The sequence below is a fragment of the Scylla paramamosain genome, chromosome 16 (genome assembly GCF_035594125.1).
Source record: "Scylla paramamosain isolate STU-SP2022 chromosome 16, ASM3559412v1, whole genome shotgun sequence".
NCBI classification, from domain to species: Eukaryota; Metazoa; Arthropoda; class Malacostraca; order Decapoda; family Portunidae; genus Scylla; species Scylla paramamosain.
In genome coordinates, this window is record NC_087166.1 from 12,196,802 (window position 1) to 12,266,028 (window position 69,227).

General features: G+C 42.5%; 6 protein-coding genes across 10 annotated transcripts in view; 5 read left to right on the forward strand and 1 right to left on the reverse strand.

Annotated features, from left to right (window-relative positions):
* Positions 1–8,709: 8,709 nt before the first annotated feature.
* LOC135108048 (cuticle protein 6-like) lies at positions 8,710–11,555 on the forward strand. Of its 2 annotated transcripts, none has more exons than XM_064018633.1 (2): positions 8,710–8,846; positions 10,444–11,555. In XM_064018633.1, exons 1-2 carry the CDS (start codon positions 8,835–8,837, stop codon positions 10,981–10,983), a joined length of 552 nt encoding a protein of 183 aa, XP_063874703.1. In that variant the 5' UTR covers positions 8,710–8,834; the 3' UTR covers positions 10,984–11,555. The 2 variants fall into 2 exon arrangements, with proteins under 2 accessions (XP_063874703.1, XP_063874702.1); XM_064018632.1 differs by having other exon boundaries at positions 8,777–8,893.
* Positions 11,556–13,582: 2,027 nt separating this feature from the next.
* Positions 13,583–23,460, forward strand: LOC135108054 (separin-like). 2 transcript variants are annotated; one of them, XM_064018645.1, is made up of 13 exons: positions 13,583–13,719; positions 13,935–14,037; positions 14,514–14,628; positions 14,992–15,110; positions 15,840–15,973; positions 16,548–16,703; positions 17,095–17,256; positions 17,633–17,830; positions 19,599–19,694; positions 20,099–20,304; positions 20,447–20,614; positions 20,861–21,134; positions 22,459–23,460. In XM_064018645.1, exons 2-12 carry the CDS (start codon positions 13,935–13,937, stop codon positions 21,108–21,110), a joined length of 1,707 nt encoding a protein of 568 aa, XP_063874715.1. In that variant the 5' UTR covers positions 13,583–13,719; the 3' UTR covers positions 21,111–21,134; positions 22,459–23,460. The 2 variants fall into 2 exon arrangements, with proteins under 2 accessions (XP_063874715.1, XP_063874716.1); XM_064018646.1 differs by lacking the exon at positions 22,459–23,460 and having other exon boundaries at positions 20,861–21,608.
* A 1,403-nt stretch (positions 23,461–24,863) lies between these two features.
* LOC135108053 (nose resistant to fluoxetine protein 6-like) lies at positions 24,864–35,736 on the forward strand. Its single transcript, XM_064018644.1, has 17 exons — positions 24,864–25,171; positions 25,969–26,129; positions 26,390–26,561; positions 26,965–27,124; positions 27,666–27,772; positions 28,409–28,500; positions 29,018–29,126; positions 30,291–30,375; positions 31,151–31,311; positions 31,755–31,920; positions 32,452–32,545; positions 32,782–32,878; positions 33,303–33,438; positions 33,720–33,921; positions 34,220–34,362; positions 34,692–34,803; positions 35,410–35,736. The coding sequence occupies exons 1-17, from the start codon at positions 24,879–24,881 to the stop codon at positions 35,454–35,456; spliced, it is 2,337 nt and encodes a 778-aa protein (XP_063874714.1). The 5' UTR covers positions 24,864–24,878; the 3' UTR covers positions 35,457–35,736.
* Positions 35,737–41,755: 6,019 nt separating this feature from the next.
* Positions 41,756–58,199, forward strand: LOC135108185 (uncharacterized). Its single transcript, XM_064018959.1, has 20 exons — positions 41,756–41,904; positions 42,741–42,900; positions 43,743–43,895; positions 44,706–44,969; positions 45,310–45,435; positions 45,752–45,841; positions 46,316–46,471; positions 46,907–47,035; positions 47,392–47,499; positions 50,106–50,110; positions 52,813–53,008; positions 53,425–53,577; positions 54,155–54,281; positions 54,550–54,677; positions 54,982–55,107; positions 55,459–55,542; positions 55,900–56,049; positions 56,210–56,356; positions 57,241–57,378; positions 57,955–58,199. The coding sequence occupies exons 1-19, from the start codon at positions 41,809–41,811 to the stop codon at positions 57,342–57,344; spliced, it is 2,502 nt and encodes an 833-aa protein (XP_063875029.1). The 5' UTR covers positions 41,756–41,808; the 3' UTR covers positions 57,345–57,378; positions 57,955–58,199.
* A 5,257-nt stretch (positions 58,200–63,456) lies between these two features.
* On the reverse strand, positions 63,457–67,048 carry LOC135108056 (uncharacterized). The gene is made up of 3 exons (XM_064018650.1): positions 66,797–67,048; positions 65,588–65,782; positions 63,457–65,132 (listed from the first exon to the last, which is right to left on the reverse strand). Exons 1-3 carry the CDS (start codon positions 67,046–67,048, stop codon positions 64,305–64,307), a joined length of 1,275 nt encoding a protein of 424 aa, XP_063874720.1. The 3' UTR covers positions 63,457–64,304.
* The window catches only part of LOC135108055 (choline transporter-like 1), a 14,591-nt gene continuing 12,311 nt past the window's right edge, over positions 66,948–69,227 (forward strand). The window contains exon 1 of one of the 3 annotated variants that reach the window (XM_064018648.1): positions 66,948–67,068. Coding sequence is in view for 1 of the 3 variants with exons in the window: in XM_064018647.1 (XP_063874717.1) it covers positions 67,226–67,230 (5 nt within the window). In the remaining 2 variants the exon portion in view is untranslated. Of the gene's footprint in view, positions 67,069–67,210; positions 67,231–68,719; positions 68,860–69,227 lie in introns of those variants that run through there. The other 2 variants (XM_064018647.1, XM_064018649.1) reach the window with 2 other exon arrangements.

Sequence of the window (69,227 nt, forward strand, 5' to 3'; positions counted from 1 at the left end):
AGATGGTGGTGGTGGAGAAAGTGTTGAGTGTCGGTAACAGTTTGATTGTTAATGTTTTATCTTTTTTTTTTTTTGCCTTTGCTGTGAAAAAAAGAAAAATTGGCTCTTCATAGGAGTAAGTCTTTTTTCATTTGTTCCTCTCCCTTGTATATTCTTCTAGTCGTGTTTCCGAAGCCGTATTGTTGAAAATTCTTCGTTCTCTCACAAGTGTTGTTTTTCATTGGCCACAGGGATGATTAATAGCCTTCTCATTAGCATTTTCCCATTAATCATGCTGAATTCTTGTTAAATTATCTCTGCAATTATGAAAATCACCTTTGAAAACCCCATAACTTCCATTAGACTTGAGACTGTTAAAAGTACTGGAGATGAGACGCTGAGAAGTACTGGTAGACTTTTTGTGACTTGTGTACTGGTGGAAGAAAGGAAGATAGCGAGCCTTGGGTGGCACAGTCAAGGCCAACAAATATCCACTTTGACCTTGATCCCCTCGCTTCTCTTGGTAAAGGGGCGAGGAAGGCTACAAGTATTAGGGTTTCCAATGTAAGGCTTTTAAAGTGACTTGGTTTTGAGTTTAAGGGTAAAAGTAACCAGGCTTCCGAATTTGAGGTGACAGAAAGACTTAAAGATACAATGCTTTCTAATTTGAGAGTAATTGCATCTTGATTTTCAATGTGAAGTTGAAAATTATAAGGTTTTCATATTTAAGGTCGAGTTACAGGGTTTTTTATTTTAAGGACGGGGGGTTTTCAAAGTGAGACAAAGCATAAAGATAGACACTACTTAATTCATTAGTTTCTTCAACTCGTTCAACATTTATCAGACAAAGGATAATAATGACAAATAAATAAATAAATGAATAAATAGATAAACAAAATAAAATTAAATAATATAATGTAATAAGATTAATTTTGCTTTATTCATTTATCCATCTAGTTATTCATTTATTTACAGAGAGGATACTGTATACCTTTGCATTCAACACGGTGAGTCTTTATTTGCATCAGCCTTGCCTCGGGAACTCTCGTATTTTTGACGCAACATCGTGAACATTCCTTTCAGAAGCCTTTGTTATTATGTTCTTTACGCTCTGTGGCTTCTGTATATTAGTTCCTTCCTATTGTTCTTGAAAGACTTTTTTTGTTCCTTCTTTCTCCCTTTTTTCGTACATTGTTTTTAAGTAATAATTTCATTTTCTCCTTTCACTTCTTCCTACATACACGGAAAGGTGAGTGGGTGGCGATAGGCAAGTGAAGGAAGGCGAAGGAGCAGGTAAGAAGAAAAATGAAGGTTTGGGACAGTGCATGACAGCTTTAGGGAGAAAGACGAGAAAGTAAAAAAGTAAAAGACAAGGCTGTATACTTATTTATTGATGTTTTGCTTGACTTTGGCCTTCTTCCTTCAGAATACCGAACACTTTAGTAATAACTATGTAACCTAATGTACTTAACGACAAGAAATTCATGTACGGTTACGTTAAGTAGTGATATTATAGTCTAGTGAATTCCATGTCTTAAAAAAAATAGTGCCTAACATCTGAAGTAATGAGCTGCTTTTTATATCGAGAACTTCTCTAAGTCAAGGAACGTAGCTTCAAAGTTTGGGTGTCTTACCTCGACTACTCTTAACAGACTATAGGAAGTTAATGGTGTTTTTAAGGATGTTTTCGTGATTCTGCTGATAGTTACCATTGATTCTATATCGTTCATTCAGGTTAGCGATTGGTGGTGAAGGTAATAGTGATCAGTGGTTTTGATAGGTGTTGAAGCCACTGGTGATGGTAAATATAGGGGTTATATTAATATTTATGGTGATGGAGGTTAGGGGAGCATAAATTTGAGAGTAACGAGATTTTTTTTCTCTCTGTGTCTTTATTTGACATGAAAGAGACAAGCTATGTATACGAGTCTTCTCCATTTGTTTCTCTCTCCTGCATCTTCTGGTTGAGTTTCTGTGAGATTGTATAAGGAGAAACATTGGGTTATATAAATATTGGTGAAGGTTAGGGAAGCTGTATAATTTTCAGGGTAACGTGGAGTGGTGAAGATAATTATTTTTTTCTCACTGGTGGGAAGAATTGGAGGCCTCATAATGTTGGTGGTGAAGTGGTGTTGACTAGATAATTGTGGTGACGCTTAGGCTCGTGGAGATAATGGTGGTGATATTGGTGGTGGTGAAAGGTGGCGCTTACTGACGAGGAACTTCATTAGCGGTGAGGCTTGTGGTGGTGGTGGTGGTGATTGTGGTTGTGATGATTGTGTAGCATGGTGATGGTGATTGGTGAGTGAAGGAAACGAAAACAGAATACTTGTGGTGATGATAAGGATGATAGTGATGGTGATAATAGTGGTTGTGGTGATAGTGTCGTCTAGTAGTGGTGAATGGTGACTGGTGGAAACAAGAATACGATACTGGTTGTGATGACGAGTAGTTCTTATGTTCTTATACTCTTCACTCACTCCGCTGGCTACAGGCCTTGGTAACCCTTTGACGCTGCTATGACGCCACGCCACTCTGCTCCCCTACAGAGTTTACTAACAATGACCATTAACAAGACCTGGAAGTGACAAGTTCTCGGCATTAATAGTATTCCCATCATTTACACCGCCTGTCAATTACATTCATACAACATTAGACGAAGTGTTACTAACCTTCCACACGTCCCTTCTGGAGTCAGTGGGAATGGAGTGTTCCTCTTTGTTTTAAAAATACAACTGCAGCTTCACTTCGCATTCGGAACATTGTTTGAATCGGAGTCTCGGTCCTCTTCCACCAGGGCCTGTTGTCTTCTGCGTGCTTTAGCTTGGCGCTCCGTTTACTGGTTACTGATGAATTAAAATCCTCTCGCGCTGCCGTTTAAGCCCGATATCGTTTCTGTATCCTCATAATGTCTTAAACGATCTTGACTCTTATAGCCAGTATTTTGAAGAGCCACAGAGATAAGTCAGGTTCTCATTGGTTTCTGTCGCTGATGATGAAGAAAACACGTTATACTGCCACTGTCAGAATCATGAGCATATCCCTGAAAACGATAATCACTTCACCTGGCGCCTCTTAAAACGTAGTTGAGACAAGGCGCCAAACGTTTGAAATGCGATCCCTTACTTACAACCTTCCCACCTTCTCTATCTACCTTTGTATCTTCACACATTTCCTACCCTCCCTTCCTTCCCTTTCTCCCCTTACCATCTATGCTTCTATCTTACCAGTATCATCCCACGTTACCATCTTCCCTACCTAATATCTTCCTTCCTTCCTACCTACCTTTTCTTCCTTCCTTCCTTCCTTGCTATCCTCCACAACTATGGCTACCTTGTCCATCCCACCACGTTACCATCTCTTAGTATCTTCCTTATCTTCTCACACTCCCTGCCTTCCTTCCTTCCTTCCCTATGCTTCCCTTCCCACCTTCCTTCCCATCTCAACACCTATGACCCTATCTCGTACCATCCCACCAGTCGCCACCTTCCCACCTACCTAAGTGACCTTCCCACCACTAACCCTTCCCGCCCTTTACCTCCACGCCCAATAAGGCCAACCCCTCGTCCCCTCCCGCCCTCCCTTACCTCCTCTCGCCTCTGGACTCTCCCACGACCTTGCTATCACAACCACCGCTGCCACCAGTCGTCCAGTGCCACTTTTTTATAAGCTTCCAAACCACGAATGTCCCAAGGCAGACACACAAGGGCCATTAGGGTCACGTCTGGAGCCAAATCCCCTTCCATGGTCAACTGCAGAAGGCGCTGAAGGGGAGATACGCATCAGTGAGTATTCTGATTCTTCCTCTTCTTATGTTATTATTACTTTTATGATTTTTCGTTTAATTTATTTTTCTCTTCTTCCTAATCTTTCTTCCCCATCTGATCCTCCTTTAACTTTTCTTCGTCCTCCTCTTTCTCCTCTTCTAATTTTTCGCTTAATTTATCTTCCTTCTCCTGGTCCTTTTTCCTCATCTAATCCTTCTCTAATTCTTCTTCTTCTTTCTTCTTATATTCGAACTTCCTCCTCCTTCTCTTTCTCTTCCTCCTCCCCTCTTTCCTCTCTTCTTTATCCTCCTCCTCTTCCTCTTCGTCATGGATAAGTGAAAACCACACGACTGTGAAAGTAACATTATGGAAATTGGGGGTGACAAAAAAGCAGACGAGAATGATAAAAATAAGACAAAGGGAGATGAAAATGAGAGATAACAGAAAACAAAAGCAATGGATGAAATAGGAAAAGGAGATTAACAAGGAATAATGAAGAAAAGAAAAGGGAGTCAATAAGAGAAACGAAATAGGATATGTTCAGACACAGGATAGGAGAGAGAGAAAGAAAATTAATAATAAAAGAGGAAAAGGGAATTAGGAAGAAAGAAAAGGGGTCACACCTGAATGTTAATTACACACCTGACTCACGACCAGGAGGGATGAGGACCAGGTCTTAATTCTGTGGCGCCTCAGTATCTGTTAACGAGTGAGTGAAAAAAAAAAAAGAAATAAACTCACCTCCCTTTACTATTCAAGGTTGTGTGTGTGTGTGTGTGTGTGTGTGTGTGTGTGTGTGTGTGTGTGTGTGTGTGTGTGTGTGTGTGTGCGTGCGTTGTAACCTTAACTAGTAACCTGGCTATGCTCATAAAACTTATTTCTTCTTCTTCTTCTTCTTCTCATTCTTCTACTTCTCTTTCTCTTCCTCTTGTCTCCTTCCTAGTTTATCTTTTTATTCTTCTCCTACTTCTCTTTCTCTTCCTCTTATGTCTCCTTCCTAGGTTATCTTTTTATTCTTCTTCTTCTTTTCTTCTCTTCTCTTCTATCTCCTCGTTCTCTTCTTTCTCCTCCCCTGTTTTTATTTTTTTCTTTCTTTTTCATTCTTCCTTTTAATTCCAGTCTTTCTTCGTGACTTATATCTCGTTTCCTTCTTTGTTTTGTTTTTACGTTCAGACAATAATAATTTAATCATCCCCTTCTATTCTTTTCTTGATTTATTTTTTCCGCTTATCTCTCTCTTATAATTGCACGATACCTCTACGCCTCTCTCTCTCTCTCTCTCTCTCTCTCTCTCTCTCTCTCTCTCTCTCTCTCTCTCTCTCTCTCTCTCTAAGGGCGTGGTACTTAATGTCTGCTGCAGGATCCGGCGCCACCAAGAGACAGACGCAAGTCATTCTAAAACTTGTACTCTGCTCTCCTTTTCTGTCCTAATCCACTCTGGCCCCCTCCCCTCTTTGCCTCGCCCTGGTCTAGTCACATGTTTTTTTTTTCCTCTCCCTCTCCGTCTAGACCACTTTAAACTGTCCCACTCCTGTCAAGTCCTACCTCTGTCTCCTCTACAGCCTCCTCTCCTCTTCTTTACCCTGTTCTGTCAATCTTGTTCTCTTTATCTCCTCTGCTTCGAATACTTCAAACTGTCACCCTGTCAAGTAGTAATCTCGTCATCATCGCCTTAATTTAATGGCCTTTTTCTTCGTTTTCTGTGGAGTAGAGCCTTGGTAGTTACTTTTATTTCGTTTATGTAAATGTTTCTGGTTTTGTGTTGTTTGTTTATTATAATGTGTTATGAGAACCCTACGTGTGTTCAATGAAATATATGTCTTTCTACCTATACGTGTCTGCTTTCTCTCTCTCTCTCTCTCTCTCTCTCTCTCTCTCTCTCTCTCTCTCTCTCTCTCTCTCCTTCATTGTTTGTCTAACGTTGCTCTATATATCTTCAATGTCTGTTTTGTCCTACCAGTCATAACCTCAAAGTCCTGTTTGTGTTTCTTGTGCTATGCCCTGTTCTCCTGCGTGTGTCTGTGTCCTTGCCCCGTTCAGTGTGTGTCTAGTGTCATTAAGTTTCCTCGTTGCCTATTTCCCCGTCTAGTCATGTTCAGCAAGTCCTGTTTGAGTTTCTTGTGCGGTGCTATGCCAGTTCTTGTCCTGCCTTGTCTCCATGTGGTTGTGTCCTTCTTGCTCCGATCTGCGTCCCCAGCGTTACTGTATCCTCTTCCCTCGTTTTGTTTGGTAAAATCCTGTCTATGTTTCTTGTACTGTACTGCCCCACTTCTTGCCGCCCTAGCCGTCCACTTAGTATCGTTCAATATCCTCCTCCATTTTGTCTCGTCCAGGTATGTAAAATTGGAGTTCTATTTTTACTTTTTTTTTACTTTTTTTTTTTTTTTTACTCTTCCTCGTTTCCGCCTGGTTCCCGCCCTGCCCCGCCTCGAGACAGATGCTGCTGGCTCCGTTAAGGTTAGGTGTCGTCCGAGCCCCATCACGGATATAGATACCACACTGCTAGTCCAGTTTTTGCCACCTTGCTCGAGCTGTACGACTCTCAAAGTAAGCACCGCATTCTCAAACGTTTCGGCTTCCTATCTCCACTGCTTCTGACGGCTCCTACACAGTGAACGTTATTGGGGTTCTCAAGGGTGCTTTCGTGATTTTTTTTACTAATGGTTTGTGAAGGTCTTTGCATCATCAGTGGGATAAGTAATGTGAGAATCTGACTTATTAATTCTGTGGCTTTTGAAAATGGTCCTTATCAGAAGCTAGAGTGATTAAGGATACGAGTTTAAAGAGAATTCAGTATAATTTTAATGTGGGTACTTTACTTCACTTGTTTCTTTACTTCATTCTTCATCATTATTTTCCGTCTCACTCCTTCCTCTCCGCGGCCTTTGAAAATAGTCATTATGAGAACATGAAGTGCTAAGAATACGAGTTAACAGGAAGTCAATACAAAGTTTATGGTGTTACTTTATTTTACTCATCATTACTTTCTCTCACGCCTTTCTCTCAATAAATACACCCATTATGAGGGGCCAAAGGGTTTAAGAATACGAGTTTACTGAGAATTCAATACAATTTTCATGAGTACAACTTAATCTCTCTTGTTTATTTACTTCATCACTTCATCATTACTTTCCCTTTCATTCCTTCGCTTTTTTTTACCAATTCTATGTATATCCTATGTTATTTATGTTAATGCGCGTTTTTTTTTTTTTTTTTTACGTGTTATGGAGACCGGCAAAAAAAAGAAAAACTGAGAGAAGAGAAGAAAAAGAAAATACCCGCTCGTTCTGTCGTTTTTAAAAGTAAATCAAAGAAAAAAAAGAGAGAAAATGTTGGTCAGTTTTAGTTCCGGAAATACAATCAGTTCTCCTTCCTGGAAATCCCCGAGTGGTGTGACGGTCAGCAGGGCGTCACCAAAGCCTCATCAATAAGCAAAATATACCACATCAATTATTCACAGCCTTCCCTTCGATAATTGAGCAGTCCTTCTATTCATCTTCCTTCCTTCTTTAGTTCCTACCCTCTTTCCTTCTCTTCATCTTCCTTAACCCCTTTCCCCGCCTCACTCACTCTTTCATATTTCCCTTTCTGTTCAACTTCCTTCTTTCCTTCCTTCCCTCCCTCCTCCCTTCCTGCCTTTCTTGCTTTCCTCCCTCCTTCCTCACTCACTCGCTTTCACCTTTCTCTTTCAGTTCAACTCTTATGTTCCTTTCCCTCTCATCTTACTTTCTCTCACCTATATGATCAATCAATCTCTCTCTCTCTCTCTCTCTCTCTCTCTCTCTCTCTCTCTCTCTCTCTCTCTCTCTCTCTCTCTCTCTCTCTTTTCTCTCTTCTAATTCTATTCAGTAACAAGTACACACACACACACACACACACACACACACACACACAAACAGACTCACACTTCTAACCTTGAGACATAAAAGCATTATCTAAGGCCAGAGAGAGAGAGAGAGAGAGAGAGAGAGAGAGAGAGAGAGAGAGAGAGAGAGAGAGATGGGAGACTGTAATATTATGTTTTTTTTCTTTCATTTCTTTCTCCTGACGGTGAGAAGAGGGGAAGGGAAGGGAAGGGGAGACCAACTTCTGAAGGTGGGGGGACAGGTATGTCGTTTTAATTAACCGGAGCATGACGCCGTAACTCGCAGGTGAGGCATGAGATGAGGCATTGTGACAGTGACGATAGGAAAACAACAACAAAAAAATAAAAAATAAGAGGGATATTGTTTTTAAGACGAAAGGCGCAAAAGATGGAGAGAATGGATGAGGGATAAGAGAGAGAGGGAAACAATGATAAAAGGAGGTAAAGAATAAATAAAAGGAGGGACAGAAGGGAGGATGTAAGAGTGAGAAAAAGAAGAGGAAGTAATGAGAAGAAAGAGAAGGGAGAAGGAACTGAGTAAGAGAAAAAGAGGGGAACGTAAAGAAAAATTTGAATAACTAAGAATAGAGAGGAGAAAATTAAAGGAAGAAGAGAGGAAAGAGGGATATGATGACAGAGAGAAGGAGGAGTGGGAGGAAAACTAAGAAAAGGGAGAAAAATTAATATGGAACGTTAAAATTCACACACACACACACACACACACACACACACACACACACACACACACACACACACACACATGATAATTCTCTCTCTCTCTCTCTCTCTCTCTCTCTCTCTCTCTCTCTCTCTCTCTCTCTACTATAGAAGCATCTCATCTCGGCCGGAAGAGAACGTAAGAAGCACGGGAGATGGGAGTATAAGCTGCCTGACCCTGACGAGAGTCCCTCCCCCTTCTCTCTCCCTTCCCTCTCTCCTTTCCTTCCCCCTAACACTGTCGTTCCCTCCTTCGCAACAGAGATATAATCAGTTTGTAGAGGGAAGACTAACCAGGTGGATGGATAGTTAATGTGTGGGTTAGTGTGTGTGTGTGTGTGTGTGTGTGTGTGTGTGTGTGTGTGTGTGTGTGTGTGTGTAAAATGCGCGCCAGTATGGTTACCTTGCGTTGAGGTCGGGGAGGGCGTGGTCGAGGCCACGTATTTATATAAGGCTGCCTTGCATGAAGAAACCAGTCTACTCCAGGCAGTCAGCGAGTGAACGTTATGAAGGCTCTGGTAACCTCCCACTCCTCCACTTTGTTTACTACGCCGCGAGTGAAGGAGTGCGTGTGCTACGTGTGGCAGTGTGTGCGTGTGTGCATGTGTGTGTGTGTGTGTGTGTGTGTGTGTGTGTGTGTCAGGCTGGCTGGCTGTGGTGCCGCAGCGAAGGAAGGAAGGATCTTGCCGTGCTGGACGTGCTGCTGTACAAGTGAAAGTGTCAGGATCAAGTAAACACTCAAGGATAAATGATTTGCCAGCCAACCTTAAGATGGTGGTGGTGGCGGTGGTGGTGGCAGTAACGACGGTGTTTACAGGAGTCTCCCTGCCTTGCTTCCATTCTCGCCTCCTTTGCTATTTATTCGTCTTTAGCAGTGTTTTATTCCTCGATTATTCATGTCTTCTCGACCAATGTTTTAATGACTAGCTCGGCCTCAAGTCTATAGGAACGCCGCGCGGACGTCACCGTCCCTGCTCGCCGCATCAGTGTGCGGTGCGTCGGTTTCCAGCAGCAGGCGGCGCCCCGCTACCGCTTAACCTTCGCCGCCACTTGATGGCGGAAGAGACGCTGCTTTCCTGCCTCTGTTCAGGGTTTTGTCGGAACAATTTTCTCTTTGTGGCAGCTTCATCTTTCCACACTTAGGAATAGGAAACACATGGACACGCTTCCTTAGGTTCTCACAGATTGCTCAGCAAGATCTCTGAGGTAACTGTTCACGATTTGCGAAATGTTCAACTCTGAAGCAACAGTCGAGCAGCTTCGTCCCAAATATCAAATGCAAAATGCAGCTACGAGGTTAGAATTAGAATTAATAAATTTTGTTGTGTGATAAATGTGAAGAAGCAGAGCGTGGTGCAAGCGTCACTTGCCTCCCAGGTATGGCGGAGGCAGCCTTGTCCAGTACGAGAGGCCTCCGACTGGCCAGGATGCTGCAGGGGCCTTTAGCAATGGCGTGTGAGACGGCTACAACTTCAGCATAGTAATACGTCCACTAGTCGCTGAAAAATCACTCAACTGAGGGTCATCCAGACAAGTGTTGACACACACACACTCATGCACTCACACACCAGGAAGGGAGCTCGGCAGGGAGCAAGAGTCGAGGCGAGTGACTGCAGCAGCGGTACAGCCGCTCGCCGCCACCTTGCTGTTTTTATCCCCTGCAGTGACACATAAAATAGGTCATAAGGTGACATTTCCTTGACGGTGAATAAAACTGTCCCGGACCCCGTGGACCCCAAGGCCTTTGGGCAGAGCGGTGGCGTGGCGGGGAGGTGACGATGCGGGGCACAACGCTCTGAGGGAAGCAGCGGTCAGCTGGCGTGGAGGAGACGCTCCTCGTGGAGGATAAGGGTGATGAGGATAGTGGGACAGACAGACTATCATGAATTTGTGCATGATGTGGTGTTTATAGTTTCCAGTGTAATGACTGGCCGTAGTGGCGAGGTGGAGGTGCACAGTACACACCCCAACAGCGGGATGGGAGTGGCGGCGTGGTCAGCGTCAGGTACACGTGGGGGCCACACAGGTAGGCAGTAATATACACACATGCAGCATGATGGGGTTGTGGTGGTGGTGCTCACGGTGTGATAGTAATGAAAGTATTGTTGTCCACAGGTGCTGCTGGTGCTGGTGTCCCTGGGGCCGGCCTGCTTGGGTCGGCCCACCACGGTGGTCCAGTTCAGCCCAGTAGGAAATTCCCCAGGCATCGCTGCGGGGTTTGCCTACGCCTTCCGTGCTCCAGCCTCGGCTAACATGCTGCCGGCAGCGCCAGGCTCGGGGCGCTCCCTCCGGCCGCCGCGCCTCGCCGGGCCCTCCATCTTCAAGACGCAATACCACAGCCAGGACGAGCTGGGTCAGTACGCCTTCGGGTACGTAGGCGACGCCTCCACCGCCCACGAGGTGCGCACCTCAGACGGCGCCGTGCGGGGCTCCTACACCTACCTGGACGCCGACGGTCAGCTGCAGACTGCTAACTACATCGCCGACCACAAGGGCTTCCGCGTAGAGGCCACGAACCTGCCCACGGCCCCGCTACCAGAGGACCCCTCCCCCTCCCTGCTGCCGCAGCCCGTGCAGGCAACGCCCGAAGTGGCGGCTGCTACCGCTGCCCACCTCCGGGCCTTCGCGGAGGTGAAGGCCGCCCGGAGCAGGTGAACCGTGCCTCCTCCACCCACGTCATACTTTCCCCACCCGCTTTCCTCTATCACCCAACTCCTCCAGTCACGCCTCGCTACACCACTCGTTCACATATTTTCCTAAGAGCCCCACCGCCCCTCACCGCCCCTACCTAGCGCCCACTCCGGACCCACCAGGAACCAAGCCTGCTAGCGCGCGTGCAGCGGGCACCAGTCTCTCTGCTGCCTGGGAGGAAGCGTGACCTTTGCGGCGGATGACTGGCAATGTGACAATCAGCCAAACCTAGATGGCGGAGTTTCAAGGTGGTACTCCCTCTCCCTCCCTCTCCCTTCCCTCCTTCCCCTTCCCCCATGGCTGGGCTCTGCATGTAGATAATAGGTTATTTATTGTAGCCCGGCTGTCCTCACCATAGTCCTGAGGAGGCATTCACTTGCTCCAAAAGCAGTATTATTTCCCAGCTGCCCCTAAGTCTGCCCCCACCCTGGCCGCCGCGCCCGGGGTGTCGAGGCCTCACCGTCCTGGCGCCCTTTACTACGAGTAAGATGTATTGTTGTGAGATTTTAGTTCGAATAAAATCATTATAAGCAAAAGTGTACTTCATTCTCCAAAACTCGCCTGAATCACGCCATATGCTCCCAGATGCCCAGTAGACTGTGTTCTTAAACATTCCTGCACCTACCCTCCTTCCCCCTCCCCCCCCTTTCTCTCTCTCTCTCTCTCTCTCTCTCTCTCTCTCTCTCTCTCTCTCTCTCTCTCTCTCTCTCTCTCTGGTTCCTTCACTCTTCTTGGTATGCATCGGTAGCCTCCAGTATGAGATAAAACTCAGCAAATTGCATCATGCCGAGATGGAGATGGACAGAGGGCTGAGGGGCGAGGGAGGCTGAACCGAGCTGTGTATCACGCCTACAATGAGCTGACAGGACACTGACACCCCGACAGAAAAGTCTATGGGTAAGTTAAGTATGTCCCAGCTCTGAGGCAGCACTCCTATAAAGAAAGTCTAGAAGCAATATGTCTTATTACTATATTAATTGTTCTCTTTGGGAACTGACACCTTCAGTGGGCCTTTTTTTCACTTTTTTTTTTTTTTTGTTTCTAAGGCCAGACACTCTCTTACGTATATAAAATAGAAAAATGAATTGGTAAAATAAGCAGGAGGCATGAAGAGTAAAGGAAAGAACATGCTTGAAACTTACTAACTTCGCAAGGCTTCAAAAAATCTAGTGAAGCGCTCTCCCAAATGTTTGGTAGTGTACTGGTGTTTCAAAAGTGATTTCATGATTCTAGTGGCATTTTTTAAAGATTCTGCATCATCAACTGAGAAAACACATGTTAGTTAAGAACCCGGTGATGGCATCACCAACAGAGAACATAATAATGGTACTCACGAACAGATGACTTGGTTGCTGGCCCAGTGAAGTAGGAAATTGAGCCGCGCTGCTAATCTAGTAATTTACCAACTCCGCTTTCCCACCAGTTCCCTAACATTATAGGGAGGGCAGGAGTCGAATAAATTGGGAGCCGAACGACTCATTAATATTCACCGAGTTCCGACTTGGATGTTCACGGCTTAGTTGTTGTAAAAGAGGCAAAGGAGTCTCAGCTCATGTTACATTATTCTGTGTTTTTCTCCTTCATGTTTATCGTTTCTGGCTTTAAATGTACTGATATTTTCACTTTCCACTGACCGTCACGTCCTGTACTTATGTAAGGTGAATTTTCTTTCCTTTCTCACAAACACACAACTGTATGTTTGACCGGTGCCACAACCCTTGATTCTCTCTAAATCACTCTCTTTATAACACTCGTGCCACTCTACATGAACAATAAGATCGTGAGATTTTAGGCGATTCACTGCAGTATCATTTTCGTCATAAAAAACACGGCTATTCCCTCAATGCAAGCTTAGGACCTGTCACTGGAAGCAACTAAACATGGCGACTGACTGATATACATGTCAAACCTGAGAGAGAGACCACCCCATCCTCATCCCTAGTTCCGAATAAAAAGATATGATTGGTCAGTTATTTTCACGAATTTTCTCATTGGCTGTTACGAACTTATTACGCATGTGCACTTCAAGTCACGGTTCCGAATCCTTGCTCGTGCGAAGCCTTTCTCGAACACATTATCGAAACATGAGTCGGAAATGCAATGGGAATATGCTGGCAGCTAGACATGAGAGAAGTTATTTGAGATGTACAGACTATTATCTCCCGAAAAGACTGATTGGTGATGAAAAAAAAAAGTCAGTAATTAAGGCATAACTTCTGAATCCACCTTGAAAAAAAGAAAAGAAAAAGAAAAAGGAAACATTCACAATTTTCTAAGATATTTATATAAATGTAACAAATAAACTTCGTTCGATGAGTCTGCAATGAAGAATAGTAGATTATTATAATAGTAAATGCGTAGTATTTACCTAACCAAACTCCGATTTGCGCTTTCAAAAAAAAAAAATGAATGTCTCTGAAGTTAATAGTTTATGATAAAAAAACACATTAGGTAAAATCTTCTCAGAATTAACCAAATAATAGGAAATTATAATTATCGAATCTCTAAATTTAGTAAATAGGTAAGATTCAAGTAACCGACATAATCAAGATCAAGAGCAGGATGTAAACAGTATTCAAAGGGCGAGGAGAGGCTGGAGAGACGTGGTGGTGACTGTCACATCTTGCATAGCTATGAGGTGACTGTTGGTGACTGTATCCAAGAGTGCCTCACCAAACCTGATAGTGCCAAAGTGTGAAGGTGAGTAGCAGAAGTGCTGTGGCTGTGAGGTAATAGATTCTTACCTAGATAAGGACTGTCGTCCTCACCTAGACACAAATGAAGCCTCCGACCGAGACAGCAGGAACAATAGGATGCCAGGCCGACCGTAACTCTCACTGTTTGAAAAGTGGCTTTGTACAGAAGAGCACATTTTACAACATAAGTCTTTTGAATATAATTATTTCTGTCTGCAGATGACGCAGACAGTGAGGAGCTTAACAGACGAGATCCTTGCCAAGCTGGGGGCCACCTCCCTCACGCAGGTGACTTCCACTCTCCCCAGTGCCCTCACCTCAGGTACTGCCTCTTCTGTCTTATCGTTCCCGTGCCCTGAGACACTGGACTAGTACTGTAGGCTTCAAGTTTTATTCCTGATAGATGACTCGGGTAGAAAGGATGCAGATTTGAAATTGTTGGTGAATTAAAGCAATTATATATATATATATATATATATATATATATATATATATATATATATATATATATATATATATATATATATATATATATATATATATATATATATATATATATATATATATATATATATATATTTGATCAGGGGCAGATTTTTTTTTTTTTGCTGTTTTGTTTATGTTTGTATTGTATTGCCTGTATATGCTGTGACAGTGTGTGTTTGTGTAATATTATGTTAATAAACAATGAAATAAATAAACGTGTAAGAGAGTAGTGGGATGTTAAAGTTGAGGATTGTCCAGGGTATCACACAGACCAGCACCGCCACTGTCATTGATCACGAACATATCTTGCAGGAGTCCATCTGAATGAGGCAGAGGCAGGCGATGAGGAGGAAGCCTTCCACCAGCTTTCCCTCACCCACTCCACCCTCCTCCATCACCGAGTGGCACAGAGACTCTACAGACCAAAGTAAATTCATACATACATTTTTTGTGATTTCCCTTGAATATATTTTTGCATTCAGGTTATGTATTGTGACCGTGTGAGCTTTGTTTGAATAGATCAGGATTGTAGGAATCTTGTTAATTCACTCATGCTTGCCAGTAGATCAGGGATGGACAAGATTATGGCTCCTGGTGAAGCCACATGTAGCCCTGATGAGTGCAGCTTCCCTAATTTCCCTTTTCTGATGTAATAAACCCAATAATGATGTAATAAATAATAGATTTTTCACACTAGTTTTACTCCAAAAAAGTCTTTAGTATCCACTAATCAAGAAAATATAAATTAACAACACTTGTAAGAACTAATGAAGAACTCTGCTCTCACTAGGCTGCAGGATGGAGAGACCAGTGTGGAGCTGCCTGAGGAGGTGGAGGAGGGTAAGAAAGTCATCCTGTCCACCACCAGCAAGGAGGAGACTATGAACCTCCTTCGGAAACTGCCTGCAGGTTAGTGTGTGTGTGTGTGTGTGTGTGTGTGTGTGTAGAACATCCTTAAATAGTATTGTACTATTTACTGGTGGAATATTATTGTAGGTATGAAAAAGAATAGAAAAAAAAAAAAACAGCCGTGGCAACTCACTTGAAGCTTTTTTTGTTAATTTTCATTGATTTATGTTGTCTTCTGTGTTGGATTGTTTCATTGAGTAATGGTACCTTGCTTATCAGATGCTTTTTAACAGACCATAAGTATTGAAAATCATTACTTCCCTTACCCTCAGGTGTTACACCTTTAATTCATGTTAGAAAAACTGATTTGAATATACATGACTCTTAACAGTGTTCTCTTGCACATGTTTGGAAGGTGACAAGTCTTACTATCATATTTTTCTTTATGTTCCTTATGTTACAAAGGAAAATTAATCAGAAAATATTTTATTCCTAATAGGAAGTTCCTTTCATCAAAAGGAGCTTTGGTTTACATCATGTGTTTGGAGGAGGAGGATGAATCTTTCTCAGATTTTTCTCATTTGGTGTGTATATTAGAAAGAAATTAAATTAGAAAGTACATGATTCCCAGCAGAATTTTATTTTTAATGGTCAGAGTTGACTGGTTCAAATTATATGTTTGGAGAAGGACAAGTCATTCTATCAGATTTTTCTCATTTGGTGTGTATGTTGGAAAGAAACTAAGCCAGAAAATACATGATTCTTAACAGTGTTCCCTTTAATGGTCAGAGTGGACAGTGGTTCAGATCACGTCTCTAGAGGACAGTGAGGAGCGCTTTAGAAGAGTGGGGAGTCCAGCCACAACACCTGGCCTCTACCTGTCCCGCTGTGTGTGTGGACCGAGCCCCTCAGTGGTGGTGCAGGTGTGTTTCCCTTCCTGCTGCTATACCTCATGTGAAGTCTTGAGAGTATACGTCTTTTCAATCTTTTTCACTTGCACTTATGGTGTGCATTCAATTAGATTCTGTGTATTCTTGCTTAGTATTCTGATGGAGTTATCCCTTTTTCCTAATTTTTTTCTCTCTCTTGATTGATTAACTTGTATTTACATTTTGCATTCACTTAGATTCCACATGTTCTTCCTCAGTATTCTGATGCAGTTTTATCCCTTTTCCTCACAAGCAGCCTGTGACACAGACTTCATGAAGGTAACTATTATTGACTACTAAGATTTCTTTACACAATATAACTTAATTGGCCTATTAAACATTCTTTTCCAAACTAACCTTCATATCCTTTAAGTACCCCTGATTTATCTTCCTTAAGCCCCATCTCCTTTCCCTAAACATTGCATCTTTCCTTGACAGACACACAGATTCCCTCTTGTAACCCTGACACACCTCTGCCCTTCTCAGATTCCCTTGTATTTAACACACTTCTGCCCTTCTCGGATTCCCTCTCATAACCAAAACACTAACCTCTTTTCTCCTTCCCCAGACTGTAGCATCACCCAAGAACATGAGCGTCAGCAGCATCCTCCAGGAGATGACGAACATAAAGAGTGACATCAAGAGTTCGTTCATTGGGGGCACTTCGGGAGACTCCCAGCAAAGGATTGGTGATAAGAAGGAGGCGCTGAATTTTAGGATGAAGGTGAAATGAGGAGTAGCTTAAGAGCATCACTGTGTCTATTTTTGTCTTGAATCAACCATGTAAATGATGCCTTTGTAATTAAAGTATTCTCATTATCAAGAAATTGTGAGAATATGTTTGTATCTTTTTCTTAGTCTTGATAGTTTTCATGCCCAAATATTTGTTTTCTTAAATTTGTAATGTATTCATATCTTAAATGATGTCTATAGAAAAATTTCCCTATAGATGTATACATTTTTTTCTTTTTTCCTTCTTTTAGTCCCTCGTGTGTTCAAGAAAGCAAATTGTATCAAGGAGATATATTTACATATCAATTCATTAGTTATTACCCATCTTTCTCCAGTACTTGAATAGAATGGAAACAGTATTGTAATGGGGTGACAACTTACAGAACCTGGTGAAGAGCATGGAGGTGGCTTGGCTGCGTCACTGGTGCTGTCTGCTGGTGGGCTCCTTGCACCCTAAGGAAGAGAAGGTCCTGGAGAAGGTCACATCACACATAGTCTCTGCCCACAAACTCACTCTTACTGACTCACAGAAGCAGTGTCTTAAGGTGAGTGGATATCATGGTGTGTTTTGATGTAAAAGTACTATTGTGTCATTCAGAAATTCACATCACATACTTTCTGCCCACAGATTCACTCTTACTGACACACAGAAGCAGCATTTTATTGTACTTTTTTTATGTAGAGATGTGTTTTTGGGAAAACTAACCAGGTACAAAGAATTCACGAAAAAAAATGCAGAGAACTGGTGAACTATTTTGACAGCATAGAAAATTGTTAATCCTCAAGTAAATAAAACACACACACACACCCATGGTTTTGCATTTTCATCACTCATGCCAGTACCAAGTTAGAGTTTTCTCAATAGTACAGATTGTCTCGCAGAAAGGACTACTAAATATTTTAACCTTTCTCCCCATTTAGTGCATCATCAGTTGTCCCGTTGGGGAGTGGGAGGGTGAGGTGGAGGAGAGGATCCGTGCTGGGGTGGCAGCCGTGCTGGGGGAGGGGCTGAGGAGCCGTGTTGTGAAGGACGTGTGCTCCTCCATCAAGAAGGCTAAAGATGTCCTCACACCTCTCAGAAAGGCCACCAGGAACCCTCTAATTCTGGTGCTGGATAAGGTATTGTTTTAGTTTCCTTAGCTTTGTGTGTTTCCTGTTTGTGTCATGTCTTTAATTATCATGCTGGATAAGGTATTGTCTTAGTTTCCTTACAAGGAGATAAAACTTTAGCGTCTAATTATAGACCTGTCAGCTTAACTTCAGTTGTAGGTAAAATGTTAGAGTCAATAATAGCGAGGAACATTAGGGAACATTTAGACAAACATAACTTGATAAATCAGTCACAGCATGGCTTCACGAACGGAAAGTCTTGCCTGACAAACTTGTTAAGTTTTTACAGTAAGGTGTACGAGGCAGTAGATAATGGTGATAGTTATGATATCTTATATCTGGACTTTAGTAAAGCATTTGACAAGATACCCCATCAAAGGCTCCTGAGAAAGGTTAGGGCACATGGGATAGATGGGAAGGTGTTAGGCTGGATAGGGTCATGGCTTGGTAACAGGCGACAGAGAGTGGTAATAAACGGCTCGAAATCCGAGTGGGGTCATGTAATTAGTGGGGTGCCACAGGGATCAGTATTAGGGCCATTGTTATTTCTAATGTATATCAATGACTTGGATAGTGGAATTAGTAGTGATGTTAGTAAATTTGCAGATGACACAAAGATAGGTAGATTAATTAGGTCAGAATCAGATGCCATCGCCTTGCAGGCAGACTTAGATAGAATGAATGAATGGACGGATAGATGGCAAATGCAATTTAATATCAATAAATGCAAAGTGCTTAGCGTAGGTAGAGGAAACCCACACAATAGGTACACATTAGACAACCAAACTCTGGTAGGTACAGGGTACAAGAAAGATTTAGGAGTTATAGTTAGCTCTGAACTCCGTCTAGGGAAACAATGCATAGAAGCCAGAAACAAGGCAAATAGGGTACTAGGATTCATTTTTAGGAGTGTTAAAAGTAGAAGGCCGGAAGTAATATTAAAGTTAAACTTGGCGCTGGTCAGACCTCATCTAGACTACGCGGTGCAATTCTGGTCCCCACATTACAGGAAAGATATAGGTGTATTAGAATCAGTACAGAGGAGAATGACTAAAAGGATACAGGGGATGAGGAGTATTCCATACGAGGCGAGGTTGAAGCTGTTAAATTTACATTTTTTAGAGAGATGCAGGTTAAGAGGGGACCTGATAGAAGTCTTTAAGTGGTATAAGGGTTATAACAAGGGAGATGTAAACAAAATTCTTAGGATCAGCAACCAGGGTAGAACAAGAAATAACGGGTTCAAGCTTGAAAAATTTAGGTTTAGGAAGGAGATAGGAAAAAATTGGTTCTCAAATAGAGTGGTAGATGAGTGGAATGGACTTAGTAATCATGTAGTTAGTGCTAGGACACTAGAGAGCTTTAAAAGAAGATTAGACAAGTTTATGGATGGGGATAGCAGATGGAAATAGGTAGGTGTGTTTCATACAGGGACTGCCACATGTAAGCCTGGTCGCTTCTTGCAGCTTCCCTTATTTCTTATGTTCTTATGTTCTTACATTTGTGTTCTAATTTGTGTGTTTTTTTTTTTTTTTTTTTTTTTTTTTTTTTTTTTTTAAAGAGGATGTCTGGCCTAGAACAAGATAAAGAAAATACAAAAAAAGAAAAGGTGCACTGAGGTGCCAATCCTTAAAGAGAACAGGTAGATGCATTATTCAGAGTTGGAGGATAAGGGTCTTGAAATCTCCCTCTTCTAGTCTTCCAGCTATCTGTGTTACTAAGATGGAAGCTGTGAGAGCCTTAGATTATCGTATTAGATGACTTTACTTTGCCCCAGAGCACCGTGGTGCTGCCGTGGGAGATGGTCTGGGTGTTGAGGAACCAGCCCGTCACCAGGATGCCAAGTGTGCGCATGCTGGCTCTGCTCTATGAGGTGAGGCTCCAGCCACCAGGCAGTGATGGGGACGCCAGAAATGTAGCGAGGCTCTAATCTTTTGCCCATATTGAGCTCGGAATGGCTGATACTTGTAGGTTCAATGGTTTTGCTTGTGCATAATTAGCTGTCTCATTTCATTGGTTGAGTTTTTAATGACTAGTTTAACTTCTTTCATTTATCATTGTTTTCTTCTGTGGGAAAATTTACTTGATTTCATATCATTCACCTTCAAAAACTGGAGTAAAGTTAATCTAGTATTTTTGATATAAATTTGACACTAAAAATATATTTCTAAGTTTTATAAACCATATGCATCCACTTCCTGTAACTGAATTCTTCTCTCACAGTTCTTTAACTTTTTGCTATTTATATTGAAGCCACTTAATGAAAACACATTGCAGCACCATGCCAACCTGGCAGACAGTGTGCTGGTGCAGGGAGTGGATGTGAAGAAAGGCTTCTACTTGCTGGACCCTGAGGGGAACCTGCCCAGGACTCAAGAGCGCCTCAAGGGAGTGCTTGAGATGACCCACTGGCCAGGCATCACGGCACGGGTCCCATCACACCAGGAATTCTCGTCAGCACTTGTCAGCAATGATGTGTTCCTGTAGGTGTCCTCCCAAGCAAACCACAGTAAGGAACAATGCATGTATGACAAGCTATTCTGTTCAGGCACTACTTCTGTTGGGAGTGACCAGAACAGATTACAAATTATGAACACAAATTATACTGCCTCACTCTCTTGCCAGGTATGCAGGACATGGGTCAGGGAGTCAGTACCTGCCAGGGGAGCTGGTGGAAAAGGTGATGTGCCGGGCACTGGTGCTGCTCTTTGGCTGCAGCTCAGTGCGGCTGTTGCCCCGTGGCAGGATTCCGGATCCCTGGGGTGTTGTGATGCACTACTTTATTGCCAACTGGTAGGACATTTGTTTAGCATGTATGTTGATATACTAGATTGATATTCTTAGATGAAGACACCCAAGACAAGGCAGCTCCATGCATACATTCATGCTGATAATCACATTCACAAGAGAGTAGATAATTTCTCTGGCACTAACCTTGGATAGACTTGTTATACTTGGCTGTCTTACTATTATGACTCAATTACTTTACTTGATGCCACTCCACTGATACAAAACTAATCAGCATTCCCTGACCTGCAGCCCATGTGTGGTGGGGATGCTATGGGAGGTGACAGACCGTTCAATAGATCACCTCACCACTGAGATGATCATGGCTCTGCAAAACTCTCTCAAGGAGTCTACTTCTGCCCAAGGCAATGTGCCCTCAGACGTGGCCCTCCTGGTGGCCCGTTCTCGTGACCTCCCCAAGCACTACATCATGGCATCAGCCCTGTGTGTGTATGGCCTGCCTCTCCACTTAGTCCACAGTGATGAGTCTGCAGCTGACTGACTCCTGTGGTCTGCCAGCCCACAGGTAATGGTGCAGCTGTGATGAAATGCTGGATTTTCAGACATGGATTTGTGTTTGGTGCTGTACCTGCTATGGACTCAGGAAGAAAGAGTGAATGAATGAGAGGCTGTGGTGATTGTCTTCATAATCCACTGTAGGTCTGTGGGCTGTGGTGAGGTGGGAGAGAGAGAGAGAGAGAGAGAGAGAGAGAGAGAGAGAGAGAGAGAGAGAGAGAGAGAGAGAGAGAGAGAGAGAGAGAGAGAATCAGTCCTGACAGGTGTTGCAGTCATGTCATACTTACAGCATTAATTGATAACCTTGAGAGCATCACTTGCAACAGTAAATGGATCAAAACATAATCCTGTAAATGTTCGGAGTGATTAATGAACATTATTTAACTGATCACTTTGTTGTATTGTGGACGTTAAACTGTTCATAGCTATTTTGTTTAAGTATTTTTATATAAAGAGGTGATTTTGTTAATAAAGACTGATGTATGATATAGTTTAAATTAATCCATAGTTTTGCAGTTTGCCTTTATTTAGTATAGCAAAGTAATAGCCTACAAACTACAAGAACTGATCCATTAAAATACACTACGAAACTGAAGGTTACCAAGTATCAATATAAAAACAGCAGCAGTTAATGAGATAAGATATAGTATCAGATGTGTTCTAAATGCAGCATATGGACATTTGCAACTAGGGGAAGAAAAAAAGAGGTCAGATGATACTGTCTATAAGACCAAAGAGAGAGGATACAGACTGACTCAGTGCAAAGGTCACAGTGGGCAGGTGGAGTGAGGTGTGTTAACTAGTGTCTTGTGGCATCTGGTGGTCAAGGGGCAAACAGTTGACAGGGACAATAACAGAAATAAAGAAGAAATTGGGAAGAGTAATAATAAAACTTGGCATTAAGTTTTATTTCATTAATATTATTATTTTATTTTATTTTTTTTTCCATTTAACCATTTTTCTCTCATCTTTGCCTGGAGCTTTTCGTACCTTGAAACTTTCTTGGTGTATTTTATTTCATTTATTTATCTATTTTTGCATTTACTTTTCTCATGGAATCAGTTTGTCAATTATAATGAAATCTATTTTATTAATTTATGCTCATCACTTACCTCTTAGAAATTGAAATGATTGGCTTAAAATATATGGTCTTGCTAGAGGGGAAATCTGGAGTAGCTTTCTAGTATTAAGGTAACCAATAACTCTCTCTCTCTCTCTCTCTCTCTCTCTCTCTCTCTCTCTCTCTCTCTCTCTCTCTCTCTGTGTGTGTGTGTGTGTGTAATAATTAACACTATCAGCTGCTGAATCATGCTTACTCTTTCATGTGACGCCAGCCCCTAATCAGAGGAGACTAATCAGGAAGGACAGAGGCCAATACCTTGTCTATCACTCCCTGGCCGCGCGGGACTGAGCTGTTGGCCATCTCCATGTAAAGGCCTGCGACACCACGCAGGTGACAATCTCAAACAACAAAGCGGAACTGAGGGTCACGGAGCCTTGACTCATGCAGGCCACTGTTCACCCGAATTTCACACCTCCCTCAGTGACAACATAAAGGTCATGATTCGAGGCTGAAATAAATTAAGAAAAAAGCTTATTTCTGTATTTCTTCCTCCCTATGATTTGAACTCTTTCAAGAGTTTCAAGACACTTATCCTCCAATTTTGATGATACTTTTGACATCTCTTTTGGGACTAGTACATTAGTGTGGCTTTTATTTATTCATTTTCTCGCTCTTGGCCAGTGCTCCTCTTACATAAAAAATTCTGATTCTTACTTTTTCCCTAGAAGTTACGATGCAGTTTTGATTTTGGTTTATTGATCTATTTATTTATTTTATCTTATTCTTTCAGAAGTTATGACTACTTTTATGAAGGGAGATGACGAAGTTTGGCTTTTTTTCATTCTTTAATTAAATATTACCAGCAGCGATGTACCATTCTGCCGGATGTTAATGTTACTGCACAAGCCACGATTCGCTGATAACGCGTGAATAAAGAATCCGTAATGAGAAACTGTTCTCTCATAAGAAACCATTTTTGCAGATTCCCACAGGTCCTTTTTTCTCCCCCGCTAATGAAGAGAAACCCTCGAAAACTTGTCACGAAAGTCATGTAAAGACTCGTGAAATAAAAAAGTAAAAGCACACTTGATCCTGGTAAAACTACTCTAGATAAGGCACTGAAACATCCGAGAATGTGATGATTTGCGAAACATTGCTTACAGAGTGACTCATGATGTTTTGTTCTGGGCCCACAAGAGGTGTCTTACAACATTGTATCTGCCTCAGTGACGATTAACAAGTGTGAGTGTCACCCTTGATAAGCTTGACCTCTTTACCTTGCCTCTTCCTACCCTCCCTCTCTCCCTCCCTCCCTCCTTCCCCTCCCACGCGTTTTTCTCTTGTATTATTATGTTACGAAGGGTCTCTCTCTTTCTCCGACGATCGAATATTGTAAAAAAAAAACATGGAATGAATCTATATCTATCTATCTATCTATCTATCTACGTACTTACCCACCTCTCAACCTACCTATCTTTATATATCTATCTATCTATCCATTATGTAATTCACACGCCTAAACTTGTTGATCTGTTTACAAACACGCATTTGCTTTGATCTCACTTCCCATCAGGGTAACAGGCATCAGTAGTCTTGTAAAATAACAGATATGCGCTGCATATCTCTCGTTATGAAATGGTTTCTTCACCGCACCTCGAGAGCCAACCCGTTATTCTATCGCCAGTCACATGACAGATATGGAGGGTGACTCGGGCGTGGTTGGGAAGGAAGGGATCGGCCAAAGGTGAAGAGGCGCCCACTTAACTAGCTCTAAGGTGACTGAGATGGTGCAAGACGTGTGTATGTGTGTGTGTGTGAGGGAGGGAGAGGCGGTAAGCCGGAGGTAGCTATAGGAAACTAAGGGAAAGACTTAATTTAAACCGTTGCCAGCCAACTATTGTAGACACCGCTGCTCACTATAGGAAACTAAGGAAGGTCCTCAGATTTATGCGAAGTTTTGCAGACGCAGGTGGCAGCTATTGGAAACTAGCAATGGAAAGTCTTCAAATCGATGCCAGATACTGCAAAGACACATGCTAGTAATATCATATGTTGAGTCCCCACGTCTGTTGGCAGGTTGGCGAGAAGGGAAGAAGGGAAGGGGAGAGCGGAAGAAGCGCCCTTACTGTTCTGTACAGTACCAGGCGGCGGGTGGTGCTGGTGGCAATATGATGTCACGTCCTCGATAACAAGAAAGCCGAGACGCCTCCAAAGATTACTTCGCCTCCTGGTCACCCATGAATCGTTATCAGATATCTGCTTCCTTTCAAAGGCATATTTTCACCCGTGTAATCAGATCCAAAGTAATCTTTTATGCGTCTGGCAAGTGACAGAGGCGCCGACGGAGCTTCCTATGGTGAAGTTTCTTAAATATTTCTTAACGAATAGGAATGATTAGAGATCAACAGTTGAAGTAACCAACGCAGTAAACATTTGAAGGAAAAATATGTAGTTATGGGAGAACGAAGTCCTACATGATTATTACAGTTTGACTGGTAAAGTGTTGAGTGAAGAACAAGACGAGGCTGACGCGTGACGTACCGCCGAGTGAGTGAGCGCGAGTGAGGCACTAAAGAGCAAGACGACACAAAGACAAGAAATACGGAGAGGGCGACCGACTGAATGATGAAATTAACCCTTCGTGATGTTACGTAAGAGAGAGAGAGAGAGAGAGAGAGAGAGATAACACCAATGGTCACACAGTCTAGCTCGCAAGGTGTCTTTCAGTCGCAGACCAGGAGAGACACAAGGACAGGGAGCATGGAGGTGCGGTGGCGCGTGGCTGTGATGGTGGTGGTGGCGGCGGCGGCGGGGCTACTGACGGTGACTCAGGCACAGGAAGAATCATCGCTCAAGTCCTTCTGGCCCCCGCCGAAGGATATGAATATCGACCTGCAGAATAAGGACGTAAATCCTGGTGAGAAGGCTGCCAAAGCGGCCAGGAAACTCCATCGCCTCCTGCTGGGATCTGAGGACACAAGGGCGTGAGTAGGAATCCGTCTCTCTCTCTCTCTCTCTCTCTCTCTGAATTTAATGTCCTCGTGCTTCTTTAAAATCATTCGGAAAAATATTGGTTGGAAACATTGATAATAACACAAATATCACAACTTCTTTCTTCTTCCTCCTCTTCCTCTTTTTCATTTCGTTCAGTTCCTCCCTTAGTCCTATGTTTTTAACCTCTCCTCCTGTTTTTTATCACCTTCCTCTTTCTCTTCCTTACATACCCTCTTTCTTCCTCCTCCGCCTTCTCCTTCATTCTCTTCCTTACTTCACTCTCTTCCTGATTTAATTTCAATATCTGCTGTTTCTTGTATTTTTTTTTTTTTTTTTAATATTCTCGTTTCTCTCTAACACACGCCTTTGCACTCTGGCCTCCCTTTTTCTCTGTTACTTTCCAATGCACGCAATTCATCTCTCCTTTTCATGTCCATTCGTATAATCTTCCTTGTCTCTCCCTCTCTTACATAACCTCGATCTTTTCTTACGCTCTCAGTAGGTAGAGACCGTATTATGAAACGCTTCTGCGCCGCACCTCCATTACTTCAAAAGGCTTTAGTTGAAGTTATATGGTTTTTAAGCATGTTTTTACTATTCTAGTAATAGATTAAGAAGATTTCCACATTAATAACAAGAGAAACAGTCTTGAGAACCAGGCTAATCATCTCTTTGGTCTTTGAAAATAGTCGTGATGGGACAGCATAGCGTCTCTGAATACGAGCCTATACATTTTCCGTTCTTCTGACCCTCTGAAGCCCTCACTGATCTCTCCTTCCTGCAACAGAGGCACGGAGAGCGTCCTAGGCATGTATCTTCCTACGATAAATCCCTTCGTGGTAAAGAATCTAAAATGCATAGATGATGTGATCGCAATCATCAGGGTGTGGACCGACCAAGACCTGATGAACAAGATGATGTCACAAAATAAATTCTGGTCGATTTTCTGTGAGTAATATTGTGCGCACGGGGATGTTGTGGTGTGCATAGTAACTTGTTTTGTAATGTTTTTGGGTTTTACTTATTTGTGTGCGAGAGATAGTCTAGGTGTGTGTTGGTTTAGTTAGTGAGTTGGTAGTTAGTTCAGGTCAGTCAGTCAGTCAGCAACTCTGCATTTACTTAAGACTTCCTCTCCTTTCCCCCACTTTTCTTCATCCCTTGGCCTCCCTTCACCTCACCTCCTTCACCTCCCTACCCGACCCGCGCAGTGCCTGATTCTTGGGGAAAGGTACCTGATGGAATTCTCTACGGGAACGTCATGCCTTGGGGAATGCAGGAGGAGTGCACGATGCTCAACGTGAACGAACACATCCCTCTCAACGAAACCGTGCCCCCGATCAACATGGAGTTCAGCGGCCGCTACTGTCTTGTATCTCTTGAGTGAGTCCAGTGGGGGTGTTGTTGATCCCTCCCTATCTTGTCGACATTAACGGATGACTGTCTATGAGCCTAAGAAATTTATATAAAATGGACGGATGAATAATAATAAAAAAAAGTTAACAAAATAATTAGTGAGCTAGGAACATGACTATAAATGAATTATGGTTTTAAAGATATAATTCCTATCCTTCTCTTAACCCTGCTACCCTTCCCTGACCCTGTTATCCTAGGTCTGCTATCATTCTAAGCCTGGTGTACCCTTAAACCTGCTGTCCTTATAAATAGACAGTCTTTCTAAGCCTGCTCTGCTCAATAAGCCTGCTGTTCTAACCCTGCTGTCATTCCCTAAGCCTACTAGCCTTCCCTAAGCCTCCCGGACCTCAGCCTATCCTACCTCCCACAGCACAATTAAGTCCGAGAACCAGCAAGCCCAGAGAGCGTGGCAGGAAGGCTTCATAGCTCCAGATGTTCAGGTGGGCGTGGCTATGACCGCCCCAAAGGTGAAGCCCATCTTCTCCTACGGCACCTGCATGCCCTCCACCTGCACTGCCGATGACCTGGAGGTGGGTGTTCGCTGAGTGACTGACTGACCGACTCTCTCTCTCTCTCTCTCTCTCTCTCTCTCTCTCTCTCTCTCTCTCTCTCTCTCTCTATTTATCTATCTATTTATCTCTCTCTCTGTTTTGTGAGACTAAACGATACTTTTTATGTGTGAGATTTTGTAATTTCTCCTCCTCCGCCTCTTCTTCCTCACTAAAACAACTCAGCCAGTCATCAAAATACTTAAAAATTGATAATAATAATAATCATAAATCTTTTAATCTTTAGTTCTTTGCTTCTGAATTAAAACCAAAGCGAAATTATTATGTCTTTCTTTCTCTCTTTATTTCCTTCTTTTCTTCTTTCTTTCTGTCTGTTTTTCTTTCTGTGCGTCTTTCTTTCTGCCTGTGATTGCCTGCCTGCCTGTCTATCTATCTATCTATCTATCTATCTATCTTTCTATCTGTCTGTCTTCCTGTCTTTTTCTTATTCTTTTGCTTTTTTCCCGTTTGTCTGTCTGTCTCCCATCCTGATTGCCCGTCTTTCTCTCCCTCTCTGTCCCAGGCAAGCATCAACAGTATTCTGAACCCTGTTGGCAAGAAGGCAAGACACATTGATTGCCACGTGGAGGACGAACCCAACTACTTGAACGCTGGGGACATTGTCTTCGTGTAAGTAGAGAGAGAGAGAGAGAGAGAGAGAGAGAGAGAGGAGGGCGGGGAGGGCAGGAGGAATGCTGCAGAGGTTTGCTGGTGAGTAAGTGATGGATGGATGGATAAGTAACTAGCTAACTGACTGACTAATTGATGGATGGATAGATGGGTAAGTGGCTGCCTGGGTAACTGGCCAACTGACTGATTGACTGAGAGCTAGATGGCTGGATGAATGGTTGACTGACTGATTGGCTGGCTGTCCGAGTGATGAACTGATGGCTGGATGAGTGGCTGTGTGAATGAATGAGTGAATGAGTGAGTGAATATTTGGCTGACGTAACTGAAAAATGGAATGCTAGTTGGATGACTTTCTGACTAACTGGCTGACCTACTGGCTTGGTGACTGGATGAATGGACGGATGCATGAATGGATGAGAAGCTGGGTGGAAGGATGGAGGCGGCCGCAGGGGAGAAAACACACCGAAGAGAACAGCCATAGAATCTAGATAAGGTTAAACAATAACAGATCTTTCGTTTTATTTTCCATTATTCGAACTTGACACTTCCATTCCATTCACCCATTTTCTATACATTCTTTCATACGCCCGCCCTTCAGTTTTCTCTTACACTCCCATTGATTTCACCTTCCCGCAGCGTCATTCTCTCCGTGCTCGGCTCCGTCATGCTCCTGGGTACCACCATCGACCTATGCATCAACTATTACGACAGCCATGAACTCCGTAAAGGTAAAATTGACCAGAATTAACCGTCAGAGTTGAATTAAACGCAAAATACAAGCCAAGGTTTTTTTTTTTTTATGTTTACGAGTTTTTTTCGTATTTTTATCTTGTTTTTATTGTTTTTTGTTGTTCTTGTATTTTTTTTTGTTTGTGCATGTTTTTTTTTTTCGTTTCTTCTTGTTCCTTTTTTTTTTCTTGTTATTCATGTGTGATGACGGTATGTGTTTCTTTTATTTATTTATTTTCTTTTTCTTTTTATTGTCGTTATTATTGTCAAAGATGGTGTTGTTCTTTTACTTACATGTTTATCATGATTTTTCTCTTGTTCTTATTTTGATTGCTGTCTTGTCATACAAAGATGTTTTTTCTTTTATCTACATGTTTTTTTTCTTGCTTTTCCTCCTGTTCTTTTCATATTTGTTATTCTTGCTCTCCTTTCTTTAGCTTTTTTTTTTTCTCTCTTATTCTCCTCCTTCTTTTCCTTCTCACGTAACATCTTTCCTAAGCCACATCTTTCCTCCAGGACCTCTCAGTTTCCTGTTGGTGTTCTCGATGTACACCAACATGAAGAACACGTTTGCCATCAAGGTCAAGGAGCACCCTGACGTCATCTCTTGTCTGCATGGCTTCAGGTGGGTACAGGTGGCGGCAGATTCCCTTAAGTGTTGGTCTCTTTATAGTTCTGGATACGATATGCAAGTTTCGTAATGTGACGTTAATTTGAGAAGATTAAATAGAGTTATTATAGCGATGGGTGAGTAAATATGAGTGATTTTTAAGTCTTTCAGTACAGGAGACGATATATCAGCTTCATAAAATTACGTACTAGTTAGAAAAGAGTAAATGAAGTTATATTAGTAGTGTATGAGTGAGCAGGAATGCTTTTTAACGCCTTCATTACGACAAATATCATCATTACCCTTTCGTGCTTCTCTCTGAACACTCTCAGTACTGGAGACAATATGCAAGCTTCATAAAATCACGTATTAGTTAGAAAATGGTAAATAGAGTCAAAATAATGGTATATGAGTAAGTGGGGATGAATTTTAACGTCTTCAATATGACAAGTATCACCTCTTAAGCCCTTCAGTACAGGAAACAACATACATACTTTATGAAATTACGTATAAGTTAGAAAAAATAAATAAAGGAGTTATAATAATGGTGGATTAGTTACTAAGCATGCTTATTGACGTCTTCAGTGCAGTATACATCACCTCAATTTTATCGGGAATACATTTTTATATCAATGTCGAGATGCTCAAGGTTACTCATTCAGAACAGGAGTCAGTCAGGTTAATTCTAGTGATGTTCATGAAGCTAATAAGCGTTAGTTTAATGAAATTATTAATTATCGTTTGTTTAATCAACCTTTAAGAACCTGCTGGTTATGATGAGAGCTGATAGCAGGCTGAGTTATCAGTGAAAGTTCTTGTGTGAGAGAGAGAGTGTGTGTGTGTGTGTGTGTGTGTGTGTGTGTTAGATATCACACGTTATTTCCTTTCTGCTCTCACGGAGTGCTTCTGATTAGACTTCTGTCGCTTCTTGTTAGTAACGAGTCACTATCTTGACACAATTAAGCAAAATAAGGGAAATAAATTATAACAATAATGTAGCTTTAACGGTTCTTTTCATAATGGTGATTTTAATTTTTCTTTCTTTCTTTTTCACTTTTTTCCTTCATGTTTTTATCCTCATTTGTTTTTTTCGTTCTTTTTCCTTCTCCTCCTTTTTCTTTTCGTTCTTTTTCGTCCTTTTCTTTTTTTCTCCTTTTCTTCCTCCTCCTCCCCACACAGGGTCTTCACCATGGTGTGGGTCGTGTGGGGTCACGGCTACATGATGCAAGCATCGGTCACCAGCAACCTCGTGCACTACAAGGAGGTGGGTTGAGATGATATGTTGCGGTGTCTCCCTCTCCTGTGATTCACTGAGCACAGCAAGGTTCACGAAGCCTCGAAACAGTACTTCATTCACTGTGTGTTTGTTTTATTATCACAAGCTCGTTTTCTTAGTCACAAAGCTGTGAAAAGATCTCTTCCTCTTCTTCCTTCTCCGCCTACGTATTTTGCTTTCCTCCTCCTTGTCTTGTCTTCTTCCTTCTCTGCATCTTCCTCTTTTTCGTTTTCTTCTTCCTCATCCTCCGCCTACGTCTTTTTCTTTCCTCCTCCGTATCTTAACTTCTTCCTTCTCTATATCTTGTTTTCTTTCTCTTCATCTTGTCTTCTTTCCCTTTATTTTGTCTTTTCTCCGCATTTTTTTTCCCTCTTCTCCATCTTCTCTCGTCCTTCTTTCTCCTCTCCCCAAATTTCCTTCACTTATAAATCTTTCCTTCGTAACTTCTTTTATCATTCCTGCTTTCCTCTTTTAATCTTGTTTCCTACTTAAAAATAGCCTCCCCCCCTTTCAATACAGTTTTCTCTCTTGATCTTTCTCTCTGACACCATCTCAAAATCCTCCTCCTCCTTCAATTTTGTTTCCTGTCTAATCATAGTTTCCCTTTCAATATCGTTTTTTCTCTTGATCCTCAACCATTGCATAATCTTAAAACCTTCGTTCTCTTTCAAACTTGCTTCCCGTTTTACTATAGTATCCCTTTTAATATAGTTTTTCTCTCTTGATACTACTCAACTCAAAATCCTCTTCTTTCTCTCGATAGTTGAGTCAAGGCATACTGAACCAGATCATCATGAACGCCTCTTACTCCGTGGACACTTTCCTCTTCATGAGCGGCCTGCTGGTGGCCTACACGGTCTTACTGGAGAAGGAAAAGGCTCGTGGTGTCAACTGGATCATGTATTACATCCACCGCATCATTAGGTAAGTGCGCAGAGAGAGAGAGAGAGAGAGAGAGAGAGAGAGAGAGAGAGAGAGAGAGAGAGAGAGAGAGAGAGAGAGAGAGAGGTGTGATAGGTGACTTATGTATTATCTCGCTAAGTACTGATTTCCATTACACGACTGACAGAATGAGAGAGCGAGTGTGTGAGTGAGTGAGTGAGTGAGTGACTGACTGACTGAAGGTGATGATTAAAGGTGATTATGATGTTAATGATGGTAATAATGATGTTTAATGGGTAGAATGTTAAAGAAATGTGGGTGGTGGTGATTATAGTGATGATTTCTATTACACTAACTGGCAGTGATGGTGATGGTTAATATAAGATTATGACTGATGATAATAATGTGGTGATAATGACGAAGGAGTTAATGGTGGTAGTGACGAAGGTGTTAATGGTGATAGTGACGAAAGTACCCCCCTACAGGTTAACGCCGCCTATCATGTTTACTGCCGCTGCCTCCGCCACTGTGTTCCGGTTCGCAATGAAGGGCCCGTATTCCCACTCCGTTGAGAGAAACTTCGTACAATCGTGCAGGGAAAGCTGGTGGGCTGACTCTATCTTCGTCAATAACCTCGTGGACATGTCACCAGTAAGTCCAGACAATCTGAGTTCGATGTTGAGGGTCTTCCAATAGTCGTAAGTCTTATTTTTTTTTTCTTGGTTGTTGTTTTTTTCCTGTGTTTTTCTCTTGTTTCATACTGAAGTTTGTCTTGTCTAGTACTGCGGTGCTTATGTCAGGTAATGTATCGTTAGATTAGTTCGACAAGTTGGGATTTAAAAGTGTGTTACTGTTTGAAATGCATTTATATATATCCCTCACGTATCCAAGCACGCACACACACACACACACACACAGACACACACACACACACACACACGATAACTATCACAACCACTAACTCCAACACGCACTTCTTAAACACACCTCAGACACATGATAAGAAACATTAAAGCACACACACATCAGAGACAAAACCTTCCAAACAAACTCGAACACACCTTAAACACAAAATAAGAAAACAAATCCTCAACCCGTACATACACACAGTCGCGACAAGACGTTCCAAACAAATCCTACTTCACCATGAGCCCTGCACCGTTTCTCTCGCTTCCCCCTCAGTGTCTGCCGCAGTGCTGGTACACGGCAGTGGACTTCCAGCTCTTCGCGGTGGCCCCTCTGGTCCTGGCACCCCTCCTCACCAACAGCTTCCTCAGTGAGTGTAGAGGAGTCTGGACGAGGAGTTGATAAGGGGATTCTGCGAGGGATGTAAATAGAGAGAGAGAGAGAGAGAGAGAGAGAGAGAGAGAGAGAGAGAGAGAGAGAGAGAGAGAGAGAGAGAGAGAGAGAGAGAGTCTGCAACACCAAATAGAAAACGGAGAAGGTTAAGGGGCGGCTGTAGAGGAATCCAATATCAAGACAAGTACTCAGACTCCCTTTCTCCTCCCGCAGGCCTGGTGTGGCTGTTCCTCGTGACTGTCGCCTCCGTGGCCGTGCCCATCATCAACATTGCCGTCTATAACCTCATCCCCAGTGGATTACCCTTCCTGTGAGTATCATATAGCATCTTATTCTTCTCTTGTTCATTTTCTCCTCCTTCCTGTTTCTATTTAGTTTATAATCTCTTCGCTGGATAAACTTTCGCGTCAGTATCATGTAGCATCAAATTTTTCTCTTGTTTATTTCTTCCTCCTTTCTGTCCATAATTTAACGTTATGGAACTGTTTTGTCTCAGTAACCTTCTCTAACCTAACCTAACCTAACCCGACCTAATAATCTAACATTATCTTATCTAACGTTCTCTAACTTAACCTAACCTAACCTAACTTTATTTAGACTAACCTAATTTAACCTATCCTATCCTGTCCTTAATTGCTAATAGCTGTCTTAACTGAGCAATTCTGTATGACTTTATTCTCTTTATCTTTACGAAATTACTAATGAGAGTTCCTGTTTTTACGTGGCGCCATCAGGGTGAATGCAGAAGAGCGTAAGGCGAATGTGGACCTATACATGATGCCCTGGGCTCGCGCTGGTCCCTACCTGGTGGGCATCTGGACGGCCTGGTTCCTCGTGAGGGTTCGCAGCAAGCCGTTCAAGATGCACCCGGTAAGAAGGGACGTGAGGTGAAGAGAAGTGAAGTGAGGTGAAGTGGTGGAGAGAGAGAGAGAGAGAGAGAGAGAGAGAGAGAGAGAGAGAGAGAGAGAGAGAGAGAGAGAGAGAGAGAGAGAGAGAGAGAGAGAGAGAGAGAGAGAGAGTTTTCCTTGTTTCTCAAAAGTTAAAGAAAAATAACACATGAAAATAATGATAACTAAAAACGCAAATTTGCTTATAAACTTTGGTAAATAATGCAATTCTCACCCTTCCTCCTCCTCCTCCTCCTCCTGCAGGTGGCGGTGGTGGTGGGGTGGGTGGTGTCTGCCGCCATCGCGATCGCAGTGCTCTTCGGCATGACGGAATACAACGTTCTGGACTTCAGTGACCCCAAGAAAGTCTCGCAGGTTGTCAGTATTCTGTACGGCGGGTTGTCCAGGCTGGCGTGGGGCGTGTCTCTCATGTGGGTGGTGTTCGCGTGTCACACTGGCTACGGAGGTGAGCATTTTTTGTTTTTTCTTGTTTTTCAGTGAGTTTTTTTTTCATGTAAGAGGGCCCTAGCATAGGGTAACAACATCGACAAACAACAACAACAACAACAACAACAAATTCTAAAAAAAGGCCCATTGAAGTTACCAGTTTCTAACTAGTAAAGTCAGCAAAGCATTATCCAAAATTTGTCTCTTAAAGCAGACTACTTAACACCTCTTCCGCCTCTGACAATTAGCCTAATACCTCTTCTTACTGCCCACATGTTCCTCGCGAGTCCAATGCAAGGGTTTTTCTTTTCTTTCAGGTATCATGAACTCGATTCTCTCCCACCCTAGCCTGCAGCCACTCAGCCGCCTCACCTACAGCCTCTTCCTGGTAACCATACCCGTGCAGATCATCTACACGGGCGCCATCTACATGCCTCTTTACGTCAACCATCTGACGAAGGTGTGCTCATACAGATAAACTCCCAGCATCCCTCAGCTTTCTCTCCCTATGCAATTCTTCCTCCGTTTCTCTTTCCTTTTTTTCTTTCTCTCTTATCGGCGCCATAATGACCTCAAAATCAATTAGTCTAACTCTCTCTCTCTCTCTCTCTCTCTCTCTCTCTCTCTCTCTCTCTCTCTCTCTCTCTCTCTCTCTCTCTCTCTCTCTCTCTCTCTCTCTCTCTCTGTCAATCTTCCTCTTCATTACAATATTATTTCCAGTATCATTTTCCATATTGTAATCGGTAAGTCACTTTGTCTTCCTTCTCATTCCCGTCACCTTTTCTGCAGATAATCGAGACATGCGGTTACCTCTTCATTGGCGGTCTGATTGGGATTCCCTTGACGCTGGCAGTGGAGCGACCTATCCTTGGCCTCGAAAAAATCATCTTCCCGCGTAAAGGTAAGTCACAGAACTCTATCAAGCCTCCTGACAAAGTGCTGACGATAAGGCAACGCTCGGCAGGCGGGAGGGGAATGTCACGGTGTCTTAGAGTGTATGCACGTGTTAGTTGAAGTTGCAGAATGTCTCTCCCTTTTGAATGGTGCAAAAAGCCAGTCAGCTCATCACGGAGAGGGGTTGCAGATTTTTTGTCCTTTGTGAACGGTGCAGCAAAATGATGTGCATATTTCAGTGACGCTAATACGGTCAATTAATATACCAGAAAAAACTACCACTTGCGCCAATCATTATGTCAGTCTATTGCTCTTCCTTTTCCAGGCTACGAAACAAAGATAACACTAGAAAACTACACCGCTCCAATTATCATGTCCCCCTATAGTCCTTCCTTCTACAGGATACCAAACCAAAACTCTAGAAGAATTACATTGTGATAGTTATCATGTCCCCTTATCGTCCTTCCTTCTGCAGTCCAAAACACCAACAAACTACAACACGCCAATTATAATGTCCTTCACTTGATTTTCACTGTGCAGATTACAACATATTGACACACCAACAGAATTAACAACGCACTGTCATGCCATCCTATTGCTCTTCCCTCTGCAGGTCGTGGAATAATAGAGAACAAGGTGGAGGAAAAGAAGCAGGAATAATGATGGCGTGCGCTACTGGAGGAGAACGGAACTGAAGAGGTTTCCAGTGAAAGAATTATTCGTGCCTTCTCTTCAGCTGTGTGTGTGTGTGGTGTGTGTGTGTGTGTGTGTGTGTGTGTGTGTGTGTGTGTGTGTGTGTGTGTGTGTGTGTGTGTGTGTGTGTGTGTGTGTGTGTGTGTGTTTTTTAAAATGTGTTACGTGAATGCCTTTATCTATATTGTATATATGTAGATGTAGTTTAAATTATACAAGAAATATATTATAGAACTCTGCAAGTCTACGTTATCGGATTGTTTGCTCCTCGTCTCTCGCCTCTCGCTTCTCGTCTCTCTCTCTCTCTCTCTCTCTCTCTCTCTCTCTCTCTCTCTCTCATGTGGAGTCTTCTAACCTTTCCCTCCGTTTCTCCAGCACCTCTTAACTTCTGACCATTTGAGTGTGAAGGAAAACACAGACACACTCGCTTACACACACACACACACACACACACACACACACACACACACACACACACACACACACACACACACACACACACACACACACAAAGAATGAATGAAAGATGAATGAATGACAAAAATACTGAGAAATACATATGAAAAATACGACATTTAAAAATATGAAGAACAGTTTTGAAGGAATAGAAAAAAAAATAAGTAGTGGATTGAGTTTGAGGTTAAAGATCAGAGAGAGAGAGAGAGAGAGAGAGAGAGAGAGAGAGAGAGAGAGAGAGAGAGAGAGAGAGAGAGAGAGAGAGAGAGAGAGAGAGAGAGAGAGTCATCGTCGGCCTCAGCGGTGACTCTGCATAACAAAAACAAAAGAACATCGGAATTCCAGACCCAGAGAAGCCGTAACCCATTTTCTTCGACGAGCTCCTTACTTCCGCCTTGTTAGGAGAGAGAGAGAGAGAGAGAGAGAGAGAGACTTTCTTATAAATTCATAAAAACAAAAGGTCACATTAACGAAGTCAAAGACGATAGAAAAGAGAAAAATAAATAAAAGAAAGTAGGAAGTGGAAGAAGACTAGGAGGAGGAGGAGAAGAAGGAAGAGGAGGAGGAGGAAGAGGAGGAGGAGGAGGAATCTTAAGAGGTGATTCAGCAACAAATTTCAATGTGTATAGAGCAAACCGTTAGTGGAAAACAAGACTCTTCCTCACCTGCTACCTGTCTGTCTGTCTGCCTGCCTATCTGCCTAAAAGTCTGTCTTTCTGTATGTTTCAGTGCCTCAGTGTCTTTCTGTCTCACTTTACCTGTCTATCTGTATATCTCTGTCTAGTACCTTTATATCTATCTGCCTGTCTGTCTATCTACCGTCTATCTGTTGTCTGTTTCTCTGTCTCATATTCAACTGTCTGGTTCTCTGTCTGTCAACTTGTCTGTCTGTCTGAGGTACCTGTTTCTCTCTCTGTCTGTGTCTGTCTTTCTATTTGTCTGCCTGCCTTCTTGCCTGCCTGTTTACCTTTCACTGTCTTTTTCTCTCTCTCTCTCTCTCCATCTTCAAACTCCCTTTACAGACGCACACACTCAACTCTCCAGCATCAGATCCACAAATATCTTACAAAACTGACGAAACAAAGAGGGGAGGATAGCATTCAGTATCCAGTTTCTTTCGCAACACGAGGAAAACATTCCCAAAAACACTAGATAACGAATTTTCCTTCTACAACACTTTTTATTTTTTTTAATCTTTCTTTTTCTCATCCTCCTTCTCTTAATGCGATACGTACGTGGGAGACTAAATGAACATTGAGTGCAGTAGGCCGTCACGAGCTGCTAAAAGTGGGTAGAAAGTCCGTTTTTGCTCATTAGATTTACACACGAGAAAACGACTCAGGAGAACACAGCTGTTGCCTCCCTTCCTCTCTTCTTCCCGCCTTTCCGCCTTCGTTACTGGACAAGACGAGGGAGGAAAGTGACCTAACAATAGACAGAAGGAAGTAGTATAGTAGAGGAAATAGAAGAGACGAGTTTACACAAGAAAATGAAAGAAAAATGAGATATACAGTGGACAAAAATGAGATATTGGAGTATGAAATGTGAAAAAATGATGAGAGAGAGAGAGTTACATAGTTACATAAAAAAAAAAGGCCACAACAGTTCTTGCGGTTCTCACGAGGTGACCTGGATTACTAAGGTGATAATAGAAGAAAAGGACAGGAAAGCAGATGGCTCTTTCCCCACCCTCCACTCGCTGCGGTATAAGCCGTACAGGAAAACAGGTCAGAAAGAAATACCTTACGGGGTTAGAAAAAGGAAAACCCGAAGAAAATTTTATAGGAAAGAAAGAAAATAAATGAAATGAAGTGCCCCATTTCCTGAAGGCAAAGAAGTTAATCACTAACAAACAAACGCTGTTAGCCGTGGATTGTAGGCAAAATATTTGTGAAGACGGCCTTTAAAAGTCTCTGCGGTCTTGCAGTCCATCACGTCCCGAGGAAGCCCATTCCATAAATTTACTACTCGGTGGAAAAAATATTTTTTGATTCATGAGAGTAGAAGGATTCCCCAATAATTTTGCAACCGTGTGTAATTTTAAAAAAATCTATCAAGAAATGTTTACTACAGTACATGTTATCAATGCCTTTGATGATTTTAAACACCTGTATTAAGACACCTCTTAGTCTTCTTTGTGTTAACGGGAACAGATTTAATTCTTTAAGACGCTCCTCGTATGATTTGTATCTTAGGCTTGATATCATTTTTGTTACTCTACGCTGAACTCTTTCTAATTTATCAATGTCTTTCTGGTAGTAGGGGCACCATGCTTGAACACAATATTCCAAAAGAGGACGGACTAAAGAGTTATACAAAGTGAGGATTGTATCCTTAGATTTGTATTCGGAAGATCTGCCGATTAAGCCAATTATTTTATTAGCTTTCTTTACGACTTCTGAACATTGTTGGCTAGGTTTTAGGCTACTCGATATTGTTACTCCTAAATCAATTTCGCTGTCAACACTTTTAAGTTGGGTACCATTTAAAATATACTTTGCTTTCTCGTTTATGTACCCTATGTGAAGTACTTCGCCAGGTTTATCACCACTCTGACAACTTGTCTAGATTTTTCTGTATTTCTATTACTTGTTCGTTAGAGACTACGGAATTTGCTATTTTGGTGTCATCAGCAAACTTCGACATTATACTGGTAACACTCATCTATAATACAAATAAGGAAGAGAACAGGTCCTAAGACTCATCCCTGTGGCACCCCGCTGGTTATGTTTGTCCACTTGGATGCTTTTCTATTTATTACTACTCTTTGTTTACAGTTGTTTAGCCAGTTTTCTACCCATCTCAACACGTCGCCTTGGATACCGTGTGATTTTAAATTTAATCAGTAATCAAGATATATCTACCGCTTTAGTCTCGTCATACTGGTTCAGAATATCATACAAGAAGTCTAAGAGGTTCGTTAAACAAGACCATTTGTTGCGGAACCCATGTTGAGTACTTTTAAGTTGTTTTCTTCTAAGTGATTAACGAGTTTATCTCTTATTAGTGTTTCAAGTATTTTGCATACGACTGAGGTTAAGCCAACTGGCCGGTAGTTACATGGTAAAGATTTACTGCCTTTTTTGAAAATCAGAGTTACGTTAGCAACCTTCCATTTATCATGCATTGTACCGGACTGCAGGCTGAGAGAGAAAGAGAGAGAGAGAGAGAGAGAGAGAGAGAGAGAGAGAGAGAGAGAGAGAGAGAGAGAGAGAGAGAATCACACCTGAAAAAAAGTAATTTAAATCCATACTAACGAAATAATCAACACAAACAAACAAAGAAAAAAAAAATAAGAAACAAAAGACAAAGAAAGAAAAAAAACAAAAAAGAAAGGCCAAAACAAACACATCTCCGCCCACAAAAAAGAAAAGAAATCAGAGAAAAAAGGAACTTGCAAAGAGAAAAAAATAAAAGACAAAGAAAACGAAATAAAAACGAAAGAAACAAGACATAAAAAAGAGATCCTAGTAAGAGAGACGGTGACACGGTGGGAGGCTGGCAGGGAGGTGCGGTGGTGGACTTTCAATGTAGGGAGGAAGTAGGTCAGTTAATCATCATTTGGGGTCAGTCAGGTTGGTTCTTGGAGGAGGTGAAGCTGAATCCGCCTCCTCTGTTTGTCCGCCACACTTTCTGACCCCCAGGGAAAGCGTCAAGAGAGAGAGACAGAGAGAGAGAGAGAGAGAGAGAGAGAGAGAGAGAGAGAGAGAGAGAGAGAGAGAGAGAGAGAGAGAGAGAGCAGGGGAGAGAGAGAGAGCTGAGGAGAGAGCGGGGTAGAAATCAAGAAATATGGAAAAATAACGGAAATTAACGCGAAAATAATAGAATGAAGAGAGAGAGAGAGAGAGAGAGAGAGAGAGAGAGAGAGAGAGAGAGAGAGAGAGAGAGAGAGAGAGAGAGAGAGAGAAAAAAAAGTAAAAGAAAGTTAAAATCATTCCAATAAACTTTCTCCGGACCGCGATGGATGGAAATGGTCAGGTTAAACAATGGCTTTTTATTTGCCATTCATAGCCTTTAGACAGTGACGAGAACGATACGACAAAAACGAAAAGAAAAAAAAGTGACTGAATGAGTGAAAAAAAAAATGTCCTATACTAATATTTTCTTATGGCAAGGAGTGTTCCGGTGAAATTCTAGTAAGTAACCTACAGGAAAAGGATGAACAGGTGAGTCAACTTATGTTCTTATGAGGAGACTGAAAACAGGGAGTGAAAGATTAGGACAAAACTCGGTACCTATCTAAGAGTTGCCTTTTCACATTTTGGTCTTAGTAGAAAATGAGGATGAGGAGAATGTATGTATGTTAGGAATATTTGCTCTCTCTCTCTCTCTCTCTCTCTCTCTCTCTCTCTCTCTCTCTCTCTCTCTCTCTCTCTCTCTCTCTCTCTCTCTCTCTCTCTCTTTCTCTTTGTTCTCTTTCTTTTTCTTTCTTCTTTTTTTTGCGTTTCACTACCTGCTTCAGTTTCGCTTCACTTTCTTTCTCCTCCTTTCCCTCCTCCTCTTCCTCCTCTTCTTGCTAGTTGCCTCACCTCACACCTCGATCAGCACGAAGCACCAAACACAAGTGTGGTGGACTCAGGGGAAGCCACCGAGAGCACTTCTAGTTTACTGAGTAGCTGCTTGCACTTCCACCCACAGCTTTGAAAACTTGGAACATACGAACATAAGCAAATAAGAGAAGGTAATAAACAAGAAGCCATCAGGGATACACGTGGGAGTTCTTGTATTGGTGTTTGATTTCCTTCTTTCGAGACGGCAGAGCTACATGATTTCGTTATGGACTCTCAGTTAATCCTTGCACTTATTTTTGATGTATTTTTCCCCCTGCCTGGACGTATCTGAAGATTTTACATTGATGCCACTTATACTTTCTCTCTTCCTTCTTTTCTTTAGCCCATTTCCTTCTTCTGGGTTTCTTGCTCTCTCCCTCCTTCTCTCACTTTCATCCTTCTCTCCTTGCTGAGCCATCTCTCGTGCTCTACTCTTCCTTTTTTTCTTAATTCCGTCCCTTCCCTTCTGGCTTTCTTTCTCTCTCCCTCCTTCTCTCCCTTTCATTCTTCTCTCCTTGCTTAACCATCTTTCGTGCTCTACATTTCTTCCGTCTTTCCTTCCTCCCTCCTTCCGTCCCTTCCCTTCTTGCCAAGCCATCTCTCCATAAAACATATCCACGTCTCTCTACCCGTATTGCTCACATGCGTCTGGCGTTACCTCAGAACCATGCCATTGTGTCGGCCATACGCGATGACAGGCATGACACGAAAACCCGATGACTCGCCTCTTCTGCCATAACAACGCCCCCCCCCCGCCTCCGTTCCTCTACCATACCTTCCCATATACGGTTTTCCTGCCACTTACAACACTTGGAAATACAGCGTTATCACATTTTTCTAGCAGAGCATATCTTATCACCGGCAAAAACCAACTTATGAATATCTGTTTCCTTCGTCACCTTTATGATTACGTCGTCAGGTTGGGTGCTAAGGCCTGCCGGGTGTTAGGGGCAGTTACTATTGTTCCTGGAGGGGTAGCTGCTATTGTGAGGCAGTAGGGGCGAGGAGGGGCAGCTGGAGTGGTGAAAGAGGGATTTAAAGGGCGACACTCCCTCCTCCTTGAATAGTTGAGTCGAGAGTTGGAGGTGTAGAGGAGCTTCCCGCCGTCATGAAGGTACTGCAGTGTGAGGGAGCGAGGAGGAAGCAAATGGCGAAGGGGGCGCCGCGGCTCGAAACACGGGGTTAATTAGACACGGAAGAACAACAGAGAAAAAAAAAAAAAAATTGGCTTTTTTTTTATCTTGAGAAAAGCGTGTAATTAAATCAAACTGAATGAAATCAAGGGAAGAAAACTCCAGTTCACATGATGCAATATGCGAACTATACAACGAAGACAAGATCGTAAGGGAACCGCAAGAAGCCAACAAGCAAGCTTACGCATGGCAGTCCCTGTAGAGCGAAGTGAAGAGGTACAGTGTCAATATTGAAACCTTAGGAAACTCTTATTGCGGTGCCTGAACTCAATCACGCGTCTTTGGGAGGACCATATACTGAAACACCCCCGCCGCAGCTCCACTACTTTCAAAAGGCTCTAGTTGAAGTCACACGGGTTTTCAAGATCGTTTTTACAGTTCTATAGTTCATAGTGACAGATTAACATTTCTACATTATCAACAGGAGAAATAATCTTGAAAACCCAGCTAATCATCTCTGTGACCTTTGAAAATAGTCGTGGTGAGAGAGCAAAGTGTTTTAGAATACAAACCATAGTGTGAGGAGAGACAGATTCAGTGATGCCGCCGAGGAACTTAATCAAATGAATGCGCCAAACAGATTCCAAGCGAGCTAGTCATTATACAATTGTGCTGAATAAGTGATTACATGTTTTATGACTTCTATTTACATTGGCAATCTTTAGTTTACACCAAGTTCAATTCGCAATGGTTAATTTCTCATATTTAGGCCTAGACTCTCTGATTACACTACCCACATATATGAAAGGTAATTTATGGCTTTTAGAGTTACTCCCTTACTAAAAACGAGTACTTATGAGTTGTATTGTGACCAAGCGAGCTTAAAAACTTTTCCCATAACATTAATCTACATCAAAATTTAGGTTAAGGAAGATTCACAGCAAACATCATGATAGTTTACTCCTCCCCTCCCTCCCCGCCCTCTCTCTCTCTCTCTCTCTCTCTCTCTCTCTCTCTCTCTCTCTCTCTCTCTCTCTCTCTCTCTCTCTCTCTCTGCGTCATCCTTCTGGCCAGATTAACCCTGATAACCTTTATCCACTGTTTGTTCTCAGATAAAAGCGATAAGAAGCAGCTGGGTGTGCTTGGCGTGGGCGGCGGTGCTCGTGGGCGTGGTGGCAGCGGCGCCCTCGGAGTCAGAGAGCCAGGGGGGATTGCAAGGGGAGTTGGAGGATGGATATATGCGTGTGCCAGGGACTTACCGAGATGGAAAGTGTGAGTGGGTGTTTGTTACTGTGATCTTAACTATGACAATTCCTGATGTGAGGCTTTGGTGTGTTTTACTGACATACTTGTATCGTCTTAGTGAATTGTTTTCTGCCTGGCTAGACTGACACGTTATACTAAAGAGGTTATATTTACTGATGGAAAATACGAGTTGTTGTTTATCTCATTGTGATCTTAAATAGTCCATGTTTCTGAGTGGTTCATGTTTCCTGCCTGACCAGACTGTTAATATACTGCCACACTACACTGAAGGGGTTATATTTACTGATGGAAAGTATGAGAGGTTGTTTATCTCACTGTGGTCTTAACTAGTCTATGTTCTTGAGTTTCCTCTCAGGTTATACTGTTGACATACTGCCACATTACACTGAAAGGGTTATATTTATTGAGTACAATGTTATGGGCACTGAAATAAAACGAATATCATGTAGATTAACCTCTCAGACGATTTTCACAACATTAACACGAAAGCATTTTGCTGATAACACTGATCATTTTCCACAATATTGACAGCACGTGATACTTCCTACTATACTGACAACATTGAAACACACTCCTCAGTTAACGGACTGCACTGAAACACACAAGCTTTTCATTTAACAGACCACACCGACCACCTCCCGCTAGACTGACCACACGAACGTTAATTTCTCACTACACTGACACACTCATCACTTCCTATCACCTACACTGAATATAATAAAAGCATTCAACATTACCTGCATCTACACAAACCATCACTCTTTATCGCCCTCTATTCACTCCTACATAAGCTGCATCTACAGTTCTCGTTCCACTTTTCACTCCTACACAAACCTGATCCTCTGCAGTTGTTGTGTTCCTGTGGAGAATCCCGCAGGACCCTTGCACCTCAGACGACGCCACGCTGACGGAGGGAACCTGTTTGCCTTACAAGGACTGCAAGTACAACAGCGGCACGACCTCAGGATACTGTGCTAAGGGCTTCGCGTCTTGCTGCCTGCGTTAGTGTCCCAGTGGCTTCTATTTGTTATTGTATTATCATTGTTATCATTAATCTTAACACTTTTACCGCTAGACAGGTTATTTTTTTCAATATCGACATCTTTTACATTTTCGTAGATTCTTCAATAGTTACTAGAAATTATATAGGTAACTTCATATACTCTCTCTTTTTTCTATGTGTAGTGTTCTGAATGTTCAATATACGACAGCCATATTTAGTAAAATGGTTAGTTTGCGCTCCTTTTGCATTTCTAGCATCGTTTCTTCTCTTTTTTTTGTGCTCGTGTCTTTCATATCATTGTTGTAATATTATTAGTCATCATTAGTAGCAGTGTATCATTACTTTTCATTTTTTATTTATTCTTTTTTATGTAAGATGGACACCGGCCAAGGGCAACAAAAAATCTAATTAAAAAAGAAAAAGAAAAAAGTCCACTGTGATGCTGGTCCCCGAATAGGTTCCAAAGCGGTAGTCAAAAATTGAAGGATAAGTGTCTTGAAACCTCCCTCTTGAAAGAGTTCGTCATAGGAAGATGGAAATACAGAAGAAGGCAGGAAGTTCCAGAGTTTACCAGAGAAAGGGATGAATGAATGAGAATACTGGTTAACTCTTGCATTAGAGAGGTGGACAGTTACTGGGACTAGAATCTTTGTCTCTATTCTTTTCTCATTCCTAGCATCGTTTAATCACTCTTTATACACGTCTCTTTAATATCACTGCATTACCACTTATTTTACTAACGCTAATCTTAAACTATCTTCCCCTCCACATGTCCACGCTCTCACCTCTCTCACGCCACTGTCACCAGTCACGCGAACTTGTGGAGAGACGACGAGCTACAACAACACCTACTTCGTCAACCCGGGATACACAGGCACCGACACAGGGACAGGCACGTGCACCCTCACCGTCAACAGAGTCAACAGCAACATCTGCCAGCTGCGCCTCGACTTCATTGACTTTGAACTAGACCAGCCGGACGAGGACGGTGTGTGCGTGACTGACTACCTGAGTGTCACGGGTGCCTCCTCTACCGTGCCTCAGATCTGCGGCTCCAACACAGGCCAACATAGTGAGTTTCTAAGGGTGTGGTATACTAGGGAAGAGCGGAGATGAGTGTGGGGTTACTGTAGGTAGAGAAATTTGAACTGTTTTGTCTTGGAATGGGTGGATAAGATAAGGAATGCTGAGATAGAGTGAAGGAAAAGGTTGGAGAGGACGAGGGAAATGTGTAATAGGGTAGGATGAGAAGGAGGACAAGGACGAGAATAAGAAAGAAAGGGAGAAGGAGAAAAAGGTGAAAGAGAACGAAGAAGACAAAAACGACATCGAAAAAGAAAGGACGATGAAAACCAAGCCCAACATGAAGTAAGCATCTAAACTCATTATTCATCCTATTTTTCCTCTCCCAGTGTACATCGACGTGGAACCAAACAGCGGCCCCGTGCAGCTGACAGTGGAGCGCTCTACCGCCTCCACCGTGGACCGGGAGTGGAACATAAAGGTGGCGCAGATCCCATGTGACTCCCAGTACCGAGGTGGGTGTGGTGGAGGGAGAGAGGACGGGTACCGGTGTGAACTTAAATGGCGTGTTTTCCAAAACGCTTTGCTCTTTCACAACGACTGTTTTCAAAGGCTACGGAGATGAGTAGCCGGGTTCTCAAGAGTGTTTCTCCTGTTCATACTGTAGAAATCTTGTTAATCTGTCACTAGAACCATAAAAAAATAAATAAATAAAAATCTAAGAACCCGCATCACTTCAACTACAGTCTTTGTAAGTGTTTCAGAATACGGTCCACGGATACCCAACACCATCAGTTATCATTACTACTACTACCACTACTTATCCCACAGCTCCGTCCGGGTGCCTCCAGTACTACACAGAGAGCACAGGCACCGTCAGCAGCTTCAACTTCGACAATGCAGTACCGGTGCCAGAATCAGGTAAGTTTCTCGTTGTCTCCCTCCTCCTCCTCCTGCTTCTCCTCCTCTTCTTTCTTCTGTCTCTTCTGTCTTCTTTTCCTCCTCTTTTTTTTTTTTTTTATGTAGGAGGGACACCGGCCAAGGGCAACAAAATTCCAATAAAAAAGGCCCACTGAGGTGCCGGCCCCCGAATAGCGTCCGAAGCGACTGTCAAAAATTAAAGGATAAGTGTCTTGAAACCTCCCTCTTGAAGGAATTAAAGTCCATTCCTTAGAGCTATGTAAATTCACCTCCTCCTCCTCCTCCTCCTCCTCTTCCTTCTGTCCCTTATAATCACATAACTTTAGTTCATCCTCCTCCTCCCCCTTCTCCTCCTCCTCCTCCTCCTCCTCCTCCTCCTCCTCCTCCTCCTCCTCCTTCTGCCCCTTATACCCACGTCAGTTCACTCATTTCCCACCGTTTGAACAATACCACCACCTCATCCTTCTCCTTCAGGGACGCGGCAGATCTCCAACACGGACTACAGCGTGTGTATAGACATGATCGACGGCGCCTGTGGTATCGAGTGGACGCGCAACACAACTGGAGGCAACTACGGGTTCACAGTCACGAATAACGCCGACACTGCAGCTATCCCGTCTGATGTTGTGGGTAAGTTCAAGGGTAAACCGGTGTACGCTGTCTGGCCTTGCTGTGGAAGTATTGGGATGTGTTTTGTCTAATGGGGTGTAGTACGGTGGTCCACGAGACTATCCCTTTCTACCACGGACCGATAGGTGATGAGTAGTGTGTGTATGAGTGTGTGGTGATTGCCGACTTGGTATATAGATGGATAGAAGTTGAAGGGGAGGTATAGAAGGAAGTGACTAAAATATAAGAAAAATTAAAACAAGGGAAACTGCAAGAAACCATCTGGCCAACACGTGGCCACTTAAAGATATCTAATTGGACTGAAGAAACTGAATTTGATGGGACTACATGGGGACTGAATGACAATGCGGCAACATACAATGACATCATCGTGCTTACCTGCCCTGATGGTAATACAGGTGGACTAAGGTTGCCTCTCTCTCCCTCCTCATTCAGGCACACCCGACGCGTCCTCCACGGGGACAGACTGCACCACTGACTACGTGCTCATCCCCGGGGGCGTGACGGACGCAGGGGTGCAGAATGACAGGTTCTGCGGCCTCGGCTTTCCCAACAGTGTCACCTGTAAGCGTTCTGTTGTAATGGTGGTGGTGATAGTGGTAGTGGTGGTGGATATAGTAGAAATTATAGTGATTTTCGCCCTTTTCAACTGTGATATCAAAATTATTCATGAATGGTTAGAATATGAAAAATAAATAAATAAATAAATAAAGTCACTTAGGCTACAAATTAGAATAGATATACAAACATCCTGTACAGAAAACGTTAAAGCAACAATTATTGATACTTTCCTTTTTTCCCTCCTGTTCCTTCCTTCCTTACTTTCCTTCCTCTTCCTTCAAACCAATCACCACTCATACCTCCTTCCTCACACTCCCCCGTCTTTCTCCTCTCCTCCCCCTTACCCTTCCTCCCGCCAGCGACCACCAAGCCCTTCACTCTCAACGTGAAGACGGACGCTGACGAAGACGGACTCAACGACTTCGGGAACAGAGGCTTCAACTTAAACTACCGCCAATTGACAAGCTGCTAATCCGCCCTACCCCAGCCCTCATCCACAGTATACCACTTCAGCGCCTCCTTCAGAAAGTCGCTGAGTGGCACTTATTCAGAAACGCTCTGTTCTTTCACCACAACTAGTTTTCAAGGCCACATACATGATTCTCGATCGTATTTCTCATTTTAATAGCGTATAAATCTTGCTAATCTGTCACTAGAACAGTCTTTAGAACTTCAACTACAGTTTTTGAAAGTAGTTGGGGTGTAGGACAGAAGTTTTTTCAGTATATGGCTCGGTGAGAGAAGATACAATGTGTCACAACAACAGGGTCATGTGGCGTCCGTCAAGGTGTGTGTTTGGAACCCTCGCAGTTTTCGCCCATGAGATTCTCTTTTCCCTAACTGACGTGTGTATGTGAGTACGTGTCTGTACAAGTGTGTGCGTGTATGTTGGTATCCCTGGCCAGGTAAGGGCGCTACGTGAGGTGCTGAGAAAAAAAAAAAAAGGGGGTAAAAATAAACATACACATTATCTATTATTTGCCTACGTACAAATGTTTTCAGAAATCATCCGCAAGGGAAATAAAGGAACAGATTATTTTTTCTACCAAAGTTGTACAAGTTTAGGTTAAGTTTACGGTTTTATTGCTATTGTTATTATTATTATTATTATTATTATTATTATTATTATTATTATTATTATTATTATTATTATTATTACTATTATTACTATTATTATTATTGCTATTATTATTATTATTATTATTATTATTATTATTATCATCATTATTATTATTATTATTATTATTATCATTATCAGGGTGCTGTAACATATAATTACTAAGTGGTGTAGAGGCTGTATCATCTGTAAAACACTGTAGTGGATTAAAGCTGACTGATTAAAAATTATAAGCATTATTGTTCAGTGCCTGCCTTCATAGTGTCATCCTTCACACACACACACACACACACACACACACACACACACACACACACACACACACACACATACACAGATCACCACCACAATCGCAACAGCCACTCATTTAAAACAATAACCACTACTACCAAAATCAACCTCAGACACCACCACCATCACCACTACCATTACCATCAGGCAGCCTGTATTTCCTCACTTTATGCACGTGCTTTTGCTGGCCACACATTACAAGCAACTTCTTTCCTGAGTGTTTGCCCTTCCCTTCTTTCCTCAGCCTCGTCAAGCTCAGTTCCTTTACCTTCTCTCCCTCGATCCCCCAAAACACACTGATAATTTGTCTGAGTCGGGGAATCTATGCACAGGTTCTTCTTCGGTCTCTCTCTCTTTGTGGAATTCCGTAATGAAAAGTGCAAGTTACTTTTGTAAGTGTGTTTTGATTTAGTTTAGTTTAGTTAGGGTAAGTGAATGACTCGTTTGTGAAGTGTCAGTGTTTGGTTTTGCTGGGAAGGTTTTAAGGATTTTTTTTTTATAGTGATTTTAGTGTAGTTGATGATGCATAAAGCAGTGAAAGGGTTAAGAATCGGAAAAAAAATGGAAAACAAAATTAAAAGTTGAGAGAAACGAGAAAGTTGTGATGACCGCCCTCCAGAAAGGTCCTGACAAGTTCCCGTGACTGTGCAAACATTCTCATCGTGTTTGCAGTTACATCCGCCGCACTCCCTGGCTTGGCTCATTGTTACTATTTGGTCTTGGCCTTTCAGCTCATTAGAACAATCTGGTCTTAATTTAACTTATAATCTCTTGGTCTTAATTTAGCTAGTTTCATATTGCTCTCAGTCTTTCTGTTCATTATTACAACTTGCTCTTAACTTTTTAATTAATTATTACAAGATACTCTTAATTTAGCTCCTGATAACTTGCTCTTTATCTTTCAGTTCATTGCTATAACTTGCTCTTAAATTTTTATCTCATTACTACAACCTGCTCTTATTTTTTTAGCTCATTATTACAACTTGCTCTTAATTTAGCTCATTATTATAACTTCCTCTTAATTTAGCTCATTATTACAACTTGCTCTTAACCTTTCAGTTCATTGCTCCAGCTCCTCTTCACCTTCTGGCTTAATAAATAACATACATTGATTTATTGTAGATTCACAAATTCCGCTGAACCTTCTCCCGCATCATTACTAAAACTTAACTCAACTCGGCTCTTAACTCAGCACTTAACTCAATGACTGCTGTGTGTGTCTGTCTGTCTGTCAAGCTTAAATAAATGGTGAAGACTTGATAATATTAGTGGAATTACCTGCAGAATTTCGTATAAGAGGAAGGAACCTTGCTATTTACTATCTTACTTAAGTCAGTTATTTTATATAGCGTAGACAGTTGTAAGATGGTGACCACTTATAAAGACGAGATACTAAACCTGCGGAGAAGAAAAAGAAAAAGAGGTCGTAACTATATCTAATGTTGTTACTTTGATTTCTTCATTAAATGCGTAACAAAAAATAAATAAATAAATAAATAAAACAAGACAAAACAATGAAAAAATAAATAATAAACGCAACAAAATACAGCAAAATATTACGTATTAGAGCATAGCAAAAAAAATAAAATCGAGAAGAAAAAGATGGCGAAGGTAAATAATGTAATCTTCCTCAAATACTAATTGATTGATTCCCTCACGGTGCAGGGCAGGTAACTCACGCTGACTCACGCACTTCACCACCTGGGCCCACCACACACACACACACACACACACACACACACACATAAACACACACACACACACACACACACACACACATAAACACACATAAACACACACAAACACACACAAACACACACAAACACACACACACACACACACACATGCTTTTTACTAGCGTGAAGAGCGCAACACTCGATAAGCAAACTGCCACTAATGACAAAAAGAGAAATGCTGACGGGCTCGCTTATCAGTCAACACTCACACACGAGGAAGAAAAAGTGGACTGAAAACCCGATAGCCGCTTTCAGTAAACAGAGAATCGGCGCGGCGAAAACCAGCGACCCACTTCGAGAGCTTGCAAGCGAAGACATAAAAGGGCTGCAGCAGAACATTAGCCTTCAGTTCCTCCTCAGTCCTCGTGACGTACACTTCTCGCTCTCTCGGTCTTTTTTAAACAAAGGTAAGACACACACACTACCGCGGGAAAAAGAATGAACTCACTGCGAGGTAGCGGCTGCAGGCCTTCCCGTTACAGGATCAATACAGTAAGTGGGAAGCAAGAGAAGAGGAAAAGGAATGTTTTTTTTAGCGAAATTAAAACCATGTGAAACTTTGAGAAATGCAAGTTGGACAAGAAAGACTCGCGACAGAGACAGAGACAGAGACAGAGACAGAGGTAATTTGATCACTTTTTTCTTTTTTTTCAGACAAATTCGGATACTGAAATTGATTTCTCGGATTAACGCAAGACGAAGTGATGAAATATTTACGCTAGACACTTTTTTTTCAACTTATGAAAAGAGGAACGTATAACAGTCTGAGAACATTAAGGAAGCTGCAAGAGGCCAGTAGGTCCCTGTCTGAAACTTATAATCACTATCATCTCTATTCATTGATTTATTCTAACTTCTTTCAAAGCTCCCTATCTTGAAAATTAATTTATTCTTATCTCTTTTCAATATAACTTTCTCAAGTTTGAACCCAATACTGCTTGTCCTGTCCTGATTACTAACCCTAAGGATTTGGAATATAACACCTTTATTATCCCATATGTCACTTTCATACCTCTACCTTTTCATACCAGATCCTTCTTTGATGTACTAGTACGCCTTCCTAACGTAAGTAAATTTTTAAAGCTTTAAGTCTTCTTTTGTAAGGAATAATTTGCATCCCTTGCATCTTTTTGGTCATTCTTCTCTGTACTGACTAACAGACCTATAACCCTGCTGTAGCATGGGGACCAGAAAAGCACACCATAATTTACATTAAGTCTGACCAGTGCCATATATAACTTTAATATTACTTGGGGATTTCTACTTCTGACTCATCCGAGCATGAATCTGATTAGACGGTTAGATTCATTTCTGACTCTGATGTATCGGTTTCTTTGACGGAGATCTGAAGTAACTGTAACTCCTTTTATTTTCGCACTCTAATCTTATCTGTTTCATTCTTTACTGGACACGAGGCTTTGATAAAATCACAGGGCGAAAAGTGTTTAGAAGTTAGATAAGATTTCCGTCAGGGAAACCGATGCCGAGACCAGAAGTATAACTAATCATTGAACAGGTTTTATCTTTATGTATTGATTTTGTGATAAGAATGGGACACGTAAAGATCTATTAATTGTTATATGTCACCACAACGAGGTTATATAGCGCCTGTATTGATGATAGTCGACAAGAGACGGGAAACAACACACAGCATGAGAAAGTTAGTGCAAGTGTCTTGGCGGTTATCGTAGACACGTAAACCACAGCACAGGAAGACAAAAAGACAGAAAATAAAACAAGTGAATGAAATAAAAAAAAAAAAAGTATAAGAAGTGAACCTAATCATCTTTATGGAATCGAACATTCATTTGCTGAGATAGAATGAACGACTCCTTGGGATAGAAAAAAAAAATCTAAGTATAAATGTAGGTTGATCATGTGAATACCGTACACCAATTTCCGTCCCAAACGTAAAGAATAAAAAAAAAAAAAAATTGATCACACACAAATAAGCAAGGAAACATAATATTAAACACCATTCAGTATAGAAACTCAACGACATCCCGTGAAGCAAAAACTCGGTTATTCTCAGCTTTGTTGCAGAATAGTGATTCCGTTAAAGATGAGTGTCGCCAGTGCAGAGGAACGCCGAGGTTGTGGGGGAGTGTGTGTCGAGTAAACACTGCTAGACTTGGCAAGGGTGCGGCCATGTCTTGCCTCGACAGTGAAAGAGGAGGAGTAGGAGGTAGTGGAGAAAGAGGAAGAGCAGTAGGAGAAGCAAGAGGAGGAACAGTAAATAACAATGATAAAAGCGGAGGAGGAAGAGAAAGAGGGAGGGTAGGAGATGATGGAGGAAGAATTGGAAGAGGAAAATGCACGAGGAGGAATAAAGATTGATAATGATGGAAGGGGAGATGGTGGAGGAAGAGGAAGGGGAATAGAAGCAAGAGGAAGAACAGGAAATGATGAGAGAAGAGATAGAATGAAGGAGAAGGATGAGGAAAACTAGGATGCTGAAAGAAGAAAGAGAAGGAAAAGAACTGATGATGAAAAGTTTAAGAAAGAAGCGAGGAGGAAGAGGAATAGGAAAGATTTTATCCTCTCTCTCTCTCTCTCTCTCTCTCTCTCTCTCTCTCTCTCTCTCTCTCTCTCTCTCTCTCTCGTTCAGCTGGTTAACGTCTCACTCATTCCGACAGATGGGCGGCAGCTGGCGCGGGCTGGTGGCGTGGGTGGTGGTGGTAGTGGTGGTGTTGGGCGGCGCCGCAGCCATGAGTGTCATCAACGAGGAGGAAGAGATAAGCGTCATCAATGAAGAGGAGGGACAAGCATTAAGAGAAAAGATTGATGGAGAGAATGTTAAGCTACAGCGAGAGAGTGAGCGCGAGGACAGAGGTAGGGACAATATCATCATTATTTTTGTCATCGTCACCATCGTCATCATTATCATCGTCGTCATCACTATCATCCTTCCTTAATCATCATCATCATCATTACCATTATCATCATCGTCATTATTGTCATCGTCATCCAGAGATATTTCAATTCTAACGTAACAGTTTTTATAATGATAAATATAGAATCTTCATATATTTTTCTTTTTCAAGTAATGATAGATTTTTTTTTCTTTCTCTGTTGTTTTGTACATTACCGTTTCTATTGTCTTCCTTTATCGTTTTTAACTTCAAAACACAAAGTATACTAAAAGAAACAAACTAATACACATCTTGTAACAATCACCACGCGTACACCTTAAAAAATCAACTCCTTCCTCATCATTCACGTAACAAAACACATCCTCGTTGTTGCAGTGTTCCTCATCTTCGCGAAAGTGCAGGCCGTCCAATGCGCCACCAACGACACGCAGTTCCCCATCGGGACTTGCCTCACTTCACACGACTGCAATACAAAGGGCGGCGTGCGTTCCGTCTCCTGTGCCAGCGGTCTGGGCGTCTGCTGCATCAGTAAGCATCCAGCCTTCACTCGCCCCCTCCTCTTCGCTCTTCTTTGTTCACTCCTTCACTTGACGGTTCATTATTTCATCGAGAGCTCGTCACACTGGCCAAGGATTCGTGGGGGGAAGTGAGGGCAGAAATTTAGTCTTTTTTCTACACGAGTGATGGTGTAAAGTGATCCAGGAATACGCTAGTTGCCCTCGTCGCTTTGTCCTGAGCAGCGCGATGGTTACTCTTGCCTCGGGACACGGAAAATTTCAGGTCCTGTGTATCTTTTAGTGGGGAGTTTCTAGTGCTAGTTTACATAAAAAAAAAATTTACAGTCGTAGTTAGCCGAGTGGCCTTATTTCCTGCATTCATTTCCACTCTATTTTGCTTTTTCCTGCACTCCGTTCTATTGTATTTTGCGTTTTCCTTCAACCAAGTCCTTTTATTTACTGACAATCCCTTTACGAAACTTGACTGATTCTTGGCAGATCACAGGACTTATCACTGCGGGAAAACACTTAAGACAAAGGAATGGAGAGCTGCACCTTACTCATGACAACGAATGCACCAATGATGCTTCTCTCTCTCGCCTCTGTAGTTAAAAAGACGTGCAACAGCGAGACGACGATGAACAACACCTACTTCACGGAGCCGACCTCAGTCAGCAGTACTCAGAGCTGCACCCTCACCGTCAACAGAATCAACACTAACATCTGCCAGCTCAGGTGTGTGGAGCCGTCGCAAAGGAATAAGAGTTAAGATGCCGCCTTAATGCCTTTTACATTCCTTTACATTCTTGGTCTTTCATATTAAGTCATACTCGCCATGCTGCCAAGGTCGAATCAGGTTAAAAAGTAACATACTGTTTTCTATTCCTCTACATATATTCCTTAGTCTTCCTTGTTTAGTCACTTCACCAGCCAAGGTCGAGTTACCGCTACCCTCCATATAACAGATGACATGCAGCTCCTCTCATCACATCCCCTTCCTCAGGCTGGACTTCGATACGCTCAATCTCGCGCAGCCAAACTTAAACGGGGTGTGTGACAGTGACAGCTTCTCACTCTCCGGTGGGATGTCCATTGTACCTCAGATCTGCGGTACGGCCACGAATCAGCACAGTGAGTAATAACAAGTCTCCTTAAACGTACACTCCGCGAGTCCCACGTTGGAGGGTGCGCTCAGACCAATGGGGGTATTTCTAAACATTTCGTCGTCTGATATCTTACGTTAAACAAGCTGAAGTTGAGGTCGTTCGTATTCTTAAGGGTGTTTTTAGGATTCTATTGATGGTTTAACAAGGATTCTGCATTGTGAATAGAAAAATACCCATGAAAATATGACTAACGTAATTGAAAACGGGAATAGAAAACAGGAGTGGGGTATTTAACTAAACTTGCAATACACGTGTGACCGTTCCCGCAGTGTATTATGATGTGGACCCCCACGGCGGCGTTGTGAAGGTGCACATTGACCGCTCCGTGCTCAACGTGTCCCCCGCCCCCTGGAGGATCAGAGTGGCCCAGATCCCCTGCGACTCCAAGTATCGAGGTAAGAGAGAGAGAGAGAGAGAGAGAGAGAGAGAGAGAGAGAGAGAGAGAGAGAGAGAGAGAGAGAGAGAGAGAGAGAGAGAGAGAGAGAGAAACTTCAAATCTCAACACATCAGGCAAGAAGACAAATAAATTCTCAACACATCAATCATAATTTGACTATAAGGAGCTGACATTTTATTTTCACGTAAAAGGAGCACTAGTCAAGGGAAACAAAAATAACAATAAAAGGAAAAGCCCACTGAGATGCTAGTCCCCCAAAGAAAAGTCAAAAAGGTTCATAATTAATCCATCACCTTTTAACACCTTTTTTCCATCATCTCCCTCCTTCGCATCGCCTTCCCGGAGTCAGCACCTGTTGGCTGTCTCCAGTACTATACAGAAACTAACGACCTCGTGACGAGTTTCAACTTCGATGGCTCTTCAGTAAACGTGGGTGAGTCCAAAGCCATGATATTATTCGTGACAGTAATGATAAACTGTGGTTACCGTTTTCTTCCCCCTTGTATCTTCTCCCGGCAAACTTTTAAGAGCGTATCGTAGTGTTAGTGGTTTTCATACTAGCTTCGTATGTGATTCACGCTTTCATCTCTTATTCCTCAACCTCCCTTTTCTCTTTTTCTTCCTTCTCTTCCTTCTTCCTCCTCTTTCTCTCCCTCACCTTTTTCTCTTTCTCCTCTTCCTCCTCTTTCTCTCCATCTTCCTTTTCTTCCACCTCCTCTTGCTCACCTTCTTCCTCTTCCTTCTACTCCTTTTTCTCCCTCCTCACGGTCCCCTTTTTCGCCTTCGTCAGATACAAGACAGCTCGCGAACATGAATTACGGCGTGTGTGTTCGACGTGCTGACGGCTACTGCGGCATTACCTGGAAAGTTCCCACATCGGGGAGCAGATACAGCTTCACCGTCACTGAAAATACGGGCGTGGTTGACGACTCAGTTATTGGTGAGTTTCCGCGTCAGGTGTGCACAGGGCCAAGCCAGGCCTCCTATCAATCTAACTGTATATCAACAAAACTCCTTCCTCCCGCCACACAAGGTCGAGCCAGACCTATCAATCTATCAATCAATCTATCAACAAAATTCCTTCCTTCCGCCACACACAGGAACGAGCCACGCCTCCTCGCGGGGTGACCAGTGCACTACCGACTACGTGGTGATTCCCGGTGGCATGTACAAGAACGAGGACACGGACAACGTGGAAAACCATGCAGACAGATACTGCGGCCTCGGCTTCCCTTCCTCCGTTAGCTGTAAGTCACAGAGAGAGAGAGAGAGAGAGAGAGAGAGAGAGAGAGAGAGAGAGAGAGAGAGAGAGAGAGAGAGTTATTCACCTAGGATCGTCTGCTGGTCACTCAGCCATCCGTTACCCGACGGAAAGAGCACAGAGCTCATAGTGACCGATCTTTGGATAGGACTGAGACCACTCACACACCACACACCGAGACAGCGAGGCCACAACCCCTCGGGTTACATCCTGTACATCCTGTGCTAGGTGAACAGGGGCTACACATGAAGAGGCTCGCCCATTTGCCTCGACGCTCCCGGGACTCGAAACCGGCCCATCTTGGTTGTGAGCCGAGCGTGCTGACCACTACAATACACGGTGTGTGTGTGTGTGTGTGTGTGTGTGTGTGTGTGTGTGTGTGTGTTTATGTAAGAGGGGCACTGGTCTATGGCAACGAAAAGACGAAAAAAAAAAGAGGCCCACTGAGATGCCAGCAACCTAAAAGAAAGATCGAAAAGGTAATTAAAAATTAGAGAAGTGTCTTAAAATATCTCTCTTTTACCAACTTAATAAATTGTCTTCCACCTCAAAACAGCCTAACGAAATAAACATACCATTAAAGAGAGTAACAACATTCGCGCTCCTTCATCATTTTCTCTTGTTCTTTCCGCTTACTTTTCCATTTTACATTTTCCTTATCCATTCTTCCTTTTCCTCCCTTTCCATATTCCTTTTATTTCTCTCTCTTTCTTAACTTGCCTTTAGTTTTCTCCTCCCTTACCCTTCCATGTTTCTCTCCTCTTCCTCCCTTTTCTCTCAACCTTCCTCACCTGACACTAAATTCACCATATAATCCCCATCTTCTATTCCTCACACCTCTTCCTCATCCTTTGCCCTTCCCTCCACCAGCCACCGCGCAGCCCTTCGTTCTCCACGTGAAGACAGACGAGGATGAGTCCATGGATAAGGGTAACCTCGGCTTCAGTCTTCACTACCGCCAATCACCCTGCTAGACCCGCCGCTGCCGCCACCTGCATGTGTCGCCAGGTAAGTATGTATGGACGTATGTGGCTGCACCATCGTGACGCCATTATAGAGCTGTGAATTAAATTATATAGGCCTTCATTGTGGAACCGAAGACAGCGTCCCAAGAAAAAAAAAAATACTGATAAGAGGGTAAACTTCATGATAGGATTTCATTATTGACTTGTATTTGTATTTTATGGTGAGAGGAAAGCAATGATGAATTTTATCATAAGACTGTAAACTTCATTCGAGGACTGTAAATGTCTTGATAGGGCAATAAACTTCTTCATAGAAATGTAGACTTCATCGTAGGATTGTAAGCTTCATCACAGGATTGTAAACTTCATCAAAAGACTATAAACTTCATCACAGAACTGTAAAACTTCATCACAAGATTGTAAACTTCATCATAGCATCAGGTTTTATTACAGAACTGCAAACTTCATAATAGGAAAGGACTGTAAACTTCATTACAATTTGTCTCCAGTAATGATTGAAAAATAAATAAATACTAAATTAAAACACATTAACCTTCATGTTTTTTTTTATTATTATTATTTTGACATGCATTTTTTTTTACTCTTTTGTCTCTTTTAGGTGACTTGACGTAACCTGACGCGACCTGATATGACTTGGTGATTGGCAAGACAGTCACGTGACCCACCACTTCCAGAGTCGTCTATGACCTGTGCACACTTTAATTTATTCATGTTGATCCTTTCCCGCCCTTGTCACGTGACTGGAATGCGGCGACGTGGTGGTGATTAGCCATTTTGTTATATATATACATATATATATGTTGTTACGTTGTTGTCTGTAAATTCAATAAAATTTTGTCATATTGTTGTATTTTTACTTCTACTGCCGTGAATCGTATTTTTTTTTTCTTTTGTGGGGGATGGCTTTGAGTGGAATTAAGATTTCATCATTATTAATTTAGTATTTTTTAGGTTCTGTTTGGGTTTCGTTACACTGTCGCTTATGATTCGTTTAGATTTCGTTGGGAGTTCGTTGATGTTTCGTTTGAGTTTCGTCAAAGTGTGGCTGATTTTTTTTTTTTTTTTTTTTTTAAGTTGTGTTTAAGTTTCATCTAAATTTAGTTGAGGTTTCGTTGAGATTTCACTTAGGTTTCGTTAATTAAAGTTTTGTTTATGCTAACCAAAGCTTCAACTGAAATAATCTCACTTTAATTTTAATTTTAATTACTGTAAATGTTGCACGTTAAATTAAGAAATGAAAATAATAATTATATTGCTTCGCTTGACATTGAATGAATTTGGACCCTGGACAAGAGTGCCAGGAGTGCGGGTGCCAACTTTTCTGTAAACAGCTTGAGATAAAGAAAAAAAAAACTGTCTTCATTCCTACACCTTTTTTTTTTTTTTTCAAGAAATGGCAAAGCTTCTGATTTTAGGAAAGAATGATCCACGAAACACAGAATTACCATGAGTCAGTTCAATATTAATAACAGATATGATACTTCAAAATAAGTATAATATTAATTTCTACGAGAAGGAAGCAAGATCAGAGATACGAGAAAAAGCACAAGATAGTTACAATGAAAGGAGGAGATTCTTCTAAACATTTTTCCGGTAAGCTCTGTAACATTCCTCTTACTTCTGCATTTCCCCGTTCCTAAGACTTGAACTCTTTCAAGGAGGAGGTTTCAAGATATTTATCCTTCAACTCTGAATAATTCATCTGGCTGTTCTCTTTGGGACTGGCACTTCAGTGGGACTTTTTTTCATTTTTTTTTTCTTTTTACATTCTTACATGAAAAAAAAAAAAAATGTACTGTACGAAATACTTACTACACCATCAACATACACTTTGAATATCCACAACTGTCCACTATAATATGCTTCCAATGGACCAGAGCACTAATAGATGCCTCGGGGGAGTGATAGCGAGGCAAGGGACAGTATTCATTAACTCTGCTCTCACACCACAACTATTTTCAACGGCCACATAGATGATTAGCCGTGCTCTCAAGACTGTTTCTCCTCTTGATCATGTAGAAATCTTGTCAATCTGTCACTGGAACATTAAGAACCCCCTTAAAAACCCGTGTCACTTCAACTAGACCTTTTCGAAAGTAGTGGAGATGCGTACGGAAGTGCTTCAGATAATGGCCCAAGGTCCGTCTGGTGGTTATGGGGTACAGACGCTGAGGGAGTAACAGGTGCGCGCGGAGTGCCACAGAATGATTCCCTTACTCGCGACCTAATTGTTTGTTTATTTATGTAACCTGGCACACGGCGGACCCTTCCCTCCTCTCTCGTTCCCCTTCCTCCCCGAGTCCCCCTTTCCTCTCACTTTCTGCCATTCAGCATCCCTATCTACTTAGCCTGCTTCCTCTTCTCTCCCCTCTCATCTCCATTTGGTATGCGCCCTCTCCCCCTTCTTCACTATCTCCATTCGTCATGCTCTCTCTCTCTCTCTCTCTCTCTCTCTCTCTCTCTCTCTCTCTCTCTCTCTCTCTCTCTCTTTACTATCACCAAGCATACTAAAACGCAATTTTACAGTAATTACAGCAACACATAAGTAATGACAGTTGATCATTAGCAGTTTTTTTGTTTTCATAATGTTAACCACTAATAAGTATTAAAAGGTTATGCATGATTAAACAACGGTGTACGAATACAATATCAGCGGCATGACGGGCTGGCTAATGGTCACAAAATTATCGTGTAAGAATGGAAGATACATCAACTATAACGGCATCTAGTAGTCTCTTAGCCACCCCACACTCCCCAACACCCTCGCCACGTATTCTGAAACTTCATGCTCTGTCACTACAACTATTTTCAAAGACCCCGGACATGATTAGCCAGGTTCTCAGTGTTTCTCCTGACAGTGATGTAAAAATCTTGTTAATCTGCCCCTAGATCAGTAAAATAGATAAATAAATAAATTAAATAAATTAAAATAAATAAAAAAAATAAAAACCCGTATAACTTCAACTAGAGCTATTTCAAGGTAGCCAGGATGTAGGACAGAAGCGTTTCAGAATATGGCCTCTTAGTATCTGACACATGACACAGTGGACACCGCACAGCCCCCGGCAGCCTGGCAGACAAGAGCAAGGGGAAGGCTCATGTCACTTCTGCAAATAACACATAACTCACGTGCTCGTATGACTCACTTGGTCTGCATTAATCACCACCTGTCACGCGTCACCGGTCACACTGCTGTCCGCCCGCTCGTCCGCCGCCTCCTCCCACCTCACTGTCTCTCTTCGCACTAAGGACCATATTCTGAGACGCTTCTGTGCCTTACCCCGGGTACTTTTAAAAGACTCTTTTTGAAGTTATGCGCGTTATTAAGTGTGTTTTTACATTTCCAGTAAGAGGTTAACAAGATTTCTACATTATTAACAGCAGAAAAACCCCTAGGAACACGGTTAGTCATCTGTGGTCTTTGAAAATGTTCGTGATGAGAGAACAAAGCGTTTCAGAATACCGGCTTAAAAGTCTCGGCTGATTCATGATTTCTGAAGCTGGAATACAAACCTGATTCATCCGTGACGTCACCATGATTTGAGATCCGCCGAGCACGAGGTATTCAGGTGACTCATGGCGTATAGATAGTTAAGTTGTTGTAAATTTACCCACGTTACGTATATCTTCATTTTTTGCTGAGGTACTATATTGTCAAGATGAACGGTAGGGAGCAACAGAGACAAACGAAGCGAGGTAGTGAGACATGTTTTGGATCTCTGCCCGTTCACGCCACGCCACGTGGGCAAGCACCCCATCTATGGGTGGAATGTGTAACTTTACTCCTCGATATTCAAACTCTTACCAAGGATCTTACTATCTTTTGTTTTGATTTCTAGTGAATGCTTTTGAATATTAACTTAACATTTCATTTACTTACTGCTGTTTATTTATTTCTTCATTCATTAATTTGTTTATGGACTGAGTAATTTTAATTCCCAACGTACTACAAGCTTTTATTATCCTTTGTTTTATTATTTTTCTAGAGAATACTTTCCTATTAACTTTATCTGTCATTCACTTATTATTATTATTATTCATTTATTTATTTATGGAATGTGTAACTTTAATCTCTCCACGCACAGCCTCTTAGCGATTACCCTTGCATCATAACCTCTCAGCCTCCTCTGCATGCTGGCCTGTTGGCGCCGCTCGGGTAAAGCCAACTGTCAGGCAGAGGGAGCGTGTGTTGACCCCAATGTTAGCGATCCAGTGAGTGTTTTATAGTAACGTTCAAAATAGATAACCCGATACTTTTAAGGTGTATATTATGTGCTATTATTTTAGAGGATTTTTAGTGTGTTGAATAGTTCAGGTTGTCCTATATTAATAATTCAAGTGGGTCTTTGTGATAATTCAAACTAACTGCATTTATTCTAACTCAGTTTTCGCTAAGGATTCATAGTTCATACATTTATCGTATTTGATTTATTTACTTAACTTTTTTTTTTCTCTTCATGCGTGGAGGAAAGGAGGAAAGCTCGTTAGATTTATCGCTCCCCTAATAAAAATAAAGAAAGAAAAAAGAGAAAAAAAAGTTCCAAAATGTAGGCCGATTTAGTTTTGAAAGATTATATAATACTATTTCTTTGTCATTTTATTTTATATACTGATTTATTAATTATCTATTTATCTATTTTTATTTATTTATTTATTTATTATTATCTTATTTATTTATTTTTATTACTGCATAGTGTCTATCTAACATCCCTTACGTGGCCTCCTCCATCTCCTCATCCTCCTCCTCCTCCTTCTCTTCCTCCTCCTCCTCCACCTCCTCCTCCTCCCGCGATGGCCTCCCTGCAACCCTGCCCTTCCGCTCCCCAGCACAGCAAGAATAGATCACCGCTTGATTCTCAGGATGAAGTATTTTAAGCAAAAGCGAGACAGTTTCTGCTGGAGGAAGAGCAATGCGTGTGAGTTACTGGGTGTTTTTCTTCCTCTTATCTAGAACGAGCTTGACAAGGAAGAAGAGGATGGGAACGTGTGAGTGTGTGTGTTCTTGCTGGCCCTCTCTCCCTCACCACTATCACTACCACCACCACCAGTGTTTGTTCTCTCCTCCATCCTCACCATCATCACTACCACATTTAACATCAAGGTTGCGTGTATTTATAGCCGCATTGTATTCCTTCCTGTAACAGTGACCGTATAGTGTTGTTGCAGGCTTCTTTTCTTCCTCCTCTCATCTCGCTAACTTAATTCTCTCCTGTGACTGCTATAGATAAATCATATCATCATTCAGTTTCAGATCTAATTTTCGTCATTATCTTGCGCTTTTTTTTTCTATCTTACTTGCTTTATCTGTAGGGGTATGTAAAAGCGAAAAAAAATACAGTTTACTTTTGCATTAAATCTTATCTCACTTGCTTTTCCATTCGTGTGACCAAAACTCATTGAGGTGTTTAGGCGCCGACCTGGTGGTTCTCCTCCCGCCTCCTCCTTCCTCCTCCACGCATGTTGTTGCTAAACACTACGAACACTTTTACTTGCTTAACTCATGAAGACCAAACACGTCCCACTTGTACCTCCCTTGCTTCCGTAGCCGAGTCAGTGCCTTTGCCACTAACCCAAGCCTCGCCCATGCAGCCTTGCCTCGTCTCTCTTAAACGCTTTGCTCTCTCATCACGACTGTTTTTAAAGACCATAAAGACGATTAACCAAGTTCCTAAAAGTGTTTGTCCTGTTTGAAATATAGAAATCTTGTTAATCTGTCATTAGAACCACAAAAACACCCTTAACTGCATGAAAGATGGTAATAGAAAGTATTGTTAAAATTTACATTAAATCGTTCCAGGTGCATTATTTGAATTCAAAAGAAAACCAACGGTGGAAATTTAAAAAAAAAATGTATTGTAATGCCAATTAGGGCTATGAGAGAGCAACCGCTACCTCTCCCTCTGAAAAATTTGCCTTGAGCGGAGATAGTGGTTGTTAGATCGCCTAGCCAAAGACACTTCACTTACTAGAATTCTCCTAATGTCCATCTCACCTTCCCTTCCCTACCCCATCATAGCCCCTGCCTCTCCCCATCCCTCCCAGCAGTCCCCTCCTCTCCCTTCCCCTCCCTTTGCCGCCAAGAAGCAAGAACAACATATAGTGGAATATAAAGATAATTTTACTAAGCGATATAAAAGTCTATACTACATAATATACATATCATACACCAATAATAATTTATCTTTATCATGTCAGTGTTTTTATTTCCAGACATCTTGTTTTAAACTTCGAAACTAAAATTAAAGAGCAAATAAATTGAAATCTATAGTGATACGTAATACATGTACAATATATAGTTCCATACAATAAATACATTCATACATCCATACAAGAATGTGTCTTTAATGCCAGCGGGTGAAGCAAAAATACACGAAGCACGAGACAGCGCCACAGGACCTCCTTTGTGGCGCCTTGAACCAACCAATCCTCAAGACGGAGAGCACACGAGAGGCTGCATAACTGGTGCTCGGGTCGCGCCTCTCCCTTTGCTATGGAAGGAGAATCAGACATGACGAGGTGTCACAGGAAGTCGGGTTTTCTCCACACTGAAGTTCGCCAGTGAATGGACAGGAAGCCAGATACGTGGTGAAGATGCAGGGAAGCGTGTGTCGTTCTTGGCAAAGCCTCGAGGTTGCTTTTGTCTGTCAGCTGTACAAGGAAAGTCTGGCACAGTTTTCGAGAGAGGACAATAAAGTTTTTGAAAGTGACGAGACAGTTGGCAGTAAAAATATGTAGAGACAATACTTCCGAGTAGTGAAAACGGTGCATTCAAGGGACGGCCACTGCACGAAGGTCAAGAGAGAGGCAACAAACTGTATTGAGGAGCGCAAAAGATGAAGTGTTTGGCTTGACGTTTGACAGTGGAAGCAAATTCCAATACCGTGCACTCCCGAAAAACATCCACCTTCACGTCTCTCAATAAAGAACGAACTTTACGACTACCGTATTTTACACAGGAGCAGTAATGGTCAGCACCCCGTCAGCAGACAGCGCCGCAGCAACCTTCTCCGGCTCTGACAGTCCCGGAATGGAGAACCGCCGCTCAAATTTGTTAATGCCCTTCTCTCCCGTGACCATGACGGAGCCATCGAGCGCCTTCACATCCAGCAGACCGTCCACAAAATCCTTCACATCCATGACGATCTTGTATCCATCATCCTCCTTTGAGACGGTCGCTGCTTGGTTGTCCTCTTCCTTAATAACCTTACGGAGATTCCTGTACGTTTGGATCTGGTCGTCCTCCTCCTTCTTCTGACTCTCTTCATTCTCAGAGCCTCTCTTCGTCACTAAGTCATCAACGGCATTTTCGAAGTCATCCCAAACTCTCTCAAATGTGGAGTCTTGGAAGAACCTGCCTCGCCGCTGGATGGGAAGGATTCTACTCTGCACTGACGACGAGGACGAACCAGAATACTGCGTCGAGGTTTTCCTTTCAGAAGACGAAGACGACGAAGTAGAGGGCATGTCTCCTTCCCTGACAGTCGGAATTATCCTCTCGAAGGACCTCGTCGCCTCGCCAGCCTGTGACGTGTTGGAGGCGCTGCTAGAGGTCGTATCACCGCTGCCAGTGTCGTCCTCCATAGTAAGAGGGATGATTCTAGTGCCCGATCCCTTACGCCCTGTGAACTTGACTTCCTGCTGGGTTCTCTGCGTGGCTGAGTTGACGGCGACTCCATCCCTCGTGGTGGGGATGACTCGCTCCTCCATGGACGTGCTGGAGGAGCAGCTCTCCTTGCTGGATGACTTGACGGGAGTCTTGCCTCCTTCTCCCTTCTCCTGGAAAACCCACATAAGGAATAAGAAACGAAAGTGCATGGTAGAGAGAGTAGAGGATGCGCCAAACATTCAATCAGTTAGGTAGTTTAGAAGAATATTGCTTATGTATTGAGAATATCTAAATAGCATTTGCTATTCTAGCATTATCCTCAACTCTGCCTCTCTTTCTCTTATTGAACGTATAGAGTCCGTGAGTGTGTGTGTGTGTGTGTGTGTGTGTGTGTGTGTGCGTGTGTGTGAGATTTTCCATGTGTCCATTCCTTCCCTTCTTATCGTGTTGACATTAAGCCTCTGTCATTACCCTCTCCTCCTCCTTCTCCTCCTCCTCCTCCTCCTCCTCCTTCTCCTTCTCCTCCTCCTCCTACTACAACTACTACTATTACTACTACTACTACTACTACTACTATGACTACTACTACTACTTCTACTACTACCACCACTACCACTATACTCACTTTCCGAGGGGCGCTGACGGTGAGAATACCTTCGTCGGAGAGGTCAGCTACTACTCCTTCAGTGTTGGTGTCCCGTGGGAGAGGGAAGCGGCGGTGGTAGGTTAGATCACCGGCCTCTGCCTTCACCACGGCAGCGTATCCTTGAGTCTCCACTGTGATTTGTCCACTCGAGTACTTTCCCATGTCCAGTACAATCTGTTAAGGAGGAGAGATGAAGATTACAGCTACCATACGTAGAATTATGGTTAAGAGTTCGTATTATTACAAAATCATTTTCTGAAGAGTTTTGTACTTGTGTAGTTAATCTGTAGCACTTATTCTGAAATTTGTGTAATCTTGCGAGCTGTAGAGGGATAGGAATAAGCGGTTTATTTGAGAATCTGCTCCTTTCTAGACGTTTTTCCTAATATCTCTTCTTCTTGTTTTAGTTTTCTTTCATTCGTGCGTTAAACGGGACAGAGTAATGGGTAAGAAGTAAATAAGAGAAAAAAGTGCGGTATATGGAGCTGTGAAAACCATTATAAGTAATTCTGTTAAAATAGAGGAGCATTCTTAATTTTCCAAAATTTTCTCACACGTGGTATAGTAAGCAGTCCGAAATTGCGATGCTTAAACTGATAACCATTACAACTATGAACAAAGATCACAATAACTAGAAATTTGAGACGATTAAGAGCACGCTTGGGTTCACGGTAGAAGAAAAGTGTGAGCATGACATAATGCTCGAAATGCGTCATGGGATAGCCCAAAAGTCAAAGATAGGGGATTTCATGTGAAGGGATGTGTGTGTGTGTGTGTGTGTGTGTGTGTGTGTGTGTGTGGCGCTAGGGTTTCTACACACACTGGGTTGAACGAGTTCACGTCCGTCATATTCAAATCAAGTGGAGACAAAATTATAGGCCAAGCAATGAGGTGAAGAAAAAATAGCCACGTGTTAGTATGTTAAGCATTTCCTTGCGGTCAACAGTCCCATCCCTAAACCTCAGTGCGTAAGAAATGGTAAATGGTAAACAGACAGTTCTTTAAACCGTGTGTCTCATAAGAAAATAGAACCCTCTTTGTTGACAGCTCTCTCTCTCTCTCTCTCTCTCTCTCTCTCTCTCTCTCTCTCTCTCTCTCTCTCTCTCTCTCTCTCTCTCTCTCTCTCTCCCTCTCAACACACACACACACACACTAAGGTCAGGCAGGCGTCACGTCCCACTGACTCACCACGTAGTTGTCGGGCGTCTCGGATATCGTGGCCGCCTGGTTGTCGTCTGAAGCATCCCGTTCTCTCAGCTTCCTATAGGAGGCGAAGCGGTCGGCAGCGGAAGAACGGGAACGCCAGCGGTCCAGCACGTCCTCCACAGCAGTCTTATAGTCATCCTGAAATCCACTGAAGAAATCGTCTTTGAAGAATAGACCTCGGCGGGAGATAGGAAGCCGGAGCCCCTCGCCCAGCAAAGAGCTCCCTCGTGACATTCTGAAGACTTGACTCGACTGTGAGCACCAAACACACTCCCTCGTTCAGACCTCGCAGCACAATGTCCCGTTTGGCTGCCACTTGCCCCTCCTGACTGGTCTCCGTCACCTCACACGGCTACTTATGAGCCAAGCTCCCCTCACCTGGCACTGTGCCCGTGACGAGGCTGTGACGTCATGAGGTGAGGCAGACGTGCCGTGTCAACATTCCCCGCCATGTGGCTCTCTGATCTAAATATAGCAACGCGTCGCCACCAGGTCACTAATTCAGAGGAAACCCTGATCGCGGTTTTTATTTTACTCCCTTACGTGCACTGTGCCAGCTAATTGTGCGTAGAATTGAAGGTAAATAATAGGAGAGTTCCGATCAACCTGAGTCACCCTTGGCAAACTCATGGCACTCGGTGTGGTGAAAATAACATAACAATTCATAGCCGGTAGCCAAGATCCGCCCTCTTTCCTCCTGCCTCCCTCCCAGTCCTAGTCGCGTCGAGAACCACTGGAATACCCGCACACCTACCCACCGCAAGAATGCTGCACCGTCTCATGTGACTGGCATCCTATTGCTCCTCGTGTCATCCTGAGGCGTGGGTGTGGGTGAGCTTGGCAACACTCTGTCAACACAACACCTGTCACCCCTAACTCGTGCCACAAGCCTGTGTCATGATTATTGGAGGCTTTTCTGCTTAGCGTGTAATTTGTCACATGAGAGGCCACAGAAAAAAAAAAAAAAAGAGAACAGAAAAGTAGAAATACTAGTAGAATTATCATTATTATCATTATTAGTAGTAGTAGTAGTAGTAGTAGTAGTAGTAGTAGTAGTGGATTTATAACTACAGATCAAACGAGGAGCTAAGTATAGAAGCAAATCCACTAACTAGATCGGTCGTTGTAATATATAATTTGATGCTAACACCCCGTGATGATGATACAAGAAGCTAATACGTATACTGATGACTCACAGACAGACAAGCCAGTATACGTGCGCGCTCCCTGCCGCAAATCACTGATTGAATGATAAACGCTTGGAAAACGTGTCATCATAATGCATTGTGTGGCGCAATAATATCAGTAAATGTGGAAAAAAAAAAAAAAAGAAATGCGCAGGAATTTAGTCATCAAACACATACACGCACATGCTGGGATAAAATAAGTACTTGTTTGCTAAGATGAGAGCAATGAAGATGAGTAGGAAGAAGTGGAGGGTGTGACTGTGACACTACATTTATGCAGTAACATAAATATAAGAGGAAGAGGAATGCTAGACCTTGGATTTAAGTAATCAAGCTGTATATGAAGAGAAACCCCCGATATAAGTAATTTAATGTAGAGTTAATATATTATCTTAATTGTTTGCTAAGAGTAGAAGAAGGAGGAGGAGAAAGACATACTTGTGAAAGTATAACTCGACACCCACACAATATCAATATAAGGAGATGACTCAAGTACCCAGGAACTTATGCAGTAACTTGGAGAATACTCGGAATGATTTACTACAAAGAGTGGCGTCGCGAGCTGATACCTAATCACACAAAAACAGACCCCATACAATATGACCAGAAACAGATACCTTCAAGTTTAACAAATAAGCACATGAAGCTTTAAACTAGACTCGTGTGTGCGGACGGCCTGGTTTTAGGTAAATTATCTAGTTTATAACGTTTAGTTTAGTTAGCGCTGGTGGGGGGACGAGAAGCAGGAGGCGGTGCTTTGCTGCTCCACTCTGACGTGACTCCAAACAAACTCGAGCCGCGTCCACCAAGCCACTGCCTCGTCCGGGGGTATTTCAGCTCTACCAGTGGCGCTGTGAGGTATTTTAGGACCTACTTATTACTTGTGCCTAGGGACGTGGTGGTGTGTTGGATGTGTGTGTGAGAATTGTGATGTTTGGTGACTGGTGGCGTCTCTCAGGACCTGTGTAGGATCTCGGGGTGTTTGTTGGTGGAGGTGGTGGTTGTGGTTGTGGGTTCCTTGTTAGAGATTCTCTCTCTCTCTCTCTCTCTCTCTCTCTCTCTCTCTCTCTCTCTCTCTCTCTCTCTCTCTCTCTCTCTCTCTCTCTCTCTCTCTCTCTGTAATTTTTGTATGTTCAATTCTTTCTGTGTATTCATCCCTGCACTACTGCTATTTTTCCCTTGCATTTATGCCTTATATGCTTTGTTATTTGTACTCTATTTCTTGT

Excerpts from the sequence above, each read along its gene's own strand:
- LOC135108048 (XM_064018632.1), top strand. The coding sequence starts at position 8,792 with ATGAAGAAACCAGTCTACTCCAGGCAGTCAGCGAGTGAACGTTATGAA. Across the intron at positions 8,894-10,443 it reads ACTACGCCGCGAGTGAAGGA|GTGCTGCTGGTGCTGGTGTC; the intron begins GTGCGTGTGCTA and ends TGTTGTCCACAG.
- LOC135108054 (XM_064018645.1), top strand. The coding sequence starts at position 13,935 with ATGACGCAGACAGTGAGGAGCTTAACAGACGAGATCCTTGCCAAGCTG. Across the intron at positions 15,974-16,547 it reads GCCCCTCAGTGGTGGTGCAG|ACTGTAGCATCACCCAAGAA; the intron begins GTGTGTTTCCCT and ends CTCCTTCCCCAG. Across the intron at positions 20,615-20,860 it reads CACTACTTTATTGCCAACTG|CCCATGTGTGGTGGGGATGC; the intron begins GTAGGACATTTG and ends CCTGACCTGCAG.
- LOC135108053 (XM_064018644.1), top strand. The coding sequence starts at position 24,879 with ATGGTCACACAGTCTAGCTCGCAAGGTGTCTTTCAGTCGCAGACCAGG. Across the intron at positions 33,922-34,219 it reads GTGTCACACTGGCTACGGAG|GTATCATGAACTCGATTCTC; the intron begins GTGAGCATTTTT and ends CTTTTCTTTCAG. Across the intron at positions 34,804-35,409 it reads AATCATCTTCCCGCGTAAAG|GTCGTGGAATAATAGAGAAC; the intron begins GTAAGTCACAGA and ends TTCCCTCTGCAG.
- LOC135108185 (XM_064018959.1), top strand. The coding sequence starts at position 41,809 with ATGCGAACTATACAACGAAGACAAGATCGTAAGGGAACCGCAAGAAGC. Across the intron at positions 53,009-53,424 it reads GAGTGAGCGCGAGGACAGAG|TGTTCCTCATCTTCGCGAAA; the intron begins GTAGGGACAATA and ends TCGTTGTTGCAG. Across the intron at positions 55,108-55,458 it reads CTGCGACTCCAAGTATCGAG|CACCTGTTGGCTGTCTCCAG; the intron begins GTAAGAGAGAGA and ends TCCCGGAGTCAG.
- LOC135108056 (XM_064018650.1), bottom strand. The coding sequence starts at position 67,048 with ATGTCACGAGGGAGCTCTTTGCTGGGCGAGGGGCTCCGGCTTCCTATC. Across the intron at positions 65,783-66,796 it reads AGACGCCCGACAACTACGTG|ATTGTACTGGACATGGGAAA; the intron begins GTGAGTCAGTGG and ends CCTCCTTAACAG. Across the intron at positions 65,133-65,587 it reads CCGTCAGCGCCCCTCGGAAA|GAGAAGGGAGAAGGAGGCAA; the intron begins GTGAGTATAGTG and ends TGGGTTTTCCAG.